This window comes from Dermacentor silvarum, chromosome 9, assembly GCF_013339745.2.
Source record: "Dermacentor silvarum isolate Dsil-2018 chromosome 9, BIME_Dsil_1.4, whole genome shotgun sequence".
Taxonomy (NCBI): Eukaryota; Metazoa; Arthropoda; class Arachnida; order Ixodida; family Ixodidae; genus Dermacentor; species Dermacentor silvarum.
Genome location: NC_051162.1, coordinates 133,940,894 through 134,007,679, shown reverse-complemented (window position 1 = coordinate 134,007,679; position 66,786 = coordinate 133,940,894). Strand labels below are relative to the sequence as shown.

The 66,786-nt window shown below is 43.3% G+C and overlaps 2 protein-coding genes across 2 annotated transcripts in view; one reads left to right on the top strand and one right to left on the bottom strand.

The window, feature by feature from the left end:
- The first annotated feature begins 7,510 nt into the window (after nt 1–7,510).
- LOC119464409 (ribosome-releasing factor 2, mitochondrial-like) lies at nt 7,511–32,331 on the top strand. Its single transcript, XM_037725361.2, has 10 exons — nt 7,511–8,017; nt 9,443–9,813; nt 10,900–11,173; nt 13,115–13,358; nt 14,159–14,325; nt 16,157–16,249; nt 18,843–18,983; nt 23,276–23,533; nt 28,612–28,722; nt 32,055–32,331. Exons 1-10 carry the CDS (start codon nt 7,646–7,648, stop codon nt 32,211–32,213), a joined length of 2,190 nt encoding a protein of 729 aa, XP_037581289.1. The 5' UTR covers nt 7,511–7,645; the 3' UTR covers nt 32,214–32,331.
- A 10,158-nt stretch (nt 32,332–42,489) lies between these two features.
- The window catches only part of LOC119464410 (transmembrane protein 62), a 45,674-nt gene continuing 21,377 nt past the window's right edge, over nt 42,490–66,786 (bottom strand). The window contains exons 10-14 of the mRNA XM_037725362.2: nt 66,232–66,355; nt 61,804–61,885; nt 58,915–59,043; nt 56,345–56,463; nt 42,490–50,818 (exon numbers count right to left, since the gene is read on the bottom strand). Of these exons, the coding sequence (XP_037581290.1) occupies nt 50,480–50,818; nt 56,345–56,463; nt 58,915–59,043; nt 61,804–61,885; nt 66,232–66,355 (793 nt within the window). The 3' untranslated portion in view covers nt 42,490–50,479. The remainder of the gene's footprint in view (nt 50,819–56,344; nt 56,464–58,914; nt 59,044–61,803; nt 61,886–66,231; nt 66,356–66,786) is intronic.

Genomic DNA, 66,786 nt, shown 5'->3' with positions numbered 1-66,786 from the left:
TTTCAGGTGGGTTATACAATGAGGCAGACATCACCTGCTCGACAAATAGAAATTGCCATGCAGCTGATGAAAAAGTTTCGCTGTTAATTATTCACCAATTGAAATTGCGAAATTCAAACCAAGACGTAGTGACGTCATATATATGCAGACTAGCATCGCTTTCGAGATATCAGTCCCCAAAATGTGTTAACATATGCAACTTAGAGGGCGGCTCTTGCAAAGTTGTTAACAGGAACGCCAACATATTTCGTCTTATTTTGGAGACGCAATGTCAAAATTGGTGCTAGTATTGCGAGTTCCGCTGAGCAAGCATCACCACAACCGCTTAATTTCACAAGTTACCACGTAACGTAACATAAAGTGAACAGTTAAAAGAATACAAAATTGGGCGAGTAGAATTACGTTCGCTATGTAGCAGCGAAAATAACAGCCACAGATTGCGATCGTGTTGTTCCTCATTTTCCGTTTGTGTCTGTTATTTGCGCTGCTAAATTATGAACAATTAAAAAGTTAATTAGTGAATATTTTCAATTATAGCTACCTGGACATTGCGATTTGACGTGCAAGTAATACAAGATGACTCATCTCGACAGGTCATATTGGTCTTTCAATTTTACTTTAAAAATCCTTAATTAAGAAGGAAATAAAACTAGGCACCTTGCAAACGCACTTGAATTTAAGCTCGGTACACGGCTTCGTGCCTGAAAATCAACGAGCAAAGCGGAACTTTAAAGATTGGACGGCAGAGCGCGCTGTTCTGTCCACCTTTGTTCTGGCCTCTTTTGAAGTCAGAGAAGCACAGAGCAAAATTAGTTTTGAAGAAAGGCCCAGGAACATGGATGAAAATAAATGGGCGGCTAAAGTGCACAAGTATCTCTACATGAAAAGCGTGGACGCAGAATGGAGGAAGAGGTCAAGGAAGTTGGCAACCAAGTACAGGATAATCGAAACTGCAAATAGACAACCAGGGGTCATCAGAAAAAAAGTGAGAGAAATAGAGACCGTGAATTGGATGCAAAGAATGGAAACAAAAAGGACAATGGAAATTTACAAGAATGAGAAGAAAGAAATTAGAAAGGAAAATCTGTACGATAACACAAAGGGCAGTGTCTTGCTATTTGAGGCTCGAGCCGGTTGCCTAAGGACGAAAACATATCGGAACAAATATTCGGAACTATATGAGACATGTGTATGCTGCAGTAAAGATCCGGAGACCACTCAGCACATCCTAATGGAATGCGACAGGATCCACCCAGCGAGAACCGTAGGTAACGTGCAACTCCCAGAAGCGCTTGGGTTTAAAGTGGAAGGAAACATAAACAGATCAGCCGTAGAGATCAGCAAGAGACGATTAGAGTACTGGTGGAAAAAAGCAGGCAAAAGATGGATACTACCTGATCTCTTAAAATCATAGGCAGCGGTACAAGGTAAATTTTTGAAAAATAAAAATAATGAGAGGTATACAAAAATGCTAGATAAAGAACATGTATACCTGATTAAATCCAGCAGGCTAGGTGACTATTTGTCGCCGCCCCGTTTCAAAGGGGATGCTAATAAATCATCATCATCATCATCATTGTCCTTTGGTCCGCCTTTGTCCTTTGATCTTTGGAAGTTAACCAAAGCTCAGTAGGCCGGTTGGCTGTGGGAGCCCACGGTAAAACGACAAATGAGACAGTGCAAGATGACATGGGTTGGGCCTCTTTTGACGTCACAGAAGCTCAGAGCAATATTAATTTTGAAGAAAGACTCAAGAACATGGATGAAAATAAATGGGCGACTAAAGTGCGCAAGTATCTATACCTGAAAAGCGTGGACACATAATGGAGGAAGAGGTCAAGAAAGTTGGCGACCAAGTACAGGATAATTAAAACTGTAAATAAACAGACAGGAATCATCAGAAAGAAAGTGAGAGAAATAAAGACAGTGAATTGGATGCAAAGAATGGAAACAAAAATGACAATGGATATTTACAAGAATGAGAAGAAGGAAATTAGAAAGGAAAATCTATACGATGACACAAAGGCCAGTGCCTTGCTATTTGAGGCTCGAGCCGGTCGCCTAAGAACAAAAGCATGCCGGAGCAAATATTCGGAACTAGATGAGACATGTGTATGTTGGTGCAAAAATCCGGAAACCACTCAGCACATCGTAATGGAATGTGAAGGGATTCACCCAGTGAGACCCGTCAGTAACCTACACCTTCCAGAAGCGCTTGGGTTTAATGTGAACAGAAGCATCAACCAGTCAGCAGTCGAGATAAGCAAGAGAAGTTTCGAGAATTGGTGGGAAAAAAGCAGGGAAGAGATTAATACAACCGGATTTGATCTCTAACAGTCATAGGTAGCGGTACAAAGTATACTTCGCGCCATCCAATTGAGAGAAAAAAAAAAAAAAAGATTAATGAAATGTATACAAAAATGCTAGATAAACACACACACACACACACACACACACACACACACACACACACACACACACACACACATATATATATATATATATATATATATATATATATATATATATATATATATATACCTGATTAAATCAAACAGGCTAGGTGACTATTTGCACCGCCCCGTTTCATCATCATCATCATTTGTTTTTCACTTAAGAACCCCTGTCAGGGTATTAAAAAAAAAAAAAAAAGGGGGGGGGGGGGTTACAGGGTTACTGGAGGTAAGAATAGGAATAAAGACATGGTTGCAGTTTCCTACAGCCTGTGGATTCGTTTGAGGCCAACTAAAAAAGAAAAACTTTGCGGCACACTGAACACAATGCAAAATCAAATCAGCAGAAAAGTCACAATGTGAAACGGCAATCGCAAAAGAAGGCAAACACAGTACGGTCATTATAAGGCTAGAGTTTGAGGTGATCAGTAAGCAGCTGTTCAAGGTGGCGGTCCCACTCCGGCGGCACGAGCCCCCCGTTTTCAGTACTGTTGGAGCATAGCCTCCTATGGTTGGAGCAACCGTGGCGGCTCTTCTACTTACGATATAAAGTTGTTGTATATACCATAAACCAAGCTTAATTCTTGTAAATTCCAACTATATATAATATAAAGAAATTTATTAATGTGGTTTAGAAATAAATGTTCAAGAACAACCATGAGATACCTGGTTTTTGCGAACTGTGTCTCAGTTGTGACCATATTTAGAAGAAAATACCGCACGTACTGCGTTGCGGCTTGCTGTGTAGCATTAGGACATATTTATCTGTTTCCTAGGCGCAGCAAAATTATTTTGAATTTTTACTTTTTGTATAATTTGCTTTTGAATATTGCCAAATATCGCAAACTTCTGTTGTAAACAGCCCGGTAACTATACACGCTCAAGGAAGCTAAATTTTGGTTAAATTAAAGTTCAAGGAATTTCCATTCAGGACGCAAAATTTCGTTCATGTACCTTCATTAGTTTTAAACCGCAGCTTCGTAGCTTTAGTACCTTCCCACAAAAATGCGCAAAAGTAAAACCAGAATTCTAAATAGTGCAGAGTGGGGGGGGGGGGGGGGGGGGGGGGGCAAACCGCAGATCTGACTCTCTCTCTCTCTCTCTCCATATATATATATATATATGTCGTATGTCAATAATGTCAATAATAATATGTCAATAATGCATCTGTCAGGTATTTTTATTTGTAACAATAGACCTATTTCTCAAACACATGGTGAACCATCGAGGTCCGAAAAATTATTTGAATTTGCATTTATTTCTTGTCGCTATAAAATCTATACGTGATGCAGGGACAAGTGGCATTGAGTGCCCAGAGGTCCCTGATCCAACCCAGTAGCAGCAGTGGAGCTCACAAAAACATGCCCATTTGTGCAGTCAATTTTACTAATTAAACAAAGAATTTTACTTGGTGTTTAAGTCTACAGCTTAAATGTATCGCTAGTTAAGGTAATCGTACTGTCGAGGTTAAAGAGAACGATGTACAATAAACATAAATTACTCTCAATACTAAAAAGAAAAAGACGGCAGAGGTGTGCGAACTTGGTGAATTACTACCCGATTTTTAGTGAAGCTGTTTGTTTTTTTTTTTTTTTTTTTGAACAGTTGCACTAAATGTTTTAGTTTCCTGTTCATTTTAAGGTTCTTTCACTCGCTGCCCACGGGAAACCAAATAATCATTCCAGCGTATCGTTTCTCCCGCCGTACGCATCCCAATGCTGTGTATCTACTACGTGCCCATTCCACCACGTATCAGCGTTTTTTTTTTTTTTTTTTTTTTCTGCACACATCCGGAGAATGGAATACCCTTCCTTCTGACATCGCCCTCATCACCGACATTTCCCTTTTCAAAACTCATATTGAAGACCATCTTTGAAGTCACGCCCCCTAACCTGTCCCGCCATTTTTCTACGTGCCACCCCTCATGTAATGTCCCGTTCTGGGACCTTTGAGGTATCATGAATAATAATAAATAAATAAATAAATAAATAAATAAATAAATAAATAAATAAATAAATAAATAAATAAATAATAAATAAATAAATAATAAACGATAAGTCGTGGTTACACAAAGAAATTCGGCAGTTAGACCTGTAAGTGGTTTGATTAGATTTTTGATGGTGATAAGCTATATATTTATACTTCAACGCTACGTAGACTATTTCTGGACGGAGATCCAAGAGTTCCAGCGTTTGATAATCCAACCATTTCATGCAGTAAGGCACACCCATCGTTGGGCGCCGCTGATTAAAATACTTTTCCGGACCTCTACCCTCGCCCGAAGGTTAAATATATTAAGCCCATTGTTTTTTTTTTAAAGTATGGTTAGGCGGTAATTTGTAACTGCGGGAACTGTCCAGCGGCAGGACTTCTGCGCAATGCAAGCCTGTATGGCGAATCTCGAGCATCGCCCGCTACAGCGCGTCATGAGGAGACACAATACTCGCTGCCCAAACCGGGGATACGTAGTAAAGAAAAGCATTATTAACGTGGTGACTCTATTAAGAAATAAAATTTAGCTTCAGCTGTAGTTTTGTTGGACTTTCCAGTGTGTAGCCGAAAGTGCCCGCTTTCGAAAGTGGGGTGTGGGGGCAAATGGCATACTTTGCCCCCCCCCCCCCCCCCCCCGGTAAATACGCCTACGAAATAGTGCTTAATTTCGGCCGTATTATTAGCAAAACTAATAAAGGTACATGCATGAAATTTCGCGTACTAGATGGAAATTCATTGAACTTTAATTTATCGAAAATTTAGCTGCCTTGAACGTGTAGTTGCCGAGCTGTTTACAAGAGTTGGCAATCTTCAAAAGCAAATTATCCAAAAAGTAAAAATTCAACATTATTTTGCTGCGTCTAGGAAATAGATAAATATGTTATAAAACTACACAGCAAGCCGCAATGCAGTACATGCGGTAGTTTCTTCTAAATATGGTCACAACTGAGACACAGTTTGCAAGAAGCATGTATCTCATGCTTGTTCTTGAACATTTATTTCTAAATCACATTAATAAATTTCTTTATATAATGTATAGTTGGAATCTACAAGAATTAGGCTTTTTCATGGTATATACCACTACCTTATATCCCAAGTAGAAGAGCCGCCATGGTTGCTCCAAAAGTACTGAAAACGGTCGTGCCGCCTGTGTGGGACCGCCACCTTATTGGGGTTACGCTCGCTGACAACTCTATCTGGTAAATTGTTCCGCTCTGCGATGGCGCTAGGCAAAAACGATTGATTAAAGGAACATGTTGAACCATGCAAGCGCTGGATGCTGCAAGAGTTAAAAAGGCGACGAGATGTACGGGTTGGTGGAATAAGAAGCTTTCCGTGTAGCTCTGGGAAGCTATAATATAGTCGGTGGAAAGGGCACAGGTTTGCAATTTTCCGACGCAACAGCAATGGTTCGAGTCCTAAGGATGATTTAATCGCACTGACGCTTTCTTGACGGCTGTACCTGGAAGTTATGAATCTATCGGCACGATTTTGTATTGATTCAAAGGGGATGTCATTAAAGCATATCATCATCATAGTCCCGTTTTCTGCGCTTCAGAGACGAGTTGTTATAAAATACCTTCACTCTGCAGTTAGAGACCGTCACCCGTGGAAGCAGGCGATGACCCTTTGTAACGGTTTAATCTTTCGCTCTTTTTCCTGTCTTTTTCTTCTTTTTTTTTTTTTTCTGCGGGAGGTGGGGGGAGTCAAATTCCCCCTACGGAGGGGGGGGGGGGGGGGGGATTCGATGTCTCATTATTTATCATAGTTGAGCTGCGACTCACAGTACGGCTAAGTCTTCCATCTTTCCCCCGTTCTCAGCAAGCTCTCCTACTTCAGATGCGGTCGACGCGGCTGCTCTGCTTGGCTCTGCCCACGTGATAACTCATGCTACGTCACGCCGACTGCAGTGTCAATCATTCCGGAAAGTGGAGGCGCTCGCCCTCAATACTACTGTGATATCATTTGGCATTGTGGTTGGCAGCGAGATTGCCATTTCGTGCGTCTTCTGATGTGCCCATAAGGTTTAGCGATTCCTGGATGGCATGAGGATACAGTAATCATAATTCACCGACGATTATGATACTCCCTAATGCGAAATTTGAACGCAGTGGTTTAGGCGTTTTGAATTCGCGTTATATTGAGGCAAAAAATTTGAATCTGAACGGCAAGATGCTCTCGGCGGCGGCGCTGAGCCTCTGATAGTGCAGCTTGTTAAGCAGCAGCGGCAGAGAAAGCACTTCCACCGGTTGCGTCGCTCATTGTTCAGAAAGAACAATGAGCTTGAACAACAATGAACAACGGTGCTCGGTCGCTCGGTCACGGTACGAGCACGTCTGATAACCGTACTGGCAGCCATTCACACCTGTTTTTGACATAGCTGTGGCGATTTGTGGCCTTCTTCACAGTTACGTTTTCCCGGCTGTTACATCTTTTTTTTTTTTTTTTTTTTTTCGCGGTCCCTTGAAAAAAGTATCAACGCGGTTCCACTGTAATTGTTTTCGCCATAAAGCGAGAAATAGAAAGTTGTTAGCAAAGGGTGTGCATAAATATACATATGGGTAGGTTTCAGAAAGCTAGCTTCTTCCGTAAATACGCCTATGCTGGGGGGTCTTTTTGGAGTGATTTAATTTGTGAGTGTGTGCGCGTATGCGGGTGTTTTACCAGAATGAGTTACCAACTAACCTTACAGCAAGTTCTTCCAATGTTCTTCCTTAGTTCTACCCAATTCATAGTAGCAATACGCACGCAGCGATCAGGCAATGATTTACAAACAACTACAGCGAGGCAAACACAAGGACCATCGCAGAATGTTAGGATGGATAGTTGGGCGTTTTGGTTGAGCATGATCTGAAGTGAAACGCGCGAAAACGACGACGGACAAAGAGAGAACACACACACAGGGCGCCACTTCCAACAATGTTTGTGTGTGTTCTTTGTCTGTCGTCGCTTTCGCGCCTTCCACTTCAGATCGCAGAATGGGCCGGCAGGTGGTTTTGAGGGCGATAGCAGACGACGCCTACGTGAGCCATTGAAAAAGACGCATCGGCAGTCGTTTAAAGCTAAGCCAAGCCAAGTGAACAAATATGGCTGCGCGCAGTAATAGAGAAACAAGCCGTCTGCTCCGGACTGTCGAATGAACTTTGAGCAAACTTAACGCATATTTATTAGCATAACTAACGCGCAGCAGTGAACTAAACATGTTGTTAGTACGCGGTAAACCAAACTCACTTCTTCGGTCGGCCACGCCGCTTTGCCGTTGCCTGTGCACCGCCGGTGCCTCGCACAGCGAGCGGTCGGAGCTACCTAAAGGCAAGCATCGCAAAGTGCGCAACATCGGCATCGTAGCCCACGTCGACGCCGGCAAGACCACCATCACGGAGAGAATACTGTTCTACAGCGGCCTGACACGCGCCATGGGCGAGGTTCACGACGGCGACACAGTGACCGACTGCCTGCCCCAGGAACGCGAGAGGGGCATTAGCATCACCGCTGCCACGGTGACCTTTCCCTGGCGAGACCATCGCGTCAACCTCATCGACACGCCGGGTCATGTGGACTTCAGTATGGAAGTATGTGGTTCGCGAAACCAGCGAGATAACGCAATAGTTGCCGCGACATGTTGGCAACCAGGCACGCAAGCACATGCTCATTGAAGCCGGTCGTCTTTCGATGGAAGTAGACGCGTGCCACTTCCACACGGCCCATTATGCGTCACGCAGTGCGCACGAAACATGCGCAGATGGAAAATGCGTCTTTGGAACGATACATTCAGCGTTGGAAAGAAGTATAGCCCCCCCCCCCCCCCCCCCAAAAAAAAAAAAAAAAAAAAAAAAAAAACATTTCGTGTGTATTCGATGGAAATCAACGTTGCAGTTCTTTAACCCTTTATTCCACTTGTCATATTTAATGTAAACAATATAAAAAAAGCTATTTATTTAATTTGTTGTGAAGTTTATGTAATAAAATCGAAATAAGCCGCTAAGACCAAACATCACAATGAAAACATTTCATAAATGTAAGCATAATATGGAGTGTTTAACATTACAAAGTGCAACTTAAGACGAAGGTGAGACACACACAGGGTTATGCAATGCCAAACATACTGTACCAAGAGGTCCACATCCTTGCAATGATGCGGCTTCCCTGTAATGTTTTCCTTGCAACTTTTGAGTCCTTTAAAGATTACAGCAGCAACAGTTACTGTCTATAGTGGCACATATCTGCCACATATGTGAGCTAAGGTCAAGAAGTGTGCATTAAATTTTTCACATGACTACCAGCAACCCATGACTCTCTAATTGCCAAAATCCAAAGGTCTGGAGAAAAAGAAAATAAATGAATGTACTGCTTGATGGTAGTTCTTGAGGCTAGGTTCACACAATCGGTACTCTATTCAATGATCCTGACATCTGTGTTTACATCCAAGTTTTGCACTGCTATTTCCAGCACGAAGCTCTGCCTGATGGCATGACCATTTCGAACTTGTAGTTTACTGTTTTCAAGCTATCTTCCACATTTTTAACACTTTTATAGATGTGCGAATCTTGGAATACGAAGAATACTACTGCTGAAGCGGGAAGAAATACTAAAATTTGGAACTAGTACATTGTATCCTAAAATAGCCAAAGACTGAATTTAGCAAATTTTAAAAACGTTTTTTGAGCCCCCACAATGGCCCAAATACAAAAAAAAATGCATTAAAGATTCATGACGTCACTCTGATGTACCAGCATTGAGGTTCTTGTGTGAAATTGAAGAAATTGATCTTTTGCCTCCTTGTCTTCATCTTCTAATAATCACCAAATTACCATGAAATAAGCAAACATAGAATTTGGAAGAATACTTTCTCAGTCTAAATTGATTTAGTGTTTCTCTTTTGTGTCCCTTTAAAAAAACACTGGGTAGTGGAAATGATTTAAGTCCTGTGGTGGCCCAGCATGTCAGCGTGTGTTATGCAATGCGGCAGCAACATTTCTCCTCTTTGCTTCCAACAGGTGGAGCGTTCCCTGCGAGTAATGGATGGAGCCGTCACGCTTCTCGACGGATCTGAGGGTGTCCAGGCACAGACCATCACAGTGTGGGAGCAGGCCTGCCGCCACAACCTGCCTCGGCTCATCTTTGTGAACAAAATGGACAAGGCTGCTGCCAGCTTCGATGCTTGCATATCTGATGTGCGTTCAAAGCTGGCAGCCTCTCCTCTGGTGGTGCAACTCCCACTAAAAACCACGAACAGAATGGTTGGCATTGTTGACTTGGTGTCCATGGAAACTCATATGTGGCCTGTGGACTCTCACCAGGGCCGTGTTTTCACTCGTGCACCTCTTATATCGGGGACTAGCCAATACGAAAAAGCTGCAAAGAAGAGGTAATATAAGCACACATCTCCCTTGCCACATTTATGCTGTTGATGCAATGCAGATGCACGTGCAATATACAGTCGAACCTAGTTATAATGACTTCATATCCAACATGAAAATACTTTCGTTATATACAATACTCATTATAAGCATGTACTTGTTGAAGAATGACATCAATGAGGAAAACTCTATAGTTACTTTGTTATCTTTGATAATTTGCTATACATCTAAGTTGGTTATTTTGAGGTTTGGCTGCAGTATGGCTACAGCCAAATGACTGATAGTTATCTATTCATTGCATGCTCATATTGCCAAGAAAAATTCTATATTAATTTATTATATCTACTCATTCATTATATTTGTGATCGTTATGTCCAAGTTCAACTGTATTATGGTTACAGTGAGGTAACTAATGGTTAAGGGGTAGCTGTAGGCTAGGGCCGCGATCTGATTTCCCTGTACAGATGCATGTGAAATGCAGTAACGCTCTTATTAGGCAACTGCTGAATAAAATAGAATGAACTTTGTCTAATTTAATGGAGAGGACAAATTCTACCAACCAAGCAGTATTCTTATTCGGGGCCTCAAATATTTTTTAGCAAAAAAGTTGTTGAACTGAACATTTTTTACTTTTGGCAATTTCTGTGAAACGTTGATGCCTAAATAAAAGATCTGATGCCAGCAGTGAAAAGATTACCACTTTTTTTTTTTATGTGATGTAGCAACACTCTTTAGGATTGGTTCAGTAACTGTTGAATAATATATCTCTATTTCTGCTTATATATAGAGTAGCATTCATGGCAAAGCTTCTTAAGAGATGAGCTGAAGAGATGGCCATGGAGAGTTCACTTGTACAAAAACAACAAAGTGCTAGTTAATACTTAATTAGTATTATAATTAATTAATGAGAAATTGGATTACTGAAGCATCCACAACTGAAAAAATGCTCCAGTATATAAATTAAAAATGCTACTTTCGACTATATGTTAAGTCTCCTGTGCTTAAAACAGAATTTTGAGGTATGAAACACAGCATAGCATATATTCAGTGTCCTACAAATCGCCTAACAGCAAGGTAAAACTGCTTCTTTGCAGGCAAGAGCTCATTGAAGCAGCAGCAGAACTTGATGACCAGTTTGCAGACGAGTTTCTACTACAAGATCGGCAGGTCCCACCAGACGATCTTATGGCAGCACTACGAAGAATAACCATTGCTGGAAAGGGCACGCCAATGCTGTGTGGCAGCGCCTACCGCAACTTGGCGGTGCAGCCCCTGTTGGATGCCGTCATCGACTTCCTGCCTGAACCTGTTGTTTCTGATGGTAGCGGGCAGCTAGCTGCACTGGCCTTCAAAGTGGTGCACACCAAGGTATTATTAGCCTCAAGATGGCTCTAGGAGCCAAACCACCTTCTTTTCTGATGGAGTGACATTCACATGTCGTAGCTCTCGACCGCAAGCACTCTCAAGTCAGAAAAGCGCATCTGTGAGGCTACTACTAATCAGTACATCTACTCAGTACCAATATCTATGGGGCTGAGCTTGGAGGATAACTAAAGAGCTTGAGCAGAAGCTAAGGGTTGTACAACGAACAATGAAATGGAAAATGATACATGTCGTGTTAAGAAACAAGAAAACAGCAGTATGAAGGCAGGTAGCTGGCATTCTAGATGAGACCAAGACAAAGAGTTGGGCAGGTTATGTAATGCATAGAACAGGCAATTGGTGGTTCATTGGGATAATAAAATAGGTGCCAGTAGAAGGAAGACAGTGGCAGATGGTCAGGCAGTATGATGAGATTTGCGGGCATAGGATGAACTCAGGTGGCACAGAGAGGGTGTCGCTACAAGGTGCTAACTTTCAGCGCATGTTTTATTTTTTTCTCCCAGCAGAATTTGTGCATGGAATAGTGAACATTAAAAACAATCATACTTGTCGCGCTGTCGTGAAGGGCCACACATTCGTGCACTAGCACAGCCATGCTTACGCCGATAAGGCTGCTCGGTCACGAGCTGCTGGATTGTTGCACATTGTGGCGCTTTTTTCGTCTTGCTTTCGCTTCACCCATACTGAGAATGAGTGTCTCTATCCTCCTTGGAACATAGTTGTATTCGCTTTCCCACATAGCTCGGTCGCCTGGTTGCTGAGCTGTCCACATATTGCAGTGCAAAATTGGTAAGTGAAAGGGCATAGCATAGCATGAGCGAGGTGTTTTCTGAAGGTGACTTGAAGGTGATCACATTAGCGTAATTAGAATGGTGTAACAATGTTTCTGCTCAGCTCATTTTTGAGGGGAGACCTAAAGCGTACGTGAGAATAACGGAAATCTGCTGGGATTTTGTAACCGTTTATACTGAAACAGCACAGACAAAATGTGAACTATGAGAAAGAATGGGAATGCAAGCACTGACTCACATTTATTTCTTCTATCCTGCAATACCACTCTTAAGAAAAAAAAATGTTCAGAAACCGTCTCAAAATTATTGTCAAAGTAAGCGAAGCCTTTCGTTGCTTGACTGTACATATTGGCCACTTCACACCACCGTCAAGCGTCCTGTATTTTGGCTTAAACAGCCTGACATCCTGCATCACTCATCTCTGATTGACGGACCGCTCCATCTGGAGCCGCCTCTGTGGTGTTACACAACATGCCAACAGTAGTCAGTGTAACACACGCCACAGATGTGCCTTTGTTCTGCCGCCACTGAGTGCAGTTATGCATCCGCTGTGACAGGCATGATGTTATCACTAGTGCAACCAAAAAATCGGCATCATGCCTTACACATACTTTCCTCATCTCCACCACAACCCCTCTCCACATTCCCTTCTCTTTGCAGCTCGACAATAGCATCCATCAAAATCTGTCCAACTTAGTAAAGAATCTTTAATATTGTTAACTGCCAGAAGAGACCTCCGGTTCAACTGACATGAAGGCAATCACCTTCGTCAGATCACGCTGGCATGGGATCACACCAGTGACTTATGAGATTGTCCTAGAAGTACCTAAGCCAGCTTTCAAGAGCCCTACCACGGGCATTGTTCATGTTGTGCAACTTAAGCCATATGTTCCAGCCCACGATGTCACATCATAATGAGCACCGAGTCAGTGCACCTGCCCCCAGGGAGTAAAGTCATGGAGATGAAGACAAAGATGTTTTGTTATGTTCCCCACATGAGGAAGGAGTGGAGATCATGCGGGCTACAACTTTATCTTGGTTGATGTTTTCCTCTCTGTCCACTTGTAACTTGTAAATAGTTGTACATAGATATTTTCTTGTAGTGATAGTGTTATAAACATTCATCTCTGTGCAGTTCAAGGGCCCACTAACTTTTGTGAGGCTATATGGTGGCCGCATCGCAATGGGCCAGCGACTGTACAATGCCACGCGGGATGTGTCTGAGAAAGTGGTCGAGCTGGTTGAAGTGACGGCTGATGAGTATCGCACCGTGCGTGAGGCCCTGGCTGGTGATGTGCTGGCCATTGCCGGACTCCAGCACAGCGTCACCGGAGACCTGCTGGTCGCCAGTGCTGCTACAGCTCGCTCGGCCCTCGAAGGTACTACACTGCACCACATTTGGTGAGGATGTAGCGCAACTGCGAATATTAAAGCATATTGATTGACACTACTTTAGGTGTACATGGATGTCATAGCTAAGGGATTAAAAAGGCAAAAATACCAGGCACACGGGGCTGTTATGAAACGAATGCTCATAACTTATTTCTTCTATCCTTATGCTCCTAGTCGCATAACCAGAAAAAAGGTTGTGCTTGCACAGTGTTACACTACTTGGCATTCTAGGCTTGCAGGGATTTGCACAAGGCCTAACTTTTTTCCGTGTCTCGTATGCGTAGTTGGGAAGCCGGTTCCATAGGTATCGAAGAAAAGAAAAAGAAACCTTGCATAATTCTTGTATTATGGCCTTGAGTATACTACTTGGTGTGGACGCTCTGTGGCCATTGCATTCAGCTGCTGAGTACGAGATTGCTAGTTCGAATACCAGCTGCAGCACCCGCATTCTGATGAGCATGGTGTGCAGAAACACTCATGCACTGATATTTAGGTATGCTTCAATGAACTTTACATAGTCATGGACACAGCATTCCTCATAGCCGGCCACTATCCCCCATCGGGAAATTAAATCTTAATTTGTACAGCTTAGTGAGAGGCATGCTTTCTGGCTGAAAATTACATGAATGAAAATTGCTTTACATTTGTACAGATAGAGTGCTTGCAGTAGCTAACCAGGAAAAGATGCTTAAGATTATCGTGCTTGAATATGCCTTGATACGATAAGTAATCTTAGAGACAAAGGTTATAAGTAATCGAATGATCATTGGTTGTTTGTTGTCTACAGGGCCTGCTGGTCAGCGAGCGGCGATGCAGGTTCCAGAGCCCGTACTACTGTGCAGTATTGAGGCCCCATCTATGCGTCATCAGAATGCACTGGACGCTGCCCTAGCCTGCATGTTACGTGAAGACCCAGCCCTGCGGCTCAGCCACTGTCCGGACACTGGGCAAATGGTCAGTGTGCGGGTGTTGATGCTGACTGGTCAGAGGGACGGGCACAACCCAGCAGCATACCATTTGGTTAAAAACTTGTTGATAAGCCATGAACACATCAGTGTTCATAGTTGAGAGGTTGTACCTTTCAAGCTTGTTGAAAAATTGAGATGGTTTATCTGCTCATATCTTATTTCATTCTTGGAAGTGTATATGTTTGAATGTCGCATTTGTGTGTAAATGCATTTCTCATGGCTATTAGTCTCTTCATCAATTGCACATTTGTTTTCTTTTCTTGTTGTGGCAGATGCCCATTTACCATTTCACGGTTGCATTGTCTGTTTCATTGCCTTTTGTACCCATTTTTCAGCAGCTGTCTGTTAATACAGTCGACTTCCATTAATTTGAGCCTTATGGAACCAACGAAACTGATCGATTTATGCGACCGGTCTAATCAACCAGGTTTCAGAAAAAATACGCAAGTATTTGCTCAAGTTTATCACGCCTCCGAAACAAACACTCACCAGCTTTCTGTGTCCGAAGTAGAAAACTAATGTAGTGTGAAGAAGAAGACGCGCCTCCGTCTAGCAGCATCGCCAATGCTTGGCTCGCGCTGCTTGCCGCTGGTGACTTTTGAGACAGCGCTTCACGCTGCCTCGCCGTTCCTACTCATTGCGCCCTTGAAGGAACGCACAGCCAATAAACCTCTTATCAATTGGCGGAGGTTGCTGGAGCTCCTCCGTCGCTTGCACCCTGGAGCTTCGAACCCGAACGCTTCCACCCATCATGACCAATAACACAGACTTAAAGCTTCTGACTAAAGTAGAAATCTAATGCGCACCCAATTTTTAGAATGGCGGCTGGTTTCCTAAAGTCAGCTTCACCACGCGGTTTTTAAAGTCAGCTTCGCCGTTGTACAGCCATGTTATGCGGTAAAGCGTACGAAAGCCGCGAAGACGGTTTTGGGTTTGTATCCGATTGCACCGCGGAGGCAATTTTCGCCCAATTTCATAGGAAAACAAAAGGCGCCCGTTAGAATTGGGTAAATACTGTAATCAGACATTGTGAGCTTCCGTTATTGCTTGAAAATCTTTTTAGGGTGGGCCGAATATAGGCATTTCTGACAGGGAATGACGTGTTCAATGCATTCACTGGCCCTTGAAGACACTGCCACTATTCGTTATTGGTCGTTATTGGGGGTCACCATATGGGTAAGAGGACTGGTCTAGTTTGAATTATATGGTGAATGCCAATTTTAGGATCGAAGTAATGAACATTTGGCTCAAATGCATGAGTGCCAGCTGGGATCTTCGGTCAGGGTCGAATTAACCGAAAAATCGAATTAACGGAAGTCTACTGTACATGCTAAATGTATCTGTTTGCGACATCAGCTAAAATGCTATATTGTACTGAAGTATACGTTAAACATACAAACGTCATGCAGTCCAGAATGGTCATAGAGCCAATACACTTTGTCATGCATATTGCATGTACCTTTACAAGACCATGTTGATTTGTTATTTTGTAATTATAGATACTTTCGCTTTACATGGAAGTTACAGGTCCTTGCTTTTGATCAAATGTACTTCAAACATCTCAAAGAAACCTAGACATTGAAATTAAATCCTATGCTGCAAATAATGTGTAGTGGTAGTTATATTAGCTTATAGTGTCTAAGCCTGGCAAAATACCAGAATGCTGCATAATTAGCTGACATTTAACAAACACCTTGGTCGCTGTCATTCACGCATGTAGGTCTACATTCGCTCATACTTACTCTTTTTCAGGACTAACTGCTTTCTTTTGTAGACTCATTCTGACTGTCTTTGTTCCGTGCTTGGCTTCGCTGCAGGTGCTCGGTGGCCTGGGGAGACTTCACCTGGAAGTGACACGGGACCGCATTCTGCTAGAGCACAATGTGGATGCCAGCCTCGGCCCTCTGCAGGTGGGCTTTGCCACAAAAGAATCGACAGTCTATCCCATCTCTGAGCGTAGGCTTGAGCATGTGGAGCTCATAGGCTCAACACACAACAGTGTTGGTAACTTAGCAAGAAAGTTGCTAAATTTAGCTAGCTTTTAGTCACCGTAATGACAGCATGTTTTTTTTTGGCTGTTAGTGACATTTTTAGTTACCTGCATAGCCATAAGTTGCCCTGGTAAAACTCCTCGAGAGACTTTGGCTGAGTTCAGTGCCTCACCCCCACTTTATCCCAAGGGGGATAGTATATGCGCCTCTATGTGTCGCGATATCTAAAGACATACCGAAGAATTTATTAGTGAGACATCTGGGTGCATCGAAGCTGCTTTCCTAGACAAAGTGCAATCGTGATATGTGTTATAGATTCTGAAAATTGTGGGTCGTTTTCCGTTTTTACATTTCAGCCATTGACTCGGCACCTCAGAAGATAGCCATTGACTCGGCACCTCAGATCAAAAATATTGTTGCACAAAAAGCGTATAGCGTTAAAAAAACTAATAAGGAAGACGTCTGAACATATAAAACATAGAAACGAAATTCAGAGCAAGTCATCATTATCATCATCACAAAGCAACTCCTTACTAAAAAGGAAGTGTTTTAGGCCGCAACCTGGTGACATTGTCCAAAAAAAAAAAAGATACCAAAGTTAAATGCAAGTTACAATGCAGACTTTAGTTCAAGGATTCACTTAATGTGGAGTGTTTATGCACATTTGCATCAAAGAGCAGCTATATTTTTATACCCTTTAGCATCATGGGAGTTAGCTGTTGTAATTGTATTATGTTAGGTAGAGTTTCTTAAATATTCCTTTAAATTGCTAAGTTGATGAAATCGGTCTTGTGTAACTGTTGTGCAGGTTACATGTGTTGTGCATTGAGGACATAGCAATGAACATCAGAATCATGTCACTGATAACTAACCGACTAACCGCTCTGCATAGCTGTAGTAAAGAAATTACAAGCTACAGGAAAAAAGAACTGAATAGAAAAGGTGTTTCTGCTATCTTTCTGGAGCACTGTAATAATTTTTCAACTTACGGAGTTGAAATTTTTTTATATGCTGCTTTCGTGCCAAACTCAGGTGGGTATCAAAATTAAAGTAATACCCCATACCGGGGCCTTTGAGGTAATAATAATAATAATAATAATAATAATAATTAAAGTTGCTCATACTAGCATATCTGACAGTGATCACATTTAGTTTCACCAAACAGTCATCAAATCAATGTCATATATATAAGGAAAAACTACAGAAGGCTACAGAATACCAGCACCACCTGATGGTGGTGCTGGTATTGCAATAGGTGGTGCTATGCTGGTGTGCTTAGCCAGCAAATGTATGTATATATATATGACATAAATATAGGCTGATGATGATGATACTCAAAATGCAAGCACTTCATTGTAACTGCAAACTTCAGCTAAAATAATTGCATGCTAATTTTTTTAAAATTTCCTGACTGCCTGACGCTATTTTAAGCACTTAATGACTAATGACGCCCATAGCTATACATACTTATGGCAGCTTGAGACTTAGACTGTATTTTTTTACTACTGCAGCCATTATGGATTCTTTCAGCTGCCGGTGTGACCACTCATACAGCGTGGCGAAAAAAAATCATCACTGTCATGTTGCCATAGTAATAGTTTCATGACAGCAATGAGATAATTGAACCAAAGAGGACATTGTGCAGGTGCGTCAGAGCCCCTCACTGATGCTGTCATCATTGAGTGAGCCAACACTTTTTGGCAGGGCTTAAGGATTCCCCTGAATGGTCTTCTGTAGCTTTTTCTTATATATATGACAATGATTTGATGATTGTTTGGTGAAACTAAATGTGATCACTGTCAGAGATGCTCGGGCAGAAGGCTTGCTGGCTAAGCACCCATTTGCTGGCTAAGCACACCCGCCTAGCTCCACCTATTGCAATACCAGCACCATCAGGTGCATGTTATAAAGGGACTCTGAAGAGAACTAGTAAGTTAAGCTGCACTTACTCATTGTGCGTTTATATTAGAAAAACGGCTGTTTTTATTGTTAGCAGAGACTTGGTGAGCCAGAAAAACACATAAATGCAAAACACCAGTGGTAACACGGCCTGGAATTTCTCGTATCAACTTGCCATGACATCATCAATTTTAACAGCGTCTTCTTGGGCCTAGTTAAGTGTTTCTCGCTACAGAAGGACCACGTTGCATTCTAAAAAAGTTGCAGACTTCGCATAGCAAGTTTTAGAAATCTTACTGCCTAAATGGTACAAATAAAGAAAATTATTGGAAATTTCTGACTTCCCACTGATGTACCAGAACTGAGATAGTATTGGCTCAAAATTTCAAAAACGGAAGTTTGATCTTCATTTTGTCTTCAATAATCATTTTTCAGTCATATGAATGACAATCAGGTTTTAAAACAATAATATACCAGTGTGAACCGATTTAATGTTGCTATTTAGTGTTGCTGTTTAATATCCCTTTAAATAGCTATGACTTGCTCTGTGTTTGTAAATGAAATCGAATTGCATCAAGCCATAGCTTGTCTTGTCGTCTTGTGTGCTTTGCAGGTAGCTTACCGGGAGGCACCGACAGATCACGCTGCCAAGTCAGTGCGGCATCTGTTGGAACGTGCTGCGGGCGGCACGAATCACAGGGTCGAAGTCGAAATGCGCGTCTTACCGTCCGACACACCATTTAAAGGATTGAAGGTTAGCGTTTTGTTAACACAGCCTGCTGTACTGAATAAAACCTTTGCATAGTGTTTTCCTACCAGATGTGTATGCATTTTCTAACCACATTCTGATATTACATTCATATCATTATTGTGCCAGCAGTGCAACAGCACTGCAGTGTTATCCTCTCTAAAGCAGTGACAGTGCTCTCAAAGGAGCACTGACACATATATTCGAAATTGTAGAAACACCACCACATGCTCATAAGGTGATGACACTTCGCTTGTATGAAAGTTGGGAAACACTTCTAAACATACTTTACTTTGATACTAAAGTTAGTCAAGAAATGCTGCCCTGGCGTCATCATTATTGACACGCGTACATTGTTTATATTTTTCCAGTGACGATTTTTCACCGGCTAGCCACTGTGACAGAGTTATCACTCAGCACAAGACGCACCGTCATGTACCGGAACTTTCTTCAAGGTTGTTGCTGATTCTATAGCAAGAGAACCTTGTCTAATCAGATTGCATATGCGAAGCAAATAGCGATGTACATTCTGGAATGTACACGAGCGCTAGCGATTATGCTGGAATGTACGATGAGTCATGTATAATAATAAGTGGCACACTCCACCCGTAGGAGTACCCGCTAGTTGGTACGTCCTTTCAAGGGGAAGAAAAAAACTAATTTCTGAAAGGATAATTGGCAGATAGTGTGGCGAACATAGAGTGCATTTGAAATACATTTGTCAGGGGCATCTTGTTGGGCTAGTTGGCGCATTTTTAATTAAAAAGAACCATTGCACAAATTTCATATTTCAAGGATTGACAACTGTGCTCGCCACTATCGTTGTGCTTCGGGGCACAAGTTCTCCAATAAGGAGTTAGATTAGACAATTTTGGTACTGTGTGGTTGTTCACCATCACTACAACATGACAATAATATCATGACACAGAGCAAAATTTTCTGACGATGCGTAGCATAAGGCTATGTCTGATGAGTTTGGTCATAAAGAATTGAGAGGAATGCCGCATGTCTTCTGCTGTGCTTGCATATGGCAGCCACACCAATCACATGGATGGAGTGTGCTAGTAATATAAGGATGTTTTGATACATTTGCTTCGATGTACCGGAATCAAAACTGGTCTGTAGGAACAAGTAGTGCTGTAGTAAATTATTTAGGTTACTTTGATGCTTGCCAGTACTTTTTCTATGTAAAGAGGGTCTGTAACTTCATTTAACGCAAGAAAACCACAAATCGAAACTGTCATGTCAGTACTTTTTTCAAGAGGAAGAAAAAAAGAACTATTGTTTGAAAGGATAATTGGCAAATAGTGTGGCGAACATCAAGTGCATTTGAAATACATTTGTCAGAGGCATCTTGTCGGACTAGTTGGTGCATTTTTAATTAAAAAGAACCACTGCACAAATAAGAACAGTAAGTAGAAATAAATGCAATAATCCATTATATTTATGTTCGTTGTATCGTGATTCGAAGATCCCATTTGGATTATACAATTCAGAACGCATGTTCCTTCAGATAATAGATTTTTCTTGCTTTTTCTTTTCAGGAATAGGTCATTCCACGCGAAATGTCCCAGCCCAAAAAGCGACCATCGTTGATTTTCTTGAAAAAAATTGGGCTAGATGACCATTGTGTGAATAAGGTTTCACCAAAGTATTTTAGTCTAAAAATTTTTTTGCATGACGTGAGCGCTTTTTGAATTTTCTGCAAAGACGCATTAGTTGGTTGGAGGTAAATTTTTTTTATTCAAGTCTGAAACTAGGTGTAATAACAAATTTTATTTTAGAGTATTCTAGAGGCATCCTTCTTTCATATAATGTGATAACTGAATGCATTTCGGAATTTATCGCGCTTATTTGGCTCAGTAAAAAAGCAACAAATGTTGCGTTCTCAGAAATTTTTTTCACATAAACTGCACAAATTTTTCAACCACAATATTTTTTCTGCCTTTTTGCATGTTGCCATAGTGTATGCTAAAGATAATTTGAAATTCTTAAGACACATTTTTTTAGAAAAACACCTCCAAAGTTGGCTAAAAATTGATTTTTCCCAGATTCAGGCCACATTTAAGCCTTAAGGCCCTCCAGATAAAAATATGTCAGATAGCTCAATATGCGCACAGACCTCTTAGCTTGTGATTTAGAAATTTTCATTCATGTAAATTTTGGCTGAAGCGAGAAAAACATTTTTGAAGTCAGCAATCAATATCAGTAGGCACTGCGTTCGTGCCGCCGCTCCCCTCGTCGTCCGCTCGTTGTCGGTTGTGCGTCGCCGTCTGCCGATCAGCAGACGGCGGCTGGTATATGGGGTAATCATTTTTAAGATTTATGGAATTTTTAAAATCGCCTGTAGCAGAATCATAATTCTAGTCCTTGAGCTGGATTGTTCAGACGCGGACAATACTTGCATGAAAAATCGAAATGCATATTTACCTAATTAACAAACAACTGCTAATTACCTAATTAATTTCTTCATGGCGCATACTGCAATTTACGAATTGCAGCCGCTGACTTCGAAAAACGCATCCACTTGAAATTAATTTCCAGGATGACACCAATTTTGAGATGCTATTTCCTAAAGTGTGGGACGAAATAGGTGGGCGTTCCGGTTACTTTTGTGCTTGAATTGCACACATTAGCATTTTGTTAAATAAATCGAAGTTTCACTCGTAAGCGAAGTATTGATTGCCATAGCAAATTAGTGGACAACTATAGGAAATGAGGAAATTTGCAGGTGCAAGTTGGAATCCGCTACCGCAAGACAGGAGTAATTGGAGATTGCAAGGAGAGGCCTTCGTCCTGCAGTGAACATAAATATAGGCTGATGATGATGATGATAATAGGACGTAAGGATAGAAGTTTTATCCACCGTATAAACTTGTAAACATAGGCATACTAAGTAAATTAACAAGCATGGTGACACGCATGCACAACCAAACATGCACACCTCTCACTCGATGACCGCGCGAACTCGCTGTCAAAACGTTGGGGTGAGGCAGCACGGCGGCAGCAATTTCCTCATTTCCTATAGCTGTCCACTAATTTGCTATGGCAATCAATACTTTGCTTTCAAGCGAAACTTCGATTTATTTAACAAAATGCTAATGTGTGCATTCAAGCACAAAAGTAACCGGAACGCCCACCTATTTCGTTCCACATTTTAGGAAATAACATCTCAAAATTGGTGTCATCCTGGAAATTAATTTCAAGTGGATGCGTTTTTCAAAGTCGGCGGCTGCAATTCATAAATTGCAGTATGCGCCATGAAGAAATTAATTAGGTAATTAGCAGTTGTTTGTTAATTAGGTCAATATGCATTTCGATTTTTCGTGCATGTATTGTCCGCATCTGAACAATCCAGCTCAAGGACTAGAATTATGATTCTGCTACAGGCGATTTTAAAAATTCCATAAATCTTAAAAATGATTACCCCATATACCAGCCACCGTCTGCTGGTCGGCAGACGGCGGCATGAACGCAGTGCCTACTGATGATATTGATTGCTGACTTCAAAAATGTTTTTCTCGCTTCAAACAAAATTTACTTGAATAAAAGTTTCTAAATCACAAGCTAACAGGTCTGTGCGCATATTGAGCTATCTGACATATTTTTATCTGGAGGGCCTTAAGGCTTAAATGTGGCCTGAATCTCCCAAAAAATGAATTTTTTGCTAACTTTGGAGGTGTTTTTCTAAAAAAAATATGTGTCTTATTAAGAATTTCAAATTATCTTTAGCATACACTATGGCAACATGCAAAAAGGCAAAAAAAATATTGTGGTTGAAAAATTTGTGCAGTTTATGTGAAAAAATTTCTGAAAATGCAACATTTGTTGCTTTTTTACTGAGCCAAATAAGCGAGATAAATTCCAAAATGCATTCAGTTATCACATTATATGAAAGAAGGATGCCTCTAGAATACTCTAAAATCAAATTTGTTATTACACCTAGTTTCAGACTTGAATAAAAAAAATTTACCTCCAACCAACCAATGCGTCCTCGCGGAAAATTCAAAGAGCGCTCACGTGATTAAAAATTTTTTGCGACCAAAATACTTTGGTGAAACCTTATTCACACAATGGCCATCTAGCCCAATTTTTTCCAAGAAAATCAACGATGGTCGCTTTTTGGGCTGGGACGTTTCGTGTGGAATGACCCGAATGTATCAAGATCCAATTACAATTATGAACCTGTGGTTCAAGAGGAGTAATAATGATGACTGTCGATATTGTAGCAACCTGGGCAACTTTCTGCAAATGAAATGCACCTACCATGGTGTGAACATGCGTGCCTTTCCGTGCAGGTGGTAGTGACCAACGACAACGACTTGGGGCGTCTCTGGCCGCAGCACAGACGGGCTCTCGATGACGGAGTGTCGCTGGCACTGTCACACGGACCCTTGCGAAGCTTTCCGGTGACCAATGCCACCGTTGAGCTGCTCTGGTGCCAAGTGGGCCGAGGTACCTCTCTGGCCATGGTCACTGCAGCCGCATCCCAATGCATCGCTCAGTGTCTGGCTAACGCTGCTGTTGTGCTCATGGAGCCTATCATGAAGGTTCAGGTGGGCCACATGTTCATGTTCCAAAGGTGCTGAAATTTCTATACTCTACCTCACAAGTAACTTGCAGCACTGCCAAAGGTAGGAGGTGTATGTAGGCAATATTCTTGTGCAGCAGAATATAGTTCTGGGCATAACTTTCTGCTTATCGGTGGGATTAGAGAGTTTTATTTTTGCTTGATACATGATACATTACAGCAATATGTGAAACGTTAGAGCCTTTACGCATGCAAGTCGTATACCTTGAATTACTGTGGTGGTTACCGTAATAACCACCCTAACCATGATAATAGCCACCCTAACCAAGAAATAAATGGCAATATTCGTCATCGCTAAGTCTGATCTCACTCTGAGGGCAAGGCATTAGGCATGTTTGCTGTTATTATTCAGATCACCTGCTTGCTTTGATGCTGCTAGGACTACAGAAGCAGTGCCAAGCTGTAAAAGTCGTTTGATTTCCAAGCAGATGGCACCAAAGCATTAGCACTGGTGATGTGTTGACCGTGTGGAATGCTAAAGGCATAATTGTTTACTGCATCATTAATTCACTATTCCGCTCTAGTATGGTACGTGATGATGGTGGCGAGCAAACACCAAACTGATATTGATCAGATAATGTGGGGTGTTCACCCTTACTACTGGCTAAGGAGGCTGCAAGGAACTGCAGAGAAAGCGTATGGTAGGTGAAGGGAAGTCCCACTGTTGCATTCATGTAAACGCAGCTTATGGTTATAATGCCAGAACATTTGTTGCGTCAGTCCACCAACCGTGGAGCATGCATCGACAGGATGGCAAGTAGACAATGAGCAGACGACGTAGCGTAAATGAACACATCTTGAAGGGCATTCGGACTTCCTATTGGCTAAGGCATTCTGCAACTTCCATAGTGCTGCAAAGTACTGCTGAGATAATAGAGTATAGAAAGGGTCAAACTCATTACTATATGGTTTAACCTCGTTTTAACGAAGTTGCATCTGACAATGAAAATTCTTTGTTATATCCAATATTTGTTATAAGCATATATTTGATACCTACTTGAGTCGACTTCCATTAATTCGATCTTGATGGAACCAACAAAATAAATTTTATTTGTTGTGCCAAATTAAAAGAAAAGGCATAATAAATGCACTAACACACCACTGCTTCATACTGACAGTACTTGATTCTAATACTCTTCCGAATCAAATGCGCACCCAGTTTTTATGGGTTCATAGCGCAAAACAGTGTGCACCCAAATCTAATGCAAGTCACATCTTATATTAAAACCATTTTGGTATGTCTTAGAATCTGCCAATCACAAATCAGATGAAACCTATAGAGTTTACGAGTTTGAGATTTTACTTTCAGAGAAGGTAAACTCTCAAAACAGCTTTTTATCGCTATGCAAGGACTATGACATGTCGTCCTCCATGCAGTCCACCGTGCTTGATATTCCAGATTTCTTAAATAGCTCTGCAACCATTGCAAACGGGATGGTAACTATTTGGAAGTGCATTTTTTATTTAGACCTTTAATAGTTATAGAAAAATTCTTGAATATTATATATACCTTAAGAAGACTGATGTACAGTGTAGACCGCTTATAACGTAAGTTGCTGGAGTCGCGAATATCCGCACTATAAGCGGTACCGCACTATAACCAAAGCAACAATTTTCAAGGCCTGCACATATGCAAAACATATGCACCGAGCCACCACGCGTATGCGACAGTCGAGGAAAGCGGCCAGAACTTTTGCATTCAATTTACAGTCGAATCTCGTTAATTCGAACCAAATCACGCGGCGGCGCCTCCGACCAGCATTGCTCCGGGAGAGACCCCTCAATGTCGCGCTGCGAACAAAACAAATAAAAAGAAAGGAAAAAAAAAATGCGGCGGAAATTTCACCCTCTCTCAAATGGCAAGGTCACCGATTCTCAAAGTCACCGAGCAAAGGTCACGTGCCGACGTCTCAGCCACGCTACCGTAGCCACGCGTAGAAAATGGCAGGGAACCCTTCTTTCTCCTTTATGCTTCCTCTACTTTCTAGTCACATGTTGACCTTGCACGCTGCGGCTACGGTGCAGAGGGCAGCAGCGGCGCTGTCCCAGGCCGGCCAACGAAACTGCCCACGCCGGCAAACGACCGCTTCCCGATAACGGCAGAAAACGAAACTTCGGTGAGATGGCGCCGGGCCGGCTGGAGCCTGCACGGCGCCGAGCGCGCACGGTGACAGTCGAAAGTGAGGGAGCTACGAGGGAGGGCGAGAGGAGCCACCGAAGCGGCAGAGTTGCCGAGGCAAAATCCGCTTCCCTGCCGCCCTCCTCCCTCACATTCCGCGGTTTCCGCGTGCGCCCTTCGCGTGATGTGCCGGCGCCGCCTGCTCCCTGAAGTTTCGTTTACTGCCGTTATCGTGAAGCGAGCGTTGGATGGTGTTGGCAGTTTCGCGGCCCTCGCTCGCTATGTGCGCCGTGATATTTCACGACTCACACTCAAGATTCTGGTACGTGCCCTTCTCCTCCACTTCGTCTCTCTTTCTTCCTCGAGCACTCCTTGGGGCGCCCATTTGAGGGGAGCGTTCGCCGTCTCCGCTGACTTTCGTACTCCCAGGCAGCCACACTGTAAGCGGTATTTCGTTTCCCGCAACTGTGCTATAAGCGATGCGTGTATACATGGAGTGCTATGGGAAAATTAACGGGCGTCTGAAAAGACCGCACTATATCCGGTCCTGCACTATAAGCGGTTACGTTATAAGTGGTCTATACTGTGTCAAGTTTTCAGCTCTGTAACTCAGCAATAAAAAAAAATATTGCAATTCTATAAACTGCACCTAGTAAGACATTTAATGTAGACAAAACTGATGTATTATACACTGCTTTAAACTATACCACTAATTTGTGAGGACTTCTGAAAAACCCTAGTGAAAAATATTGGAGGACGCTTAAGCTTCGCCTTTAAGAGTGGAACACGATAGCATTCAAAGATCCCTGAATGCTTGTCAGGCTTCCTGGCAACTGCAGCTTTCTTCTTTCTCCACCTTTGCCTCTGCGTGCCACTATTGGTATGGTAGAAATGCTGGAATAGGGGTTTGTGTTTGAGTTTCCTTGTTACAGAATTATTTTTTCTCGTACATTCAAATTACAATCCGACGCTATCATGTCTGCAGGTTGTCGTTAAGTCGTACTTCACGATTTTTCTGATGGATTTTACTTCAAGAAATTCAATTTTGTTCAGCTAACACCTTGCGTCACGTGGAGGGCCTGCCTGGTCGGGATGATTTTCTCTGCCACCGACACCGGCGTGCCCACGCCAGATTTTCTATGACACGGGGCCCTTAACGCTATCGTGTTAAAATTGCAACAATTTCATGTATGCTGTAAGCACAATATAAAATTTTTTTGCTTGAGATGCTCTAACAGTTTACTGAACTACAATATCTGTTTTTGTTGCAGTGTTATGGATTTCTAAATTTCATGGTTCTATTTTTTTAACTAACCATTTTGACAATTTTTTTTACAAAATTTGAGGTCCTGTATCAAAATTCTGCATCTAGAGTTGCTAGAATTTGACTTTCTCTCTCAAACACAACAAATTTCATTCAAATTAGTCCAACGGTTGTTTCAGAAAGGCACTACCAGACTTTACGTGTATTCGAATAAGAAAATCGGAGTTGGCCTTGAGCTACAGCTTAAGCACTTTCTTGCTTCTTCTGCAGAAGGTGCTGGGGCAGTGTGCTAGCTTAACGAGTCTTCCTTCCAAATTCGCTGTTTGCTCCTTACAAACTGTGTTTGTGAAGCTGCTATAGCTCTCTCTTCATCGTTCAGGTAATGTCTGATGGTGGCTGTAGATGGATTTGTCTAAACTTTATACTTCTGGCTTCAAATGACTTTGTGACTGCAAAATGATATTCTTAAAATATGTGCAACAGTTCGCAATGAACGTGCATTTCTGCAGAGTCTTCTTGCCTTCATGTGTTTAGAAATTTAGGCCAATAGAGGCAAATAAAGCATAATTAACTAATAAATAAATCTATCAGAACTTCTGAAGCCACAAGCATGACGAGACAAATCATGTATGCTACCCATCATTTCTATGGTAGCTGGACAATCACAGCGCCAGAGTTCCCCGTAGTGATTTTAGTAAAACTACACATGTTGCACTTGTGATTGCCAGTCTGTGTATGTAGCTTTAACACCACAAAGAAACATCCGTTTTAGCGAGGTTACAAGTATAATGTTGCCCTTCTCTTGTAGTGCTGAATGCCTGCAAAGTTATTACTATGCCTGAAGAAATTCACCTAGAATAAAAAGAAAGCCAGTCTTATCATTAGAAGAGGCCTGATAAGCCAGGAAAGATGCTAGAACGAAAGATAGTTGGTGATGCCACCTTGAATTTTCTGCACCAGCTCGCCACGACATCATGGACTTTGACTCTGTCTGCTGGACCTAACTAATTTTTATTAAAAGTAGACTACCATACATTCAAACAAGACAAAAGTTCCGAGGAAGGTGGAAACTTGAAAATGATGAGGAGTAGTCGAACAAGGAATGTCGCTTTATGAAGCAAACGTTCGACTTGTCTTGTTGCTGCCCTGTCAAAGACATGTCCTCTTGTAGAAACATTGACTTGGGGTGACATTTCTTGTTTGACTAGGCCATACATTGTATTCACTACCATACACTCTATTCTAAAGGGGCCTAAAACTGAGCATAGCAAGTTAGGAGAGCTTTTTCCTTGCCACAATGGTCTAAATATGAGAAAATGCTTTGAAATGTACGACGTTGCAATGACATACCGATGCTTGGGTTGCGGCGCAAAATAAAAAAAAAGGCAAATTTGGTCTTTATTTTTTCTTTTAGTAACCAGCATTTTTCTGTAAAATTAATGAAAATAGAGTTTTGAAACAATGCTTTATCAGTCTAAACTGATTTAGTGTCCCTGATGAGTTCAGATTTTATTTGTAGCAATGTTGAGAAATGTAGTTAACAGATGGTGTATGCAAGCAGGTCTAACTTGCAGAGAAGTAATTTGTATTACCTAGCTGTGTCATTGGTTGACATTTATGGCTGCCTTGTCCCAACACACCACCTTATCTTGTAATGCAGGTGTCCATTCCGGAGATGTATCTTGGCCGTATGCTGAGTGACCTCTCCCAGAGGAGGGCAACGATTGGAGAGATATCGCAACGACAAGACATGCGTATCGTGGATGCCGAGGTATACCACATTCTTTTTTTTTTTTATCATTCCTTGCATCTCAAGAATGCAGTGCGAATGCACATTGATGATAAAGCTTTCCTGGAGAGTAAACATTTCTTCTATTGCATTTACTCAAAGGATCACTGTACGAGTATGTAATAAAGGTTCTGAGTGTGTAGTCAAACCTCAATTTAATGAACATAAATATAATGATTTATTGGATATTACAAAGCAAACCTAAAATGTTTATCACTGTATCAGCATGTACAGTATGTATGATTATAACAAATGTTCTCTTCTGCTTTTAATCGTTCCCTCACCTTTTTCCTTCCCCCAGTGCGGGGTAGCCTACCAGCCTCAGACCTTGTTAACCTCCCTGCCTTTCATCGATCCTTTTCTCTCTCTCTTTTGGATATAACGATGGTATTTCTTTGTGTAGCATGAAACTTTTTTTTTTTTAATGAGGATCGGCTGCACTCAGTTAATGCTTTCTACTTAGGGTTGGTTAAATAGTATTAAATAGTGTTGAGAGACTGCAACTCACAAATGGGCGTCACATTTTTTCCATCCATGATATAAGGTGCTCTGAGTATTTTCTGTTGGCGTGGTAACCATGTCAGCCTTGCCATTACAAGGGCAGATCTTAAAAGGGCCCCTCGCAAAGCCCCATTGAAAATTTCATTTATATGCTGGAACTCGTAAAGTGCCATCTATGGAGCATTGTAGTGCAAGAATTCTAATTGGATCATTATCAGAAGAGATAGGAGGAATTGAAATGCCGCACCGCCATGCTACGAAGTGAGCTCCACTGCCAACATAGACACACTCTCTCTGTGCATTGTCTAATTTCCACAAGCAACATTCCTTCCCCGTTTTCGCTTATACCAGAAGAGCACAGGCTTTCATTTTAAATGTTCTGTTTTTGTGTTGTGGGACGATTTGATACTTTGCATACACGATTACCAGCCTGTGATCTGCATACTGCACTTGTCCGTTTGCAATATCCAAACCTGGTTAGGGGCCCTTTAAGAAGCAGTAGCTTGGGGCCAACATTGACATTTCTGTTCATACATGTTAAATGCTGAAGTGCTCTGCAAATTTGTTTCATTAAAAGAAGAACACTAAAATTCTAGCAGCTCGTGGGAGCACATCCTTGCTTTAGGCCTCAATTTTACTTCATAAAAATGTATAAAAATTTGTCAATTTCAAAGAAATTGGAGCACAAAGTTTACAACATTGACTCTGCATGAAGTAACAGAAGTTTAAGGTTTGACGGAAGCCCGCCTAGTCGGGATGAAACATGGTGAAAGATAGACAAAACCTGGGGCACTACGCCGATCAAAGTAAATTTAGTAGAAAAAATAAAGTTGTTCCGGCTCCCACACGGGAGCCTTGTTCACAGGTAAAAGGAACAAATGTGTCCAAGTGGTTCGCTTAGTTAGGCTTGAACACGTGACGCAAGCAGCGTGTGTACACTGATAGCAGACTGCCATCACTCCTGTTCACATGAAATAACAGATATTCTAGCTTTGTGTACTGCACCAATTAAAGCATCCACAGTGAACAAATGTCATGAATTTCACAATTCATGTCAAATTTTACAAAAGTTCAGCTCTGATGTTATCAATACTATTAAGAGCAATGTATAATATAAATTGTCTTCTGCTTTGGGTGGCCTTTCTTATATATGCTGTTTATAAAATGCTGATATCCACTTTTACTGCAGTTACAAAGTTGCAAACTTGACACTTTCACATTTTGTTACCAGTTTTTTTGGCAATTATATTATAGAGACAGTGAAGGCATAAAGCAAAATCAGTTCTTGCCAGTTTCCAGAATAATATTTGTTTTTTTTTTTATTGCGTTAAATGAATGTCCAAACCCCCTAAACCTTATAAGAAACACTGGCATGCTACAGTCATCTTTTTTTTTAGTGAGCAGCACAACATTTTCTTTTTTTTTTTTCATGAGCAGCACCATCACACCTGGCCTTTCTGCTACATGATGTCAGCAAATTTAGCTCTGTCATGACATCACAGTAATGTTGATAAGGCAAGTCTGGCTTCTCAAGACTAGCTTTAGTATCATACTAATATACACCAATGTTTTAAAAACGACGGAGCGTGCTAGGAGGCTCAAACCAACTCATTGGTGTTGAGGATAGCGTGTCCTAGTCTGTGGTATATTTTTCGTTTTGCAAAGTCAATTAATTCGTATAAGCTAATTGCCTAACTTTTTGAACATTGGCTTCACCAAGAAAGTGCCAATACGAAAGTTGTAGATCATATTTAAAAATGGCCGACTGAAGTGTTTGCATGTAAGTACCATTGATGGAGCTTCTTGTAATTGCCTTCAAAGAAAGCCCACGAAATACAAAAACAACCACGTGATAGCGCCACTATTTCAGCGCTCCCAGACAATCAATCAATAAAAGAAATATGCATATCTGTACAGCGGTTCTGGGACGGGCTTGGCGTTTCAGGTTGCCTCAAGGTACACGCCAACAACTCTCGCTGGTAAGATACGATTGCGAACGAATAGAAGACCATGACAACAGCATTTTCTATCCCGATTAAACAGTTCCGCGGTCAACATTTACTTAAACCCGCGCTTCTTTTTTTTCTTGTTGCCTTGTGCATTCGGTGCTTCATTCCACAAATGGAGCGAATGATATGTTTATGCCACGTCATGTTGAAGCGCAACACACCTTCATCACCACCGCGCGCTCTACGGGCACGCGAGTGAGTCTAAAAAAAAGCATGCAAACAATGTCCTTTACTGATCAGTTGTCTGGGGGCGCTGAAATACTGGCGCGATCACGTGGTTGTTTTTGTATTTCGCGGGCTTTCTTTAAAGGCAATTATAAGAAGCTCCATCAATGGTACTTAGTTGCAAACACTTCAGTCGGTCATTTTTAAATATGATCTACAACTTTTGTATTGGCACTCTCTTGGTGAAGTCAATATTTAAAAAGTTAGGCAATTAGTCTAAACTAATTAACTGACTTTGAAAAAAAAAAAAAATAGCGCAGTGTAGGACACGCAATCCTCAACACCACTGAGTTGGTTTGAGCCACCTAGCACACTCCGTCGTTTTTTTACATTGGCTACATTTAGCTGGGACAGCCTGTATATCTTATAAGTGTTCCGCGACCTTCATACTTACGAAGTGCTATCCTTTTAGGTGCAAGAAGCATGTGGGATAATTTTACAACTGTAGAAATATGTGTCAGTACTATGATGCAACCATGTTCATTAAAATCTATTGAGCAGTGGTGAAATGAGAACATTTGTGTACTTCAAATGGAACAACCTGCGGTATTACATTTGCACTGCTCTCCATTCCTGCAGGTCCCGCTTGCTGAAATGAATGATTACGCAGATGTGGTGCGAACACTGTCTTCTGGCCGTGCTATTTTCAGCATGACACTAGCTGCCTACCATCCCATGGGGGCGCAAGAAACTGAAGTGGCATTGAGGCGGCTCTCTGGATTCACAGACAATGTCTGAGACCTAGTAGATTGCGATGCGGAAGTGTGCGTCTTGTTTTCTGTCTGTTGCTGTGCATCATGCATTGTACAAGCCAGACACCGTTAATAAAAAAAAATTTTGTTGAATGAGTTAGCGTGTTCTTTGATGAAAAATGAAGGTGAACACTTTAGGACATGAGGGAAAAAATTGGTATCACTTGGTTGGTCATAGGTGATTACGACTTCACGAGAAGATCAAATAATATTGTTAAATAATTGAGGCGGCCTTTAATTTTTTAAAGGCATAAATACATCAGATTGTGCTTATTTTGCAACATCTTAAATGATAGAACAGGGATGGATAAGATCAACTACATACGAAAACCAGGCTGCATTTCCTCCTGAATTGATAATTCTTTGAAAGTGCGTGAATAAGCGTGCGGAATAAAAACATAAATCCGCACTTTTTTTTCCTATAACAATATGCGAGTGGAACGGCCTCCCAATGTGGATTGTTACTGAACTGCCTTTTATATGTGTAAGCATTTCTATGTCTGCCCAACGAGGAAACCTGTCCGTCCGTCACGTAAGACGAATGCAATGGCTCATACCCCGTAAGCAAGCAAAAAGTGCAAATGGCTCATACCCCGTAAGGCAGAGGCTACAAGCGCTCAGCAAAGTGAAGTGAACAGTGCATACATTCATTGAAATCACCCATACAACACACAGAACAGCATACGTTTCAATGAAGAACAAGCTCAATACAAGCATCCGAACCATCAATAAAGCATAGCATACCCCCCTCGGAAGTTGCAGTAGTGGTTCTGCAACAGCTTAGCTGGACATCCAGGTTGATAAGGACTGATAAGGGGCAGATCATGTTTTATAAGGTTGATATGAGGGATAAGGGATTATACTGGTCGGATCAAGTTTCATAACATTGATAACACGGGGCTGCGTGGAGATGAGCAAGTGGCACAATGCCTACGCATACTTAGACAACTCCCAGAGGAGTTTCTACGTGAATTATATTGTTTTCTTTTCTTTTGAAGGAGTATTCCTTAACACAGTGCCAAATTCCTTTTCAATCCGATCATAATGCAAATAGCAATTGTTCTGTTTATGTGTTTCGTGCCATTTGTTCTATTAGTAAAACGTGCTGTAATTAGGTACTGTGTGTCTTCAGATTTATAGTGAGAAATGTGGGTAATACGACACATTCAGAATCTACAAGAGAAAAATAAGGTGAATCAAGGGGCTTGATTTTCGTTAGTCATGTGAAGACAGAAAGCATAGAATAAATTAACTGTTCTTATCTATTGAAATGTAGAACTAATAAGGCAAAGGCAAATGAAAGTCGATGAAGAGACAATTTGCTGCAGATGGTAGCTGAACTGACCTGATCTGCATTATGTGTGCAAAGCAGCACTTTTTCATGTGTAATGTGGGGGATATTAACTAAAATATAACTGTTAATTTCCCTTGTCCCATCACTGATTTACATGTGCGTTTGTTTCATGTGGCATCTATGTATTATTGTAGGTCTTAATGTAGCACCCCAGCTGAATTGAAAGCAAGGAGTTGGGTGGATCCAGCAATTATGCGGGAATCTATGCTTTCTTTGATGCTTTGGGCAAAGCTTTGCTTCATGCTTGTGCAAATGTTACAGAAAATGTTATGCAAGCTAAACCATAATGACGGAAATTATTTCTACAAAATGATCCAAACTAAATGTAAATTTATGCAATTGCACAGAGTGCTCATTATGTTCCTCGTTGCATATGGCTGCCAAGCTCCATTGTTATGCCTTGAATTTGCGGGCCACCGAATGCTCACATTCCGCACCGTGCTTCACAGTGTAACAATAACGTTCTTGTTCTGCTCGACGCTTCTTGCAGGCCACTTCCACACTTAGTGCATGCTTTGGTTGTTCACTTCACTGCTTCGTCCACACTCAGCTGTTGCCAAAATAGCAAGCAAGCAAACTTGTTCACTTCTCTGTAACTCAATGCTCCTTGCTCACTTCTCGCACACCCTTCTGCTGCCAACTCCTTTATTTCTCTGTCGCTGACCTCTTCAATTTTCAATTGCCAACTTGTTCACTTTTTGGCTCTTGTTCCTGCATGCCTATTCAGGCACATACCCTTCCTGGCGCATTGGCCAAGAATAGTTACATACCACGTGTCATGTGCACAGTTGCACATACCAAGCCGTGCACACCCAGTGACCCAAGTTGTTTACTCGGCAAGACGGCACCCACAAAGTGAGAGGAAGAGGCAAAGAAGCCATGGCTTTATTACGAAATGGATGCTCCCCTATGCAGCAAACCATAGTGTACGTACAATGGACACAGATTATTTAATGCGGGTGAAAACGTGTCACAGTATGAAAACAAGGTGTGCAACAGATGCAGAGAGGAGATAGAGGGCAATGATATTGTGCTCTTTACTTTTCTATTTAATTAACACGCCATAACCAAGATCTGAGGAGTTAGCGCGAGGCCAGTACCGCACACACTGATGCACACACATTTTGCATATTTCATACCGTGCCAAACGAGTTCCTCTTCTAGTCAAGTCTCAACGTCGGCATGCAAACAGTGTATAGTGCATTCTTGAGTTGTTTTCTGCACAGCTAGGGCATGAGCAAATTAATTTTATTGCAATAGCAATTAGTATATGCACAGTCCTGGTAAATTTTTGCCATCGTCGTCGGCTTTGGTGTAGTGGTCCATATGGATCCTTTGATATGCTACATAGATGCTATATAATTGAAACACCAAAGTTGCTTTGACCTGGTTTAGTGATTTTGACTGATATATTCATCAGAATGCTGGCAATTGCAGAGAGCGAGGAACAGTCATGAAACATTTCATTCACAGTGTAGTTAAAGCTTGATATAACGAACTTCAATATAATAAAATTCTCGATATAACGAAGTATTTAACTTTTTATAACCTCTTGTCCATAGAAAACCATGTATTTAGAACGTAAATATAATGAAGTGCGTTTATACGCGATTTCACTATAACTAAATTTTACTGCCGCCGGAAAAGAATACCGTGACAATAAATGGAAACTTCCGCAGACACAGATGGTGAAATGATTGAGTTAAGCAGCATGCTTCCGAACACACCTCTCAAATTGCGCGCCATGCGACAAGAGTGACCCGCTGAAGTTTCGTATAAACTCCAAGTGCGACAAGATCCTATCGCGCCCCGCGCACACAGTGCGCATTGTGTGCTTTAGGTGTGAGTGAAAGTGTACGAGGGTGAGACAAGGAAAATGGTGGCTTCACGAGTGCGGCCTTCCCGCGCGATCAAAGGGAAAGGGGGAGGAGAGCAAGCTCATGGGAACGCGATCAAGCACATGCGAGGGAGTGGGTGGTAAGTTGGCGTGCGTCTCAGCCGTAGCTGCGCATGGCTCTAAGCACGCTGAGCGCATAAGCAAATTCAGGGGGCTTATGAGCGCATACGCAGCCGCGCCCCCTGCTTGAGGTAATCTGCCACGTGTACAAAGAGCCGGCATGCCGAGACAGCATGGCATCATGTAAGCCGTCTTCCCTCGCGTTTAGTATTGAAGGTTGATAGTCTCGAGTTTCGAAGTCCCACTGAAACGAGAGGCTGCCGAAGCATTTGCTCGCCGCTGCCCGCGCTTTTCACGATAGCGTCGTCCCAGTGCGGGCGACGCTATCAGCCACGGGGGCGGAGTGGACGCGAAAGCGTGGCTGGCTTCAACTCGTACCGCCTGTGCGAAGATATCGTCGATGTGGCATGAAACCGTATCATTCTTTGCCCACTCCCAAATTCAACCAAATAAATTGTTTTCCGATTCAAATTTGCTTTCTTCCACTGCCCGGTAATTCGGAAATTTTTGTGGCCCGTTTCTGTGTAAGAAAAATCGATCGGCGACTGTACTCATTTGCATAAAAGGTCGAATTTCAATACAACGAAATTTCGATGTACCGAAGTATAAATTGCTGATTTTGCCGACTTCATTATATCGAGGTTTAACTGTATGCCTTTTATTCTAAACCAATAAAAATGCAAAACCATATTTGGGCCCACAATCTTAAAGTGATGCTATTTCACCGGTACCGCGGTGCCAGTGCTCTTTACAGATCTAATGTTTCACTGGGCACTGACTAATACCGACGGTCTCATCAGTTTCATATCGTGCAACACCGCTGGCGGCCCTCATGAAGCTAGCTTTCTCAGATGCCTGGTAGCTGCCAGGACATTTCTGCCCAGCAGTTGTCTTGCACGGTGCTTCAAGCCTTGTCGCACAAGCATATAGTTACAACACTGTCGAAGAGCTCAAGTGCAACGCTACACCTTGCTATCACTGTAAATGCTTCACCCTTCGGTCAAAACTGCCAACTTATTTTCATGAAAGCCATGCTGGTAACCTTTGCAACGTGTGTACTGCGGAGAGCACATGCGCCCATTTGTCAGCACATGCGCCCACAGGCGTGTCAGTTGTGCGCGGGCACAACTGACACACCTGTGGCGCTGCACTGGCCTTGCAGCTGCATGAACCGCTAGCCGGCACCCGGCAGGCGACCTCCTATTTTGTGCAGCCGACACCTGGGGCGCGGCATTAAGAGCCACCTTCGAGCCTGGACTACGATCCTGCCTTGCAAGCTCTAGTTGTGCAGCTGAACACCCGCCTTAGAGCCGGCGTCAAGTACCCGCCAGCTGAAGCTCACAGCACCGCCAGCCCAACACTCAAGCCAGCGTCTGCAACGCTTCCTTGGACCCCAGTCTTGGCGGGAACTTGGGCAAAGGGGTGCCCGAACACCTCGGGCGTACCTAGGTGCCAGCCTCAACGTACAGGGGGCGGGGAGGAGGATGTGGGGAGCACATGCGGCCATTTCCTCCTGCGTACTCATGTATTAGTAGTAAGTAGTAGTAGTAGTAGTAGTAGTAGTAGTAGAGGTTATGGTAAGGAAAAGATGCATGTTTCTGCAGCCCTTATAGGGAGCACAGCTCAGCATATGAGGGGTCATTGGGTAAACACGGGAGAAGTGCACTACGCCCTCTCCCGCTTCTCCCTCGCTCTCGCGATGTGTGCATCCTTCCCCACTAACTTGTGGGGCAGGGAAATATATTTGACACGCACAGAGGACATTCCTCTCGCAAAGGTATAAAAGAGCATCACCGGGGGTGACTCTCTCTGGTGCCCTGACCTCGAACCAGATCAACCACCTAAGGAATACCTGCCGCAACCCGTGAGTGACCTTGTTGCCCAGCTATTATGCACGAGGCAAGCATATTTATTACCTATTACAGATTGGACTTTCCCTTTGCAAGTCTTACGGGGGGACGCGGCTTTCGCATCGCGAAAAATGGCTAAAAAATCGATTTTTTGAAAATCAAATTTTCAGTTTCTATAACTCTTATTCTATCTGATTCCAAAATATCATCACTGAAAACCAAGTAGAAGTGCTCTAAAAAAATTGTTGTATCAGCCAAGGTGCCGAAAAATTTCGCGGAAATCGCGAAAGAACGGCGTTTTTCAAGCCACGATATCTCCGGAACGGCGCAGCCGAGCGCCGCCATCTTGGTCTCGTTGGAAAGCGCATTTCTCCGTCTTCAAATTTGCCGCTTCAGCTATCTCCTCCATACAGAAACGAGCACACAAAAAGCCAATGATTGAAGGTCTTGCCGGAGCCACCGATTGGCCGCGCCCGCCACGTGACTCCAGCGCGGTTCGCCATTGGTCCGGTGCTCGCTCCGTGACGGCGTCGTCTGCTCCGCTTGTTGCGGTCTCCTCGCGAGCTCCGGACAGTTTCCGTAATCTCGACGGACATCGCAGTAGCGTGGCCGATCCCGCTTTTTGTGGACGTCTCAGACCTGCGGCTAGGCATTCCGAGCATCGGCGACGCGGACTTCGCGACCAAGCTTCGGGCACGGAATCCTCGGACACGAGGCTAAGCCTTTCGCGCGTAGGCGCCTCCGACTCGGCGATCAAGCACATCGCGCGCGGACTTCTCGGATCCTTACCTAAGCATTTCGTGCATCGGCGCCTCCGACTGCGCAACTAAGCACATCGAGCGTCGACTCCTCGAGCCCGCGGCTACGCATTTCGCGCGTCGGCACATCGCTCATCGAGAGTCGACACCTCGGACCCGCGGCTAGGCACTTCGCGCGTCGGCATCGCGAGCGTCGACTCCCCGAGCCCGCGGCCAGGCATTTCGCGCGTCGGCACCTCGGACTGCGCGGCTAATCTAATCGAGCGTCGACTCCTCGAGCCCGCGGCTAGGCATTTCGCGCGTCGGCACATCGCTCATCGAGTGTCGACTCCTCGGACCCGCGGCTAGGCACTTCGCGCATCGGCACCTCGAGCGTCGACTCCTCGAGCCCGCGGCCAGACATTTCGCGCGTCGGCACCCCGGACTGCGCGATTGAGCTCACCGAGCGTCTATTCTTTGGACCCGCGACCAGGCATTTCGCACAACGGCACCTCAGACCCGCGACTTAGCACATCGCGCGCCGACTCTATTATCGTATTGCCACGATATCTCGTACCAATACCTATCATACCACCCCTTCATAAAAAGAACCTCATCATGAGCTCTGTTCACTAGGCCACTTCGGCTGGCACAGACACCTGGCTGCAGAAGTGAGGCATCATACAAAAGTACAGGCTGGAAAGCACCTAGCAGCTGCATTGCTGCCTATCTATCAGTGGCTCTCCTAACATCCATAGCCATTGTCAATGGAAGATGATCCAAAAATTCAGTAACATGGTCGATTCTACCAAAAGAAAACAATGCCTCACTGACTGTACTAGAGACTGCTATCAATGAGGCAGTCTGCAGGTACAACACTAGAACTACTGTATATTTATGCCCACATAGTTCTGCACCTCACTTGGTTCGAAACCCAGGCACCATGCTCTTTGTAGAGCAGCAGTAAAGAATGCCATACAAACATGAAAAACACAGAACAAAGGCACAGCAGACCAGAGGCCACATGTCCAAGAAGCCCCACATCACAAAACACATCAAAGATTACAAATTTGGTGCGTTTTAGAGACCTGAAGAGAAGGGGAAACTTTGAGAGCTGTTTTCTCAAAACCGTTTTTTCGCCTTTCTGCTCAGTTTCTGGAGCTGATTTCTTCGTTACCGTTTGGCCTATTTTGATTCTGTTTTTTTTGTCACGTTCCTTGGACTACAGTGCAGGTCGAGACAGTCTCGCATTTTTATCTTGACTTTTTATAAATTTATGGTGTGGCTATTCGTTCACTCCGAAAGTGTGCTTGGTGCGAAGGTAACTTCAAAAATGACTATCTAAAAAATTTGTGTTGCGAAAAAAAAAAAAGTAAGACTGTCACGACCTCCAGCACGCATTGAGCTATGCATTCAATACTCAACGAGCCTTCCATCATGTTTTTTAAGCTCCCCAGGCCCTCCAGAAAGTTCAAGAGAGAAAAATTCTGCTCAATAAAATGTTCTCAAGGTATCACTCTGAAACTTTTATGGAAGTATCAGGGAGACATTCTAAACATTTGTGCCAATTTTCATCAAAATCCATGAAGAAATCGGGAAGTTGATTTTCAAAGCCACGTCCCCCCTTAATGCTCGCAGCAACACACATTGTTACAGTTGACACCACTGGTTGCTTTATTATTGCGATAGCAATTATATGGACACTTCAACCGGATTTCTGCCGTCGGCGTTGCCGTCTCCGTGAGGTTCCGTATAGATAAAATCTTCGCCGCGCGCCGTATGCCCGAGCGGAAGCGTGCGGGGACGCGCGCTATCACGGAGAGCGAATGCACTCAATCTCCCACGCGCAAGCAAGGAAGCGGGAAGCCAGCGCCGGAGGGAGCGGGGAGGGGGGGGCGCACTTCTACTCTGCCAACAACCGCGCTCGTCGCTCGCCCGCACCGTCTCTTATTTCCACACGGCTCTGACCTTTGTATGTGCTGTGCATTCGCCGCTCAGTTTCCGTTGAAGCGATAGACCGCACATACCTTCGCCCGCTGTACGTAGGCGCTTGCTGCCAGCGTTTTGACAGTCGTCGTCTGCAGTCATTCAGTGTGATCTATTCATGTTTGTTTGTGCGCGCTCACACCACGCTTGTTCATTCAGTTAGTAATAGTCGGGCCACATTTTCAAACGCACGCTACACATGCAATGCTGCCCGGATCGGCAGTGCAGCGCTACAGGTGTGTCCCTTCGCACACGCTGCCCACGGGAAGTGCTTCTCATCAACACCACCGTTTCACACGCACCTTCTCGTGGTCATCGAGTCTCTCTTCATGTCGGTCTACTTACGCCGCAGCACACCTGCTTACTTAATCAGCTCATGTTTACTACAATTCATATTGCTATCAAAGCCGCTCACCTTACTTCGTATGACATTGCTGTGTTGCTATCGCAGTCATTAATTCGCCCTTAGGGCGAAACTGTGACATTTTTCACCCAAACTCAACGTAGCTGCAATTGCATGTGCAACAGGTTGGGGAGTACTACGGAACGACTGTGTGGCTAGACTCGGAGCCCGCCTTTAGCCCTAGCCTCACGCAGAGCATACCCCCCCCCCCCCCCCACAATATTCAACAATAGCAAGCAAGCCACCTTGACTGCAAAAGCAGCGTAATCTCACAGACACAATATACATATCTGAATTGGTCAGTGCAGTCATAAGGGAGAGAGAATAAATGTATATTAAAAATAAATACAAGGCAACCTTTGTGGTGCTTCCAGCAACATGCAGACATTAATTTGATCATCTCGCTTGTCAACAGATATAGCAGCAAGCTGTCGAATATGGCTTTCCAGTGGGCAGGGGTCCCACTTGGAAAGATCGTCACCAAAGGCAGATTTTTCGCAGTGCGGATAGACCAGGACATGTCTATAGCAGAAGTGTACTGAGGCTTGCTCACCCATATATGGTTAATAATCAAACTGTGACTGCTTGGACATTACAAAAGGGGCACAAACCTGGGTGTGATGGGAGGCTTCACCACAAACTGCGCACAGCCATTTTGCATCTGTGCCCAAGACACTACTGACAATGTAGTCTCTCTCACTGTGTGCATATTATTGTGCAGCTTGAAAAGGAAAACTGTCACCCACTTTAAAAAAGAATCCAAGCTTCATAGTTGAACTCATTACCTTATTCAATATATTACATGGAACTTATCAAATGTTCCTGCACCTCAAACTGCCAAATAAGGTCAAATCTCAATGTAATGTCCAGATATAACAAAGCACCAATAAAAAAGAAAATGTAATTGTTTACTCTTAATATCACCATATAATGAATGTATTTTCGTATATGGTGCAACTGAGGTTTTAATAATTTCTGCTAGCCCTAAATACAGTCTGCTAGCCTTCTGGTTAACTCATTTAGTAGAGCGACTACCAATAAAAGTGGTGGTGTCAAGTTTATTCCCTAGACTTCCTGAGGAAGAAACCAATATCGTTTCGTTTGAAACTTTGTGCTACTTCCATGTGGATGACAATTTTTTTTTTATTCATGAAAATTCCATTGTGTGGATTTCCATGGGCCTTATTAGCTTATCCTGCACCCTGCAGCATATCTGTAAAGGTATAGGTACATTACAGTGGCGCACCGACGGGGGGGGGGATTCAGGGGTTGTAACCCCCCCCTGAGGCCAACTTAACCCCCCCTTTTGTTTAACCCCTTTTCTTTCCTTACGCATTTGAGTACTGCAACTAAGATGTAAGACGCGCAATCGTCTGCACACTCGCAAAAAGCGCATTTTTTGACAATTTCCCGTGAAGAAATAGAAATTTGTGCTGGTTAGATGGTATGGGCAAACTGTCAACCCCCCCCTGGCAGAAATCCTGGGTGCGCTACTGGTACATTAAGTTGTCGGTGGACAAGCTTTTTGTATGTTTCCTGCATTTCTCATGCATAAAAACAATATCCTAAGCTGCATGTTTGGTTGTTTAACAATGGGTGAGTGCAGAAAGTTTTCTGGGGGGGAGGACAACTTACAGAGTGCAGGTAGCGATTACAATAAAAGTGAAAGAGGGGGAGTATATAGCGATCGTCATTTGCACTCAAATGTGTTGCAACATTAGTGCGATGTTCCATAAAGTTTTTCCTCTGAGCTTTCATGATTTATTGCTGTTTGGCTGTGGGGGATAACAGTGATTTCTTGCCCCCCCTTCCTTCCTTCCTACCACGCAGGCACACACACACACACACACACACTTGCAGACGTACATGTGCACAAAGAACACACAGAAGTGCAAGGCAGTTCAGTTACACAGACGTGTACAAATGTGTGCATTGGCGCACAAGAGTAACGGTTAGTGAAGAGGAGCCACGAATGTACACAACCAAGAACATTTCTTTATTATTGAGGTGAGGCACCATGCAATACTAATAACTCTGCTGGTGACTAGCATCACAGATGGATGCAGGCATAAGCTGCAACATGGTCATACTCACAGTCAAGTTTCTGCGGCAACGGAGGGAAAGATACGGAGGTGAAGTGCACAAAAGTAAGAGCGCTGCTGAAAATATAGTTTTACATTCTCATTCACATTAGTTTAAGCTGGAAATCAGAGAACAAACACCTTATTTACAATTTAGTGCTTATAACAAGATAAGTAGTACACCACTCAATATTGAGCTTAACTCTCAGATTTTCACTTCTGCTTTTAGGCAAATGCAAAGCTGCCAGACGTAGGAACTACGCTGATTCAGTACCTAGTCCAAGCAACTGAAGCGCTATCAAATCCTGCCGGACTACTTTGTACAGTAACTTGTGCTTTGCCTGTGTAGCTCTCCCTTCACTGTCACAGAAAGTTGTGCAGGAGTAAAGCTCACAGGCCTGTACACAATACGAATGAAGTGAGTAAAGAGAAAGGTTGACACACCCATGGAATCAAAATAAAAAGTTGTAATAGGCAGTTGCATAGACGTTGCATCTGTAAATGTAATCTCAACATGAGATGCAAGGAATTAACGTGGGAACACAGTGTGCTCAGGGCTAAGGCTACCACATAGATTAACGTAGCAGTTTTCTTTTTGTTAAAATTTCATGCATGACAGAGTGCACTTTTTTTTTTGCAGATGTTCCATAAAGTGAGTTTTGCAATGTGTGTACAGAAAGCTCCAGATAACAACACCAATAAAAACATAACCAAGCAACACTCAACTCTGCCTACGTCTCAGTACAGCTAAAATAAGCTTCATTTTAACAAAATGTGTTGCTGGGCTAGTTGGTTCTTTACTGATTGAAATAAAGGAAAGCAAAAACTTCAAACTGGATGGAAATCTCGGTCTTTACTACCGTCACATTTGAAGTTTGTGCTTTCCTTTATTCCATTTACTAAGCTTCATTCGGAAGAATTTTCATCCCCAAAAGTTAGAGGTGCGACTCAGGCATGGGCAAAATCCGAAAATATATCTATTTTGGACAGTTCAACCTTGTCATATGAGAGCGGCCATCACACAAGTTCATATTGCATGTAACCATCGGCAGCATTTGACAAGGGCAATAAGCTTATGATATATGTGGGTACAGTAAAAGCTCAATGATACGAATCTCACGGGGTCACGAAAAATATTCCTATTAGCCGAAATTTGTATCATCGAAACACAATTAAAACTACTGTCGAATCTCGATAATTCGAACTCGAAGGGGCCCGAAAATTTGTTCGAATTGAAAGTACGTATTTTTGAAGTATTCGTGCACCATAGCACGATGCACGAACGGTGCGAGTCGTGAAATATCGCGGCGCGCAAGCGCATAGCAAGCGCGGGCCACGAAACTGCCCACGCTGGCTAACGGTCGCTTCCCGATAACGACAGAAAACGAAGCTTCAGGGAGCGAGCGAGCGGCGCCGGCACGCGGGTGCGCGCGGAGACCGTCGAAGGTGAGGGAGGTGGGCGGCAGGGAAGCGGATTTGGCCGCGTCAACTCCGCCGCTTCGGTGGCTCCCCTCGCCCTCCCTCTCAACTCCCTCGTAGCTCTCTCACCTTCGACTCCGTGCGCCCGCCGCCGTGCTGGCGCCAGCTTATTTTAGCCGCCCCCTGAAGTTTCGTTTTCTGCCGTTATCGGGAAGCGAGCGTTTGCGGGCGTGGCAGTTTCGTTGGCCCGACTGTGCCTCTGCCGCTGCTTTCCTCTGCGCTGCTGCCGCAGCGTGCAAGGTCAACATGTGACTAGAAAATAGAGGAGAAGGGTTCACTGCCATTTTATCCGCGTGGCTGAGACGTCGGCACTAGTGTGTGCTAGAATACGGTTGTCTAGAACACGCTTGTTCCGGCGCGATGCAGAAACGGCGACCTTGCAATTTGAGAGAGGAGGAAGTTTCCGCCGCGGGTTCTTTTTTTTTTTTTTCCTGTTCCTTCGCGCGCGGCATTGAGGGGTCTCTCCTGAGCTTTTGCTCTATGGCGGTGTCGGAGCAATGCCGGTCGGAGGCGCCGCCGCGTTATTTGGCGCGCTGCTAGGAGCATTGTCGGTGCGCGGTATGTTCGAAATAAGCGTGTTCGAATTCACGAGATTCGACTGTAGCTAAATTAAAGAGTCAGAGGTGAACTCACTCAGGCACATGTACGTAAAAAGCATTTATTTCTTGAAGCGCCACCGCTTCAAACTCTTCGCGCCCAGTCGCGGAGTCTGCGCTGTCCGGCGCCGCGCCTCCGCACCAAAAGAGAAGGAGAGAAAGCGCGTGACTGCGCGCTGTTCTCTTTCGCGGCCGTCGGTGGGGCGGCGTTTATTCGTATCAACCGACGCAGGCTGAAAATTGATTCGTAACAACCGTTCTCTAGCACGTTGCAAAGTAATGGGGCTCGGCCGGGACCACAGAAAAATTCGTATCATCCGGAAATTCGTATTAGCCGTGATCGTATCATCGAGCTTTTACTGTATATATGTAGTGACCACATGCAATAAACAATCAGTCGTTTGCAGCGCTGTCTCTTCATCTCCTCTGTCGTCCTTTTGCGCTATACCTGAAATTTAACCGTGAGCACTCTCTACAGCTGACAGAGATTTGTTGTACTGTTCTCATGCTGTGATGAGACCTAGTTTAAAAACATGAAAAAAAAATATTGTGCATTTGCCAGTGGCTTGCTAATTTCAATTCTGGGGATTTACGTGCCAAAACCACATTTGATTATGAGGCATGCCGGAGTGGAGGACTCTGGATTAATTTCAACCACCTAGGGTTCTTTAATGTGCACCCAATGCGTACACGGGCATTTTCGCATTTCACTCCATCGAAATGCAGCCACCACAGCCAGAAGTTCATCCCATGCCGTGAACAGAATAGAAAACGGACTGCAACGTTGACAGCAGCGGTAGCAAGGCATTGAAAGTAAATATTAGTACACTTGCTCAAATTGCCCTTTGAGTATCTGGCTTGCAGACGATGTCTGTTTTCAATTTCTAAGTGACAAAATCAGGCAATTGCCAATGATCAATGTATGAAACAGACCACAAGGACAAGATTTGTGATGTAAAAAACAAAGTTAAAACAATTTTTGAGGAGCTTGTCAATGTGTACAGGTCACAGTGCTTTCACAAAATTCATACTGGAGCTATACAGCTGAAAAAGGTGCAAGAATGTGAGCAAGCACAATACGAGTGAAGTTATTTGATAAAAAGCCAGAAATTAAACATATAATGGTGCTGAATCATACTGAAGGGCTAACAAGTTTATTTCACCAGGCTATTAATGCCATTCAGGGATTGTGAGAACACCCAGAAAAAAACGTTTAACCTTGCACTCAGCCCTGCAATGCTTGAAACAGCGAAGCTGGGCGAAAGTAGCCCAGCATTTTCTGGAAGTGCGCGCAAACTTTTCCACTTATTACTCATGATGATGATGATTTCTTTTCGCGCGTCTCGGATTTAAGGCCGTCACTGCGTGTTGCATAGCGCCGCTTGCAACACCGACACCGCGTTTCAATGCCGACACCGCGTTCCAGGAGACCCGCTCCGTGAATGAGTCTCTCTCTCTCGCTCTCATAGCGCACAAAACCTCTTCACCTCGCAGAGCACAAGCGTACGAACGCACCAGCTGTGGACGAAGACGACGACGCTCGAACGCAATCATATGGTTCGCATAAATGCATGTTCTGCAAGTGTGGCTGTATAGCATAGTGGTTACGATGCTCCCTTTGGGACCGGTGTACGCGGGTTCGAATTCCGCCTTGGGAAGAAAGTTTATTTTCTTTATTAACTTCATCTGTCTAAACTAATTTAGAGTTTCTCCTTAGTGTCTCTTTAATTAGTTTACACAAATATCTACTTGCAGCAGTTTACTGTGAACTGTACAGGAAAGCTTGTACAAGTAGTTTCCTTTCCTAAAGATCATTTTAACAGCACAAGATGAATGGATGAAACTGTGAAGTCAGTGCAGCAAATGAAAATACATATATAGAACATCACACCAAGGTGCAGTTTTCATCACAAATTCAGGAAACTCTCGTGAGGTCTCTTGACAGAATTTGAGCAGAGTGTAAAAGTTACAGGTCAGCAGGTGTCATTTTAAATGCAACAGCTTATGCATGGAAATGCTGTGCAAATATTTAGGATAACAGAATACTGAATGAAACAGTTCAATTCAGTCAACAAGCTGGGTGTACATTGCTAAATTTTTCTTCTATGTAGTACAAAATACTTTAACGCACAAAGTTAGGTTGGACAGACACCCTTTTGAAACTGCTGAGCTCTCTAGTAAAACAAAAGTGATATCTAAAAAAATAGAGTTACTATAGTGGTTCAAACACTAACATCAGAGATTTAACAAGGGTCCTCATATTTGCATTAAGCTACATTCGTCAGAAGTGCCTGAAAGTTAAGTATTTTGCTGGAGAAAAAGTGTACATATGGTTAAGCAAGGTCACTATAAAGACCTACAGTCCCATGTTCAATGGAAACCCATCTGGTGAGAAAGGAACATAATTGAACTAAACATACTTGCCAAATAAAATAAAAAATAAAAGCGATTGCGTTATGTCGACCTTGATTGGACCGATGTAATAGATCAATTATTTGGCAGGTTGAATTAAACAAGATGGAGAAAAAAACTCCAAAACACACTGCTAATTCATTTGGCAGTATTTTTCCAGATTCTAACATGCCCACAAATCAAACGCGTGCTCACTTTTTATGTGTCCAAAGTAGAAAACTAATGTCTCCTAAACAAAGCAGAAACCTAATACCAGTTTTTTAGCAAGAAAAATGGGCATGGACCTAATATGTGTTACACAATGGTGGCTGGTGTTCTAAAGTCAGCTTCGCCGCCATACACCTGTGTTATGCAGTAAAGAATAGGAATGCCCTGAAGGCAGTTCTGTTATCGGGTCCGATTGCACTGCGCAGGCAATTTTCAGCCCAATTATCATGAATTAAAAAAAAGGAAAAAAAAAGAAAGAAGAAAAAAAATTAAAAGGGGGCACATTTTAGAATCAGGTAAATATCATAATCAGACATTGTGAGCTACGGTTATTGCTTGGAAATCTTTCTTCCCATGGCAGCCTGAGGATAGGCATTTTTGACAGGAGATGACGTGTGTTCAATGCATTCACTGTCGCCTCTGGCTAACCTCCCTGTCTTGCCATCTATTACTCCTTCCTCCACAGTCGCCTAAGCTCTGCTGAGACAGGGACTGCCACCAGAGGGTTCGCTATTGGGGTAACCTTAGGGGTCAGGCATGCGCATGCTGACTGGTCAAGTTTGAATTATCCGGCAAAGGCCAATTTTAAGATCGAAATAAGGAAAGTTTGTGTCCATAGAAATGCATGGGCGCTGGCCAGGGCCTTTGATCATGATCGAACTGGAGGTGAATTAATGGAAGTCTACTGTAATACTGATTCTGGTGTTTTGGAGCCCATATGGGACCCTTGGATAGTTATGGACCCCAAAACACCAGAATCAATATTTCTTTTATTTGGCGAGTGTGTTTTAGTTCACTTATAAGGACCCGTGTTCCATCAAGATGACACATGGCAAAACAATCAGGCAGTGAAACACCAGTGGCGACTAGGGCGGATCATCAATGTTTCCTTTTCTCTATTCCAGTGTGTATTACTGTTAAACCTTGATATAACGAAGTCAGCAAAATTGGCAATTTGTTTCTTTATATCGAAATTTTCTTATTTTGAAATTTTTTTTATGCAAATAAGTACAGTGGCTGATGGATTTTTCTTACACGGAAGGGGCGGCATAATTTTTCGCATTATCGGGCAATTAGGAAAAGCAAAATTAAATGAGAAAAAAAAAATTTTAACTTTGTGTATCGGCGACGAAAGATAAGGTTTCATGCCTTGTCAACAATATCTTCAAATTGGTGGTACGATGTGAAGCCAGCTATGCTTTCACATCCACTCTGCCCCAGTCGCTGATAGTGTTGCGCGCAGTGGGACGATGCTATCACGAAAGGACAACTCTATCATGAAAAGTGCCGGCAGCAAGGAGCGAATGCTTCGTCTGCCTCTCTGTTCAACAAGTTTCTGAAACTCAGGATTGTGCAACCTCCAGCACTAAACCTGCAGAAACACAGCACACGATGCCATGCCATCTAAGCTCACCCAGTCTTTGCACAAGCGGCAGATTAGCTTTAAAACAGGGCGTGTGAGCTGCGCATGCACTCAGCCATGTGCAACCACGGCCATGCTAAAAAAGGAGACATGTGCCAATCTGTCCCCCACACCCTTCCCCCAAGGCTCGTGCGCGCTTCGTCACATTACGGTGAGCTCGCTCCCTTCCCCCACTCACATGAGAAGATGGCACTCACTCATCAAGCCACTATCTTTCTCGGCTCATCCTCACACGCTTTCACTTGCATCTAAAGCATACAGCACACAGGGCACGATAGGATCTCATCGCACGCGCACTTTATACGAAACATGATGCTGCTCCACTTCGGTGGTTGCACTTGGCTGCGCGGCGCGTAATTTGAGAAGTGCATTCGCAAGTAGCCGCATGTAATTCAATCATTCGACCATCTGCATCTGTGGAAGTATCCAATCATTGTCTTAGTATTCATTCATGGTGGCAGTGAAATTTCGTTATATTGAAACAGTGTATAAACACACTTCATTATATTGAGTTTTAAAATATGTGGTGTTTTATGAAAAAGAAGTTATTAATGTTAAATACTTCGTTATATACAGAATTTCGTTATACTGAAGTTTGTTATATCAAGGTTTAACTGTATTCCAATGGCAATTACATTCTTCACCTAGTACCAACTTAACTGAAAACCAAGTTGTTCCAAAGGCCACCAGCATCTCTTGCATCCAAGTTCGAGCAGGTCTGTCACTCCTGCCATGTTAAAGTGCACTCACTTTAGTAATCCAAGTTTATTCATCTCTTGCTTAAAAATCATGTGAAGTAAGTTAGGGCCACTGCCTCCGAAGCTTTCCAGTGTAGCGCTCCTTTCGTCTGGCACAACACCCAGGCACTGTTCATGGTTAAGCCCCGAGACTAAGTCATAGCCACAGCTCTTCAATCTGCTCAGTTGTGAAAAATTCTATGTGAAACCTGGCACACTCTCAAGATTTCTTGAACGACTTGTTAAAAGCACATCTGCTTGTCACTTTTGTTGTTATGTGAAGTCTTAGCAGAAGCTTGAAAATGATCTAAGAGCACTAAGAAATAATAGATCATTTTCAAGTGTAAACCAACTTGCCCCATTTTACACCATCTGCGTTAACCCTTTCTCTGCCGATTACAGCTGTTGGTTATAGCTGTCACCATTATTTGCACCAATGTAACCAATGATGTGCATATTTGTCATCAGGAAAAATACCTCGCAGTGCGAACCTATCATGAACATTGTACCAGCTTGCTTTTAGTTGCAGTACTCGACACTAGACGACGGCGCGTATCAATGTTACTTCGATTGTATTTACAGTGGAACCTCACTGATACGATTCTGATTTATATGTTTTTCGGGATGATAAGTTTTTTTTTTCTTTTCCCGATAATACGATTTGGTTGGATAATACATTGAATAATACGATTTTCAAATGATACGCTATATTTTATGGTTCCAGTGAAGATCGTATCAACGAGGTTCCACTGTTGTCTGTGTTTATTAAGGGCTGCTTAAATTCTTGCACTGGAAACATAGCCATCTGTACACCACATTTCTGGTAAATTTGGTAAAATTTTTGTTGTTTCCTATGGTAAAGGAAGGGTTAACATAAGCTTTTGCCAGTGGCTAAAACATACAGGGATGCACAGCCTAATCTAATAAGAAATGACTAGAGATCACAACGTGACATTTTACGAAGAGGATTTTACAACCGGTAAGATTGAAAAGGAAGCTACGGCGAAGAAGGAATGGAAGCAGGTGCCTGTCAGCTGGAACCGGCTTTGCTGTTGGCTGCGCCATCATTGGCCGCACCACTGCTCACAAACCGCTCAAACTTTTCGAGGCGGTGGTAGGGCAGTGTACGCGCCCTCTGCCAGCTGATGACAGAGACGGCGGGCATGCCGACAAGCAGGAAGCCAAAGACCAGTGCCAGGTAGCCATAGGCGAGGACGAACAGGGCTGCCCAGAGGCACTGGAGGGACAGCACAGCCACCAGTGGCAGTGCACTAACTGCTGGATTTGCAGCACCCGCACGCAATGCCTGGCGCCTTCGCCACAGTGTGCACCCCAGGCAGCACACCAATGGCACATAGCACATCGCAATCTGCAAAGGTTAACCCCATTGAGGTTTGAGAAAGTTGAGGAATGGTAGTGTACTGGGATGCTATTCTGGACATTGATATGTTCCTTCGTATTGTCTAATCCACCATCTTGTTAGCTCTGATTAGCTGAGAGGGCTGCTACAGCCTCAATGAATGGCTCAATATGCTGCCATTACAGAATGTGACAATATGACAGAATTTGACAATGCTCAGAATAACACCCCTGGACTAGTTGGCGTTGGTACAAAAGCAATGTTGAAAATAAAAAAGACAAAGAAAAGCAAGAAAAAGAGAGAGAGAGTAGGAAAGAAAGGAAGAATAACACATGTGCACAAGACAAGTTATGTTAAATTGTTAGGTTTAACATCCCAAAACCACTAGCAGGGTGACAAAGCTAAAGCTCCTTTATATAGATAAGTGGCTTGAATCTTTTGAGCAACTCAGGTTAAAAAATTATAGGGTTTTATGTGCCAAAACCACCATTTGATTATGAGGCACGCCGTAGTGGGGGACTCCGGAATAATTTTGACCACCTGGGGTTCTCTCCTGGGGGTTCTCTTACTTTACATGAAGTCTTTCACAAATCATTTGGTGAAAATATCCGTGGATGCATTGTACATTGATGTCAGTGTGATAAACACTCATATTTTTTCCGTATGCCGTCAGGACTGAGTAACATACAGTAACGTAAGGCGCGCCATCATCCTCACCATGTACTGGTAAGAACATGATCCCATAAACATATAGAGGCAGGTCTTTTTTCAAAGTTCATTGAAGAATGCCCTGAAAGAACAAACACATCTTCCAAGAAATTCAGGAACATGTGTTGTATGGTTCCACGTTTTCAACATATAAAGTAGCGAGTTTTAACACAGTACAAATACAGTAAAACCTCGTTATTATGAAGTTGAAAGAGGAGCCGCACTTTCACAGCTGACTTTGGCTGCCAGGAAATGCGCTACTAGTAGTCACTGGGCAAGCCGATGCAAAAGCTATCTGCTCAATGCTGAAGGACCACGACTGATGCGTTTCTGCCACGTCTTTGTCAACAAGATGACTGCTTTTTCTAATCTAGCTGTCATGATCTATCTTCTTCGTCACTGTGCACAGATAAGCTACAGTGCTGAACAACTATGCCATGGATACAAGCTCCACAACTACAGACATTTAAGCAGGAGCCGGGGACAGTCCAGGATGGCTACCTGAGGTGTTTTATTGAGAAGATGGTGCGGCAAGTCCTGACTCAGCATCCAAGTAAGCGAGCAGAAGACGCCCAGGATTCCAAAACCAAGACGTGCAGCAATCCTTTAGTCAACTTCCATTAATTTGACCCTAATGGAACTGACGAAACTGATCTAATTATCCAGCGGGCTGAATTATACAAGATGTAGAAAAAAACACCAAAACACAAAACTGATTAATTTGGCAGCATTTGCCCGATTCTAACACACCCCCAAATGCAACGTATGCCCGCTTTCTATGTGTCTAAAGTAGAAAACTAACCTAGAGCTCCTAAAAAAAAAAAGCACAAATATAACGCGCATCCTAGTTTCAAGCAAGAAAAATGGACAAGCGTCTAATAGGCAGCACAATGGCGGCCGTTTTACTAAAGCCAGGTTCGGCGTGATACATCTGTGTTATGACGTAAGGCATACAAATGCCACGAAGGTGGTTTTGGTATTGTGTCCCATTGCACCGCGCAGGCATATTTGACGCGATAGCTGTAAGGGCCCCATGTCACAGAAAATCCGGCGTCAGCGTTGGCGTCTGCAGCCGAGAAAATCATCCCGAACCACACCGACCACGCAGGCCCTCCGCGTGGCACAGAGGCGTTAGTGAACTACCAGAACTTCTTAAAGAAAATGTGTCACAAAAATTGTAAAGTATTACTTGACCACAACCTACAGACATGATAGTGTCGGACTAATTTAAATATATGAGAAAACATAATTCTGTTACGCGGGAACTCAAACACAAACACCTTTTCCAGCCTTTCTACCATTCATACAGCGGCGAGCCCCATTCGGTTCCTTGCACAAACACCATCCAGATGGGACTCGCCTCCTTGGCAGCGGCGCGTGGAGGCAAAGGTGGAGAAAAAAACAAAGCTACAGTTGCCAGCAAACGTGACAAGCAGTCAGGGATCTTTTAATGTTATCGCGTTCCACTCTTAAAGGCAAAGCTTAAGCATCCTCCAAATTTTTCAGCCCAATTGTCATGAAAAAAAAAAAAAAGGGCGCATGCTAAAATTGGGTAAATACTGTAATGAGAAATTATGAGCTATGGTTATAGTCTAAATGTTTCCTAGGGTAGGCCGAAAACAGGTGTTTTCGACGAAAGATGATGTGTGTTCAACGCATTCACTTTCCCATAAGGCCACCGAGACAGACAATGCCATTAAAGGGATCACTATTGCGGTCACCATAGGGGTCAGGCACATAGGTGCTGACTAGTCATGTTTGAATTATCTGGCGAAGGTCAATGTTAGGATTGAAATAACAAAAGTTTGGGTCCACAGAAATGCATGGGCGCTGGCCAGGAGCTTCGACCTGGATTGAGTTAACTGAAATATCGAATTAACTGGAGTCGAATTAACGGAAGTCTATTGTATTCATGGAATTAATGACCCAATGGTGAGAATTTCAAGAAATGTTACATCCAGAAAGCGTATGTGCCAACGAGTGCATAGAAGGCGCTCGTCAACGTGAGAGACACTTTGCCCTGCTCAAAGTATCCGGGAGTGGTTTACAAGATTCCCTGCGCAGATTACAAAAGTGTCTACATCGTAGAAGAGCAAAACTTATAAAGCTGACTGAAACAACATAGAAACGACATCACCAAGAACCATGCGGCATCAAATGCCATCCCAGACACTGGGACGAGGCAAAGGCCATTATCAAGGCTTCGCCTGGAATCACTGGTCATCCAAACTACTGAAAACAGGCTCAGCAGGATGCAAGGCAATCTGGACAATCTGTATTCTCGAACCCTGACACATGCGCTCTAGCATACATAAATTAATCTTGTAATGACCAGCTCAATGTGAACAAGCAATCTGTAAGATCCGGAAATGTCAAGCTTTGTATTCTTTGACAGTAGTCTGTGACCTGTTGTACTAATGAAGAAGGTTTGTTATATCCATTTAAAGGAAACATTTGGTTCGTTAAGAAGGTCTTAAATGCATGGGTTTCTATAAGAGCTTTAAGGAGAACTATGAATTGCTTTGTTATATACAACCCATTACATTACTAATAGGGTTTGACTGTAGTCCCCTTCCTTGAATTTATGTTTTAACCTCGAGTGTCCCTAGATGAAGCTTAAAGAAAACGATCTGGTGCCAGATGGTAATGCCATTCAATATACTCTTGCCAATACATTTTGATCCCATACAAGTTGTGCAGTAGACTACCTTTAATTCGGCTTCGGCTAAAGGAGTCCTGAACTACTCCTCAGGCTTGGTGAAAAAACATAGTCTGCGGATAGCATACACTGCTGCGAATATCTCAGGCAAGTTTTGCAGTCGTGCGTGGCGTGTGGAGCTCGCAAGTGGAGCGCACCTTTCTCTCAAACGCTTTCTTTTCAACAGCAGCCTGCTCCTCAGTCTTTTCTGGATGTTTTATTTCGTAACAAAGCGGATTCCCATACGCGACTGCTATTGGCCAATAGCTGACGTTAATCATGAAGGGTGTTTCGATCAGTGCGCTTCTCACTACTGTTACTGTATATATTTATTGATGCAGTTTAATCAACAGACTGAAGTAAGCGAAAATGTGCTTTTGAATTTCAATAATGATTACATACGATTGCCTTAATTACATCCATGCCCTCGGGCTTAGCAGCGCAACACGAAAGCCGCTACACACCCACGGTGGGTAGGAGGAGAGGGGGGGGGGGGGTATATGTACCAGTGAACCCCCCCTCTCCTCCTGAAAGGTACTTGCCTGTGTGCGTAAGCAAGTAACCAAGGTATTATTGCTTCTTTGAAAAAATAACCATTTTTGCTTCTACGCCTCGGCGCATTCTGTGAAAACAAAAACATGAATTGTCAGTGGTGTCGCCGTCCTCACACCTGTTTCGATCGTTATTAGAACTAATAAAACTTACTTTAAGTAATTAAACGTAGGTGATAATGTGAGTGGGTATATCATATATCAGACGATAAAAAATGGTCTGAAGGCATGCATGCAAAGCATTTGATCATTTTGGCATTGTGCAAGGAGGTACAAGGTATAAGTATGCCATAAGTAAGCGTTACCACGACCCAAATGCAAAATTACATCCCTAAATTAGGTATTAATAGAAGGTTATAGCAGATCAGTGTTTTCTGTCCTGGTACATGCAACCAGTGTGAGGATGACGTCATTGTGCGCAGATGTGGCGTGAACAGTAGTGCACATGCGCAACAGGGAGTTTTAGAAATAATGTCCCCTAAGTCGGTTGTAACCCAAAAACACAAACACCTTTGTACGCCTTCTGCATTTTTTTCGTACTCTCTTTGCATTCTTTTGTATGCCTGGTGGTGTGTGCCCCTAACTTCGTGTGTGCAATGTCTAAAATTCCCTGATGTCTAGCACGTACCGTACTGTATCCGTATCAGCGCGAATGGCTTTGAAGCTCGAAGAGCACAACGTGTTGCATAATACCGGTTCTCGAAAGTCAGCTTCGCCTCAATACAGCAGAGTTACGCGGTGAAGCGTATGCAAAGTGTTGCGTTGAAGCATACCTAGAGTGGGAAGGGGCAATTGTCACAGGACACGCTACTTTTCCTATAATTACACGCGCGAGCACCTGCCATCTCCTACCACAATACAAGCACCAATATGCCTAATAAGTGTGCTTGCAGGCCTTTATAGCTATTTCGGACGTGCCTATGGCAATTTGAGCTCTTGGGGGCTGTAAAAGGCATGCATTCATTTTTTTTTTTGGACTGACCAATTTTTCAGACGTTTTCGTGACCCCTAGGGAGTCCGAAAAGTTGACTCTAATAAACTACTGAATATAATGAACAACACATGTTCTACCATATGTAGAGCTTTTCTAGCCGAAAACATTTTTTCATTTTGTTGCACCTGACATTTTATACAGGAACTTCTTCCTTTTTGATTGTGCATGTTCACTGAAACGTGTATTAACTGTGCATGCAAATGTGATGTCTTTTCTGTCAATGTTTTGCATGCAGGATAGGTGAGTGCCACCATTTCTATTGTACTGTACTGCTGCAATGTACAGGGCTTTAGCCATGTCGAGCTAGAGCTTTTACTTCCTATGCCCTCTGCATTTTGAAGTTGAAATAAACTGACTAATTGCAAGGGAAATATTGTCATTCACTCAACAGTAGCTTCACATTATTTTTGGGTGGACAACAAACAATTTTCTCCCCTATCAAATGGTTTAAATTACAGCTTCTTCTGCTACTAAATACTCCACGCAAAAACAGCAATGTGCACACCTCAAAAAAGGGTAGCATTGATTGTGACACCTTGAACCACATATAGAACAATGAGAAGCAGAAAGGTGACAGCACTCACAAAGACCATGCCATAGAAGTAGGAGAGTCCACCGGGCAGGAACGTGCCGTAGACAATGATGCCCCAGACAAAGCAGGCACCCAAGTGGCCCTCCACCATCTCACCAACAAACCAGGGTCCTGGGCACAAAATTGAGGTGAGAAAAATTTAATTGGCACTTGTGGCAAGCAGAGAAACAAGAAAAAGCATTAGCAAACCGAATAGAAGTGAAGGAGATAAGACAGCTTTGATGATGGTGCTAATGGCCTTCCATATTGCAGAGCTAAGTGGTCATAATTGATTGCGGCCGCATAGCTAGGGCCGTATTGTGCCTTGGAAAGTGACCGTCTGAGAATACATGAACCCTGCTTCAAGAATGCCGATTCCGGTGCCAGCCAACAGGCCTCGTGTGGATTCAGTGTTGCCAGATGTAGATTTGTATGAAGGTGCTGTATTTTCGGTCAATAACTTTCGGGGATACGAAATACAATCACTTTCGAGCTCTGCACCTGACATGTTGCCATCTATGGGCGACAGCATACACTGGAGGAATGCTGTTGCGTGTGTGGAATGCAGTTGCTCCGCATTTGGTGCCGAGTTAAGTGAAATTCCACAAACGTGATTTCTTCTCTGAAAGTGATAGACCATACTGCTCCATATTAGTGCTGCTGCTGCTGATCGACACATGGGGCGCACTTTGCGTTGTCGGAAATGCGGTTCTATAGCCTCAAGCACGGCTTGCAATGTAGGCTAATGGAATTTTGACAGTAAAGTTGGCGATGCATTACCCATCTGTGCTGTCTCGTTTTGCAACAACGAAATTCTCATTAAGAGAATTTTTTTTTGCTTCCCCCACTAATTTTGTTATTGAAGAGTTCAACTGTATTAGAGAAAACAACCTTCGTATAAATACAGAATCTTTTGCCATCCCTAAACAAAATAAAATATAGTCAACTTCCATTAATTCGACCCTGATGAGACCGATGAAACTGATTGAATTATCCAGCAGGTCAAATTAAACGAGATGGAGAAAAGGTACCAAAACACAGCGCTTATTCGTTCGGCAGTACTTGCCCAATTCTAACACATCCCCCAATCAAACGCACGCTCACTTTCTGTGTGTCCAAAGTAGAAAACTAATGTAGAAATGACATCAAAGCTCCTAATCAAAGTATACATCTAACACACCAGCTAGTTTCCTAACAAAAAAAAAAAAATGGCCAAGTTTCACATCAGTTCCACAATGGCAGCCTGTTTTATAAAGTCAGCTTTGCCACACGGTCTTTTAAAGTCAGCTTCACCGTAATACACCTATGTTATGCGGTAAAGCATAGAAGCACCACGAAGGCAGATTTGGGTAAGTAATTTGTAATCTCTTATCTTCGAACTGCAATGAATATTCAACAACGTCAAATAGAGGATTTCAGCATAGAATATGAATTGAATAGCAAGGTCTATTTGATTCGTATTCAAAATAGCCACTAGTGATTATTCACACTTCTCTTGTGTCGACTAGTGTAAATACCAAGGCTTTGGAGATAAGTTGACACTGCAAACCCCATACAGAGTTGACTAACAGTTTGGCTAACAGCATGTGGATCAACACCTCATTCCCATGATTAGAAGCACATAAACACGGTGGTGTTTACGTGGTGTAAGGTAAGCCGTGCAGCAGGTAGTGGCTCCGGCATTCCCACCATGGGGGCTGTGTTACCAGAAAAAAAAAACCCTTTTCACCAACTCTGCATAGGCCAGCAAAGCTGCTCATCGAGTCGTGCAGCACCTCTCGACTTTCTCACATCCCTCGACATTTGTCCTTTCTGCACAGCTTTAGCATCTTACACTTGGTTTCCTTGCATGACACACATGCAATGGTTGGTGTTGTAATTATGTAGCTGCAATGGAGAAATGGCGTGAGTGTTGTGGTGTGAGTGCCACCTGACGGCTTGGATAACTCGGGTGTGAAAGGAACTTACTTCTTTTTTTTTTTTTAGGCCGTGGGATGGCAGCGTGTGCAGACTGACCATGCACTCATCGGTGCACTTAGTGTAACTGTCCCGTCAAAGCTTTCCGTTCGGGTTCAGGGCATGGCATGGCATAGGTGGACATCTGCTTGGTACCCTTGTATGGTGAATCGAATGTCCTTGATACCCCAGCGAATCTCCATCTAGGAAGTATTCCCTTTATGTATTTTAGTTGGCATTGCTCTACAGATGAAACAATAAATGTCCTTTTTGTGTGTTTACACTACTGTGCGCTGTGTCTTATCTTGCCACCAGCACTTGAAAACCACTCAGACTCTGAGATACCCGTGAGTCAATTAAACTTAATTCTCAAGGATGTCAGCCTTTGAGTGAGTGAGACGAAGTGAGTTTGTGCAGGTATGTTACTCTACACCTGGGTGCCACCGCATCACTCAGAGTACGTGGGTGCACACACACGAGCAAAGGAGTCGAGGCAGATTACTACATGTGCGCACGCATGTCTTGCATGCCATGCCACGACACAGTTATCTTGTACCTGTGCTTTTATGCATTACAGATCCTTCGTAAATGCAAAAGGCTGGGAAGTTGTTTGACACAGGGCTGTACCTATGGCCAGGTAGAGAGGCAGGGTGACCAATGGCCAGAAGAGCACGTCCACTGAGACCAGCAGGTGCAGGCATCGGGTCACGCGGCCACAGCACAGACGACGATCTGGACTGAGGTCAGGAGGACCCACTGCCAGAGGCACAAGCACAACCACGCACGCTTCAGTTACACACTGTATTCAACTGTACCCTTCACCCCTCATGGCACATGCAGTATGTTTTGATGCCACTGTACGAGATACTGTTGTATGATACTGCTGTATGATACTAAGTGCAAGGTTTACGCAACTGTTCCAGCTAAGCCATTCGCTGACTACGGCTCAAATTTTGCTCAGAGGTGGCATTTCGAAGTGGCTTCAGCTTAACCACACAAAGCCCATATACCATTCCACATTAAGGAAAATTAAACAACTTGAATGCCATTTAATTCTGGCCATGGAGAATACACTCGTATAAAAAAAAAAATGAAATGTTATTCAAGTTCAGAATTATTCTAGTAATGAATTATTGTTCGGTGGTTTGCAGTGCTATCCACAACTAAAAACTTTGCTCCAGTATATCAAGAATGCTACTAAGGCTTTTCCATTAAGTTTACCACTTATCTTTTGAGGTACTAAATGAGACGTATCGCAATGTAGATTTAATACTATGTTTGTGAGCATAACTTGCTTGTTTCATTATTTGCCGAAGTGCGTGTCGTATGTGGCAATGCCACTAACAAAATGTCAATTTCGCCACGATGGAATGGTGGCGCCATCTGTCAGTGCTATGATAGAACATGGCTTTCACCTATATTTTAAAAAAACAAGTAGTACATATATTTAAAAGAGATTGAAATATTTTACCTGATATCCCCTGATCATTCTAACATTTTTTAGTACAATAATTGAGAAACTCATTGTTAACCCTGTCAACGTCACTGACATACCTGTATGTTTCTGCATTTTATTAGTCTGATGCGTGTTTTATTCTTTGTCAGATAGGAATGTGAGGCTTACACCAAAACAGCATTTGCCATTATCCATGTCATTTGCTTCATTTCTGCAAAAATAAACCTCTCGACAACTCAGCATTTTAATTTTTGCACTAACTTAACAGAATTAGCCCTGATAAAATTAACTGAGAGTATAAAAGAATTTCTCAATAATGAGCTATGGGCAGGGACTGTATTCATGATTTAAATAAAGCTTTTGACACCATTAATCGCACCATTCTGTATGATAAATTCGAATCCCTGCAAACTTGTAGGCCTACTTAAGCGCTCTTGCAAAGCTCCCTTACCAATTGAGCTCAAGTTGTTAGGTAAGCAGATGTTTTATCTTCACCAAAAACACCTACTGGGGCATTCTGCAAGAATCAATTTCAGGCCCTCTCCTGTTCCTTATTTAAGTCAATGACATGCCATCATTTCTTCACTAGTATTCTAATTGCATCTGTTTCGCTGATGACACAACCATATTTCATAGCAATTGATAAAAATATGAAGAGTCGCATAGCGAAGCTTAATGCTGATGTCATGAATATTGTTTTATACTAGTGTTAATAACTTACTAAAAGTGAACCCTGCTTAAACAAGTTTTATGTTATTTCATTCTTACTCACAAACGCCTGCAATCATTCATGAACTGTATATAGATAACTATGTCATTCCCCTATGAAATTACAGTAATCAAGTGAAATCAATTAGAAAGATGGTTGCTTTTCGTACCTGTGCACACGTTCAAACAAGGCATTGTTTCCAGCAGCAAATTCTGAAATCGATTTACTATGCTTTCATCATGGGGCAGCATGTACCCCACGCACCTGTCATCTACCACCAACTAACAAAACCAAGCAGCTGAAATAATCTCTCAGTTCTTACACAGCATCTGCACCGCCCATTTCCCGCAGCCATGGAGGTCTATTAATGCGATTGGCATTATTTGGGGACTTCACCCAGTTTTTGGTTTGTCTGTCTTTGTACAGTCCATACCTAACCTCTTTCACATCAACTCGGGTCACTGGGTAGTCCATGGTCTAATGTGTAGAGCATTGGGCTGTTGTGCTGGGGAAAATAGTTTGAAACCAACCGTCAGACATGTTTTAATGCAGACATGTTTTAATGCAACTTGCATTCTTTGGGAACCTCAAGTTTGTGGTATGTATTTTTGTTTGTATCTAAATTCTTTCACGCCAACTTGGGTACTGGGTATGTGCCGCTCTTCAATGAAGCTCTTTCACGCCAACTTCAGTATCTGGCACTTTTAATACAATGTAGTTCATCTTTACTGACAAAAAGTTAACTAGGCCTGAGCAGACGGCTTCAATATGTCACAGCAAGCTGGTGCGGGAAATTCAAGGTGACGTTGCTACAAATCTTTTACTTTTGCGTTTTTTCTGGCTTACCAAACGTCTCCTCATGGCAAGAGTGGCTTTTCTGGCATTTCATGAAGGCTAAAATTAAATTATTTATTTATTTACAAATACTGCAATCCCTTTATTATGAGCAAATTATGGGGTTTTACATGCCAAAACCACGATCTGATTATGAGGCACGCCGTAGTGGGGGACTCCGGAAATTTGGACCACCTGGGGTTCTTTAACGTGCACCTAAATCTAAGTACATGGGTGTTATTGCATTTTGTGCCCATAGAAATTCGGCTGCTGTCTTTCAGGAGGGTAATTTACTAATACAGCTCAAATAGTTCTCCTTAGTGGCCCTCTAAAAATTTAAATTTTCCCTGCAATTTGCAAGGATGCTCCAGTCAGTTCAAATGTAACCAACAGGGAGTTAAATGTAATCGTCTGTATGCCACTAGGCCGGTGCACCACATTTTGGCTGGTGGCAAAGAGGGGAAGAGAACACAAACAAGTCACATCACCACAGCTCACAAAGAAAGTGCTTCCTTACACCATGTTGATGTTTGGACTGCTTTGATCCAGCATAAGGGCAGCACACATGCCAGGACGATCAGTACAAACAGGAGCCGCAGCTGCAAACATGCAGAGCAGCAACACATTAATGTCCTGCGCACTAAATCACTGCATGCGCCTCCACGTACATGCAGAACAAGAAATCTTTCAGCTGCAATGGTTGCGGGACCTATGTGGGTGTACAGTTAAATCTCGTTGATACGATATTCACGGGAACCAGAAAATTAAATGTTTCATGTTTATATGTTTCAAAGTTTCATGTCTATCACTGAAACTGCAGCACCAGCGTCTACAAGCGCAAGGGTATGAAAGCCATCCACAAAAACGTTGATGAGGTTGGCCGGAGAAATGTGAGGACTTGAATTGATCGACGACAACGCAGAGTACGCAGCTTGCGTACCGCGGGGCGGCTGAAGATTACCGAAAAAGTGGTCTTGAATGAGGCCCAGTTATGAATCTCCGCTTCGTGATTGCGGAACCAGAGACTGGCGACGCCGGTCAAGTAAAATATGACAATGGTCAGCCTAGTCGTATCGTCCCATTTGTTGACTGCGCTCACCCTCTGGTAAGTTGCTAAACAGTCCCCGATGTCTTGGTCGTCAGTCCTGCTGAATATCGGCGGGTGACGCTGAGGCAGCACGCCGGGACAGACGGTGGGTTGAGTGTAAGAGGGGCCTTGGGTGGTGGTTTCTTCAGCCATCGCTGGCGCTGCAGGCAGGGTACAGCTTCGTAGTTCCAGGTTGGGAGACTAGGAGACTACCCAGCACCTTTCCACCAAACTGTAAGGGGGTTTATTAACAAGCAGGGGCTACGTAACAACAGCCTTGGCCCAAGAGCGCCAGTTGCTGTCTCGTGCTCTCCGGGCTGCTGGACCTCATTGTCCTCTCTCAATAGTTTGTGACGCTCTTCCCCACTACAGTATCATCCGAAATACATTGCTCCTATAGACCTACACCACGGCACTACGTCACGAAAATTATGGTGGCGCTGTCGTTGTAATTTAGTTTCATATGGTAGGCACTCCGCTGCCGAGCTGCCCGCCCGTGTCGCGTCTACCACAGCAGCCGCTGGGTTTCGCGGATGGTTGTGCAGTTCCATCTTTGAGGTATTTATTCTGTGATTTTAAAACAAAGGAAACGCAGTTGCGTCGAACTACGCAAGAGGCTAAAGTTTTCACAGGTTTCCTGTTGATGAAAACCGTCGCAAGCAATGGGCCGCCGTGGTAAAAAGCGAAAGTTGGATTCTGATACCAGATCATCCATTATGGGCAAAACATTTCGTAACCGTTAAGCTTCTCTTTAATTTTGAGTGATGTGCATTAGCCAACCTATATATGATCTTAGGATCATTATTAGCGTGTCATTACAATTTCTTGCCGCACTGTGGGAAAGCTGGATTAGGATTAACCTTGAATGTAGGTCAAGCGAGCAGATGCCCCACAAAGCACGTCACATTCAAATTTATTTTGATCTCAAAGAATTGAGCCACCTGTAGTGTAGATATCCTATCACATGTTAACATACGCAAGCAGCACGGTCACAGATGCGTTAATTGCAGTGTGGATGTCATAAATGCGCCTAAACGTGTCACTTAAATTTCGAGCGCGAAATAAAATGTACAGTGTTAGTAGAGAGTTGGAGCGATCGGACGGCCGCAGCCAGCAGCTCAGATTGCGGCGCCGGCGCCGTAGGGCCGGTACCTCGCCGGTCCCATCACCGAGGTGATCGCTTCTATCGCCGCTCACGGCGACGTAGAAATTGGCTACAGCTTGTTTTTAACATGAAATAGTTCTTAATAGAAAAGAATATCTCGAATTCTCACGTGTTTCGTAAAGCAGCGCCGAGTACTAAACCACTGGCGCGATCGAGAGCAACAATCTGATGGCATTTCGTCTCGCAGACTGAAACCAAGCACTGGCCGTGTCAGCGAGGCGGCTCGGCTGACTTGGAAGTACTACGTTCCGTTTGCTATTCGCACCAAAGACACCGAGGAACCCAATTCATTTAAGCCCACATTAATTGTGTTATCAAAAATAAGCGCACAATGATGAGCTGCAGGCCAGGTTGCAAGTGCTGTGGCGGTCACTGCGGCGGTCAGCGAGCTAGGCTTAGCGTCTCGTTCGGCCAAATCCCGATGGCAGCGAAATGCAAGAACGTGCACTGGGTGCACATTAAAGAACTTCACGTAGTCAAAATTAATCCGGCACCCCCACTACCGTACGCTTCATAATGAAATCGTAGTTTTTTTAGCACATCCCACCCCACCCCATTAAAAAAAAAAAAAAAATTGCGCCATCCGCGCGTGCAAGCGGGGGCGGCATCGCTATATAAGGCCTAAAATATATTGACGGTGCCTCCCGCTGTTTACAAACATGGTGTAGGTCTATAAGACACTGGTCGGGAAATGAACAAAAAACATATCCCAAAAAACGTATTACGCAGAATCGTATCAACGAGATTCCACTGTATATAGTACTCACAAACATTTGTGCTACAGTATCTTAAGTCAGTGCACACCCACAATAATCTTTTTCTTCTATAAAATGCAGTTTTGTCCGCAGGGTTAAGCAATGACAGTGGTAAGTATGATAATGCTACACGAAGTAGTAGTACCGAAAACATTAAAGAAATAGGGGAATTAAGGGGGGACAGGGCATAATTTCTGTTTAGAATTGCCAAAATTTCCTATTTTTAAGTTTTTTTTTCCAGCTATCATAAGGCCTTCCTTTATCTCATGGCAAAATATCTGGAAGAAACACTCCACAAAATGTGAGAAAACTGCACTCTTTGGTGTGTTGTCTTCGAAATCGGGAAGAAAAACGGGCCTAGGGACGTGCTATCGTGGTGCTGATCGCGTGAGCATGGCTTTCCGCTGGTGCAGTGCCGCCCCATCTTGGTATCACCAAAAGCACAATAGATCAGAGATTTAGATAGTTGCAGTGCTGTATTTCTCCATGCAGAAATAAATTTAACAAAAGAGAGTGCGTGAAGGGAAAACTAGTGTCGCGGCCCGTTATAGCAGTCATGTGGTGTACAGAAAGTGCTTGTACTGGCTAATGCAAATTTGAATCACTGGTGTGTTTGTTTCGTGCACATTTTCGCAGCAGCGAGCTCCACACTTCGCATGTTCCAAGGCTAACATTTCAAGATCTGCCTGGTTATCTCGAATTTCTTTTGTTGCTGCATCCTAGCTGCTGCCTGATAGTGATAAGGACATGATTTGTGCAAGATAAGGGAATCTGTTTTCTTTGCAGCGATGAAGTTACTTTGTATCGTGTGATCTGACAAGTGCAAAGGTAGAAAAGGTTCTAATTGTCATCGGGCGCTGAAGACGACGGAAGGCATGGACAAAAAAGGTAAGGCTACCCAGGGAAGCGAATGCTGCTGATCTTGCTGACGCGGCAAAACTTGGTCACATGTGATTGCTAGTTCCTGATAAAAGTTGCAAGGTGTTTGAAAATGGCTGACGAATTGCATGACACTGCACAAAGCACAAGTATTTCTTTTTTCCCCGTGTTTTCTTTTTTTGAGAGAGGTGGAGGGGACGCACGCTTGTGGAGTCAAGGGGGAGTGACATAGGTCGCCCTGGCAGCAGGAATGCCACCGGCGCACGGATGCAGCCACTTTGCCGGCCTGACAACAGCCAGTGTCTGGTGCTACGGGGGCTTCAATCAAGCGGCAACTCGATTGTTCGTATCATCCACCACAGAGCGAAAAGCGGTTTGCAACACTCGAAATTTAGCACTGCATCTAATTTAGCACTGCATTTAGCCTCCTAAGCTAATGAACTGGGACGAAACTTTTAGAAAATTCGTATCATCTCTAAATTCGCATCAGGCGTGATCGTATCACCGAGATTCTACGATGTTTAACTTCATGGAGGAAGGACACCAAGTAGGAGAGGGTCTTGAAGCCAGATGTGAAGGCTTTTGCTACTTGAGCCAACCTCCTCCTTGTCATCTTTCTACCCTTTCTGTCACAACCTTTATTGTAGACCAACCAGATCTCCACAACTTCACAGTGCTGGCTCACCATGCTTGCATTTCCAGCATTGCAGTACTTGGCATCAAAGCAATTGCTTTGTGTGTTATGCGCTGTATACTGCACATAGACCCAATATAATCTATCAGCTCCGTGCATAGTGCAAGTGCCGATGGCCACACAATGGTCACCAATGCAGTCTGTGTTCACTCGCCCAGCACATATAGGTGACCAAGGTGCGGTAGTGCAGTAGCGCAGTGGCAAGGTACAGACAATGGTGGTAGTTTGGAACGCTAGTTCAGTGCTTCTCTGCTAAAACACCCAACTGTTGCCTTTTGCCACACTAGCTGGGCTAGCCAAGGCCTCTCCTAGGCTTTCTTTTTTCCGCAGTTAATTAAAGTTAGGCTCAAGTCAAATTGGCCCACCGCTCTGATGCCGCCCTGAAGAAGGATGCGCATGGCCACATCGTGGGGGGGCAGGGCACCATTCACCGAGAAGGTCACCACATGAGCCTCCGACCAGAGTCCTTCATGGTCCATGGCCTGCACCCTGTGAATTGGCATTCATTTTTTCTTTCATTCATTACTCAGAACGATAAAATTTGCAATCAAAAAGCCATTTAAGAAGTACTACTGGTATGTATTTTTGAAGTTGAGGAACTCCACCCTTCACTTCTAACACGTAAGAGGGATGACAGCAAGTATAATGGTTTTATTTTTAATTTGTTACTAAAGTTGGTGTCGAAATGCTGGACCTGGCATCATTGCCATCAATGCGATGTCATGACTAAGCAGTATATGCTGATGTCATGTTGCCATAAGGCTAGATATGATGAGAATGCTCATAAAGAAAAATATTAAGGAATAAGATTTCTGCTTCGTGTTTAATTCGATTTGCCAGATAATACAATCAATTTCATTGGTCCTCTTAGGGTAGACTGTATAACACAAATTTATGGTTAGGCAAAAGCTCGTCTGGCC

Coding starts and splice junctions, on each gene's coding strand:
- LOC119464409 (XM_037725361.2), top strand. CDS start 7,646: ATGTTGTTAGTACGCGGTAAACCAAACTCACTTCTTCGGTCGGCCACG. Junction 18,984..23,275: donor CACCATTTAAAGGATTGAAG/GTTAGCGTTTTG, acceptor CTTTCCGTGCAG/GTGGTAGTGACCAACGACAA. Junction 28,723..32,054: donor TGCGTATCGTGGATGCCGAG/GTATACCACATT, acceptor CCATTCCTGCAG/GTCCCGCTTGCTGAAATGAA.